The 72089-nt window shown below is 46.0% G+C and overlaps 8 non-coding genes across 8 annotated transcripts; all 8 read right to left on the reverse strand.

The window, feature by feature from the left end:
- Nucleotides 1-14698: 14698 nt before the first annotated feature.
- Nucleotides 14699-14771, reverse strand: Trnak-uuu (transfer RNA lysine (anticodon UUU)). Its single transcript has one exon. It is a non-coding gene; the product is annotated as a tRNA-Lys (tRNA).
- Nucleotides 14772-16285: 1514 nt separating this feature from the next.
- Trnat-agu (transfer RNA threonine (anticodon AGU)) lies at nucleotides 16286-16359 on the reverse strand. Its single transcript has one exon. It is a non-coding gene; the product is annotated as a tRNA-Thr (tRNA).
- Nucleotides 16360-16695: 336 nt separating this feature from the next.
- Nucleotides 16696-16768, reverse strand: Trnak-cuu (transfer RNA lysine (anticodon CUU)). Its single transcript has one exon. It is a non-coding gene; the product is annotated as a tRNA-Lys (tRNA).
- Nucleotides 16769-22817: 6049 nt separating this feature from the next.
- Nucleotides 22818-22890, reverse strand: Trnar-ucg (transfer RNA arginine (anticodon UCG)). Its single transcript has one exon. It is a non-coding gene; the product is annotated as a tRNA-Arg (tRNA).
- A 5987-nt stretch (nucleotides 22891-28877) lies between these two features.
- Trnak-cuu (transfer RNA lysine (anticodon CUU)) lies at nucleotides 28878-28950 on the reverse strand. Its single transcript has one exon. It is a non-coding gene; the product is annotated as a tRNA-Lys (tRNA).
- A 5531-nt stretch (nucleotides 28951-34481) lies between these two features.
- Trnak-cuu (transfer RNA lysine (anticodon CUU)) lies at nucleotides 34482-34554 on the reverse strand. The gene has a single exon. It is a non-coding gene; the product is annotated as a tRNA-Lys (tRNA).
- An 8252-nt stretch (nucleotides 34555-42806) lies between these two features.
- Trnan-guu (transfer RNA asparagine (anticodon GUU)) lies at nucleotides 42807-42879 on the reverse strand. Its single transcript has one exon. It is a non-coding gene; the product is annotated as a tRNA-Asn (tRNA).
- Nucleotides 42880-69685: 26806 nt separating this feature from the next.
- On the reverse strand, nucleotides 69686-69758 carry Trnak-cuu (transfer RNA lysine (anticodon CUU)). Its single transcript has one exon. It is a non-coding gene; the product is annotated as a tRNA-Lys (tRNA).
- Between the last annotated feature and the right edge of the window lie 2331 nt (nucleotides 69759-72089).

Consider the following 72089-nt stretch of genomic DNA (forward strand, 5'->3'; position numbering starts at 1 on the left):
GGTAAAGAAACATTGAATTTTTTTTATTGATTTGTCAGACCATATTTATATGAACATATCACCAAATTAACATTTAATTTATAGATATATCAAGTGGGCCAGGCAGATGTTGGCAATGAATTCAGGGGCAGATTGGTCTGGTCCTCGTCAAAGTGCCGCCCTAATTACCATCACCACTCACATTGATTGTAAAGGAACATTGAGTTTTTTTAATGATTTCAGAGACAATTGGTATATGAACAAATGACCAAATGAACATTCTCTTTATACATAAATCGAGCGGGCAAGTTAGATGGCAGCAAGGATTTCAGCGGCAGATAGTTCTAGGAATGGTCCGATTGCCGCCATCATACCCCTCACCACTCACATTGATTGTAAAGGAACATTGAAGTTTCTTTATTGATTTCCCACACCATATGTATATGAACAAATAACCAAACCAATGTTTTCTTTATATATATATATATTGGGCGGGCGATGCGGATGGCGGCTAGTAGTTCAGAGGCAGATAGTTCCAGGCCTGGTACGAGTGTCGCCGTCGTACCCCACAGCACTCAAATTGATTATAAAGAAACATTGAATTTTTCTTATTGATTTCCCAGACCATATGTATGTGAACATATCACTAAACCAACATTTTCTTTATACATATATCGAGTGGGCCAGACAGATGGCAGCAAGGAGTTCAGGGGCACATAGTTCTAGAACTGGTCCTAGTGCCGCCCTCATACCTGTCACCACTCACATTGATTGTGAAGGAACATTGAATTTTCTATATTGATTACTAAGACCTTATGTATATGAAAATATCACCAAATGAACATTTTCTTTATACTTACATCGGGCATCCAGGCAGATGGCGGCTAGTAGTTCAGGGGCAGAAAGTGCTAGACCTGGTCCCAGTGCCACCATCATACACGTCACCACGCTCATTAATTGTAAAGGAACATTGAATTTTCTTTATTGATCTCCCAGACCATATGTATATGAACATACCACAAAACCAACATATTCTTTAAACATATATTGAGCGGGCCAGACAATTGGCAGCAAGGAGTTCAGGGGCACATATTTCTAGGCCTGGCCCTTGTGCTGCCCTCATACCTGTCAACACGCACATTGATTGTAAAACAACATTCAATTTTCCTTATATTTCCCAGATCATATGTATATGAACATATAACCAAACCAACACTCTCTTTATACATATATCGAGTGGGCCAGTCAAATGGCAGGAAGGAGTTCAGGGGCAGATAATTATGGGAATCGTCCATGTGTCGCCTTATTACCTTCACCATCCACTTTGATTGTAAAGGTACATTGAATTTTCTTTATTGATTTCCCAGATCATATGTATATGAACATATAACCATACCAACGTTCTCTTTATACATATATCGAGCGGGCCGGGCAAATGGCACGAAGGATTTAAGGGGCAGATAATTTTGGGAATGTTCGGAGTGTCGCCCTCATTACTGTCTCCACTCACATTGATTGTAAAGGAACAAACCAAAATTTTCCTTACCCATATATCGGGCATGCCAGGCAGATGGCGGCGAATAGTTCAGGGCTGATGGTTCTAGGCATGGTCCGAGTGCCACCATCATATGCGTCACCACTCACATTAATTGTAAAGGAACATTGAATTATCTTTATTGATCTCCCAGACCATATGTATATGAATACATCACCAAACCAACGTATTCTTTATACATATATCGAGCAGGCCAGGCCGATGGCGGCAAGGAATTAAGAGGCGGGTTTTTCTAGGCCTGGTCCGAGTTTCGCCCTCATACCTGTCACCACTCACATTGATTGTAAAGGAACCTTCAATTTTCTTTATTGATTTCAAAGACCATATGTATATGAACAGATAACAAAACCAACATTTTCTTTATAGATATATCGAGGGGGAAAGGCAGATGGCGGCAAGGAGTTCAGGGACAGATATTTCTAGGCCTGGTCCGAGTGCCACCCTCTTAAACCGTCACCACCCACATTGATTGTAAAAGAACACTTCAATTTTTTTATTGAATTCCCAGACAATACGTATATGAACATAAGTTGAGCGGGCTATGCAGATAGCGGCATGGTGTTCACGGTCAGATAGTTCTATCTCTTTTCCGAGTGGCGCAATCATACCCGTCACCACTCACATTGACTATAAAGGAACATTGAATTTTCTTTATTGATTTCCCAGTCCATATGTATATGAACGTATCATCAAACCAACATTCTCTTTTTACATGTATCCAGCGGGCCAGACCAATGGCGGCAAGGAATTAAGAGGCGGGTAGTTCTAGGCCTGGTACAAGTGTCGCCCTCATACCTGTCACCTCTCACATTGATTGTAAAGGAACATTCAATTTTCTTTATTGATTTCCCTGACCATATGTATATGAACATATCACCAACCCAACATTCTCTTTATACATATATCGAGGAAGCCAGGCAGATGGCAGCGAGGAGTTCTGGGGCAGATATTTCTATTCCTGGTCTGAGTGCCACCCTCTTAAACCGTCACCACTCCCATTGATTGTAAAGGAACATTGAATTTTTTATATTGATTTCCCAGGCCATATGTATATGAACATATCACCAAACCAACATTTTCTTTATACATGTTTCGAGCGTGCCAGGCAGATGGCGGCAAGGAGTTCAGGGGTAGATAGTTCTAGGCCTGGTTCCAGTGCTGCCCACATACCTGCCACCACTCACATTCATTGTAAAGGGACATTGAATTTTCTTTATTGATATCCCAGACCATATGTATGTGAACATATCACCAAACCAACATTCTCTTTTTATGTATACTGAGCGGGCCAGGCAGATGGTGACAAGGATATCAGGGGCATATAGTTCTACGCCTCTTGCGAGTGCCGCCCTCATACCCGTCACCACTCACATTGACTGTAAGGAACACTGAATTTACTTTATTGTTTCCCAGACCATATGTATATGAACATATAACCAAACCAACATTCTATTTTTACATATATCGAGGGGCCCAAGCAGATGGTGGCAAGTATTTCAGGGGCAGATAGTTCTAGGCCTAGTTCCAGAGCTGCCATCATACCGGTCACCACTCACATTGATTGTAAAGAAACATTTAATTTTCCTTATTTATTTCCCAGACCATATGTATGTGAACATATCACCAACCCAACATTTTCTTTATACATGTTTCGAGTGGGCCAGGCAGATGGCAGCAAGGATTTCAGGGACAGATAGTTCTAGGCCTGGTTCCAGTGCTGCCCTCATACGTGTCACCACTCACATTGATTGTAAAGGAACATTGAATTTTCTTTATTGATTTCCCAGACCATATGTATATGAACATATTACCAAACCAACAATCTCTTTTTACGTATATCGAGCGGGCCAGGCAGATGGCGGCAAGGTTTTCAGGGGCATATAGTTCTAGGCCTGGTGCGAGTGCCACCCTCGTACCCGTCACCACTTGCATTGATTGAAAAGCAACATTGAATTTTCTTTATTGATTTCCCAGACCATATGTATATGAACATATCACAAAACCAACATTTTCTTTATTCATATATCAAGCGGGCCAGGCAGATTGCGACACGGAGTTAAGGGGCAGATAGTTCGAGGCCTGGTTCCAGTGCTGCAATAATACCTGTTACCACTGACATTCATTGTAAAGGAACATTGAATTTTCTTTATTGATTTCCCTGACCATATGTAGATGAACATATCACTAAACCAAGATTTTCCTTATACATGTATCGAGCGGGCCATGCAGATGGCGGCAAGAATTTCAGGGGCAGATAGTTCTAGGCCTGGTCAAGTGCTGCCCTCACACACTTCACCACTCACATTGATTGTAAAGGAACAATGAATTTCCTTTATTGTTTTCCAGACCATATGTATATGAATATATCTCTAAACCAACATTCTCTTTATACATATATCGAGCAGGCCAGGCAGATTGCGGAGAGGAGTTCAGGGGTAGATAGTACTAGGCCTGGTCTGAGTGCCTCCCTAATACCCAACACCACTCCCATTGATTGTAAAGTAACATGGAAGTTTTTACATTGATTTCTCAGGCCATATATATATGAACATATCATCAAACCAACATTTTATTTATACATATATCGAGCGGGCCAGGCAGATGGCGGCACGGAGTTAAGGGCAGATAGTGCTAGGCCTGGTTCGAGTTCTGCCCTCATACCCGTCACCACTCACATTGATTGTAGTGGAAAAATGAAATTTCTTTATTGATTTCTCAAACCACATGAATATGAACATATAACCAAACCAACATTCTATTTTTACATATATCGAGGGGCCCAGGCAGATGGCGGCAAGTTTTTCAGGGGCAGATAGTGCTAGACCTGTTTCCAGTGCCGCCCTCATACTCGTCACCACTCACATTGATTGTAAAGGAACATTGAACTTTCTTATTTTGATTTCCCAGACCATATGTATAGGAACATATCACCAAACCAACATTCTCGTTTTACATATATCGTGAGGGCAAGGCAGATGGCGGCACGGAGTTAAGGGGCAGATAGTGCTAGGCCTGGATCCAGTGCCGCCCTCATACCCATCACCACTCACAATGATTGAAATGGAACATTGAATTTTCTTTATTGATTTCCCAGACCATATGTATATGAACATATCACCAAACCAACACTCTCTTTTTACATATATCAAGCGGTTCAGGCAGATGGTGGCAAGGATTTCAGTGGCATATTGTTCTAGGTCTGGTGCGAGTGCCACCCTCATACCCGTCACCACTCACTTTGATTGTAAAGGAACATTGAATTTTCTTTATTGATTTCCCAAACCATATGTACATGAACATATCACCAAACCAACATTCTCTTTATACATATATCGAGTTGGCCAGGCAGATGGCGGCAAGAATATCAGGGGGAGATAGTTCTATGCGTCTTGCGAGTGCCGCCTTCATAACCGTCACCACACACTTTGATTGTAGAGGAACATTGAATTTTCTTTATTGGTTTCCCAGACCATATGTATATGAACATATCACCAAACCAACACTCTCTTTCTACATATATCGTGCGGGCCAGGCAGGTGGCGGCAAGGACTTCAGGGGCAGATATTTCTAGGCCTCTTGCGATTGCCGCCCTCATAACCGTCACCACTCACATTGATATTAAAGGACCATTGAATTTTCTTTATTGATTTCCCAAACGATATGTATATGAACATATCACCAAACCAACATTCTCTGTATACATATATTGAGCGGGACATACAGATGGCGGCACGGAGTTAAGTGGCAGATATTGCTAGGCCTATTTCCAGTGCTGCCCTCATACCCGTCACCAATCACATTGATTGTGAAGGAACATTGAATTTTCTTTATTGGTTCCCCAGACCATATGTATATGAACATATCACCAAACCAACACTCTCTTTATACATAAATCAAGAGGGCCAGACAGATTGTGGCATGGATTTAAGGGGCAGATAGTTCTAGGCCTAGATCCTGTGCTACCCTCATACCTGTCACCACTCACATTGATTGTAAAGGTACATTGAATTTTTTTTATTGATTTCCCAGACCATTTATATATGAACATAACACCAAACCAACATTCTCTTTATACACATATCGAGCGGGCCAGGCAGATGGCGGCAAGGAGTTCAGGGGTAGATAGTTCTAGGCCTGGTTCCAGTGCTGCCCTCATACCTGTCACCACCCACATTGATTGTAAAGGAACATTGAATTTTCTTTATTGATTTCCCAGACCATATGTATATGAACATATCACCAAACCAACGTTCAATTTTCACGTATATCGAGCGGGCCAGGCAGATGGTGGCAACTAGTTCAGGGGCATATAGTTGTAGGCCTGGTGCGAGTGCCACCCTCATACCCGTCACCACTCACATTGATTGTAAAGGAACATTGAATTTTCTTTATTGATTTCCCAAACCCTATGTATATGAACATATCACCAAACCAACATTCTCTTTATACATATATCGAGCGGGCCAGGCAGATGGCGGTAACGATTTCAGGGGCAGAGAGTTCTACTGCTCTTGCGAGTGCCGCCCTCATACCCGTCACCACACACATTGATTGCAAAGGAACATTCCATTGTCTTTATTGATTTCCCAGATAATATGTATATGAACATATTACCAAACCAACACTCTCTTTCTACATATATCGAGCTGGCCAGGCAGGTGGCGGCAAGGATTTCTGGTTCAGATATTTCTAGGCCTGGTTCAAGTGCTGCCCTCATACCTGTCACCACTCACATTGATTGTAAAGGAACATTGAATTATCTTTATTGATTTCCCAGACCATATGTATATGAACATATCACCAAACCAACATTCAATTTTCACGTATATCGAGCGGGCCAGGCAGACGGTGGCAACTAGTTCAGGGGCACATAGTTGTAGGCCTGGTGCGAGTGCCACCCTCATACCCGTCACCACTCACATTGATTGTAAAGGAACATTGAATTTTCTTTATTGATTTCCCAAACCCTATGTATATGAACATATCACCAAACCAACATTCTCTTTATACATATATCGAGCGGGCCAGGCAGAGGGCGGTAAGGATTTCAGGGGCAGAGAGTTCTACTGCTCTTGCGAGTGCCGCCCTCATACCCGTCACCACACACATTGATTGCAAAGGAACATTCCATTTTCTTTATTGATTTCCCAGATCATATGTATATGAACATATTACCAAACCAACACTCTCTTTCTACATATATCGAGCTGGCCAGGCAGGTGGCGGCAAGGATTTCTGGTTCAGATATTTCTAGGCCTGGTTCAAGTGCTGCCCTCATACCTGTCACCACTCACATTGATTGTAAGGGAACATTGAATTTTCTTTATTGATTTCACAGACCATATGTTTATGAACATATCACCAACCGAACACTCTCTTTATACATATATCGAGCGGGGCAGGCAGATGGCGGCAAGGATTTCAGGGGCAGTTAGTTCTAGGCCTGGTTCCAGTGCTGCCCTCATACGTGTCACCACTCACATTGATTGTAAAGGAACATTGAATTTTCCTTATTGATTTCCCAGACCATATGTACATGAACATATCACCAAACAACATTCTCGTTTTACATATATCGAGTGTGCCAGACAGATGGCGGCAAGGATTTCAGGGGCAGATAGTCCTAGGCCTGGTTCCATTGCTGCTCTCATACCTGTCACCACTCACATTGATTGTAAAGGTACATTGAATTATCTTTATTGATTTCCAAGACCATATGTATATGAACGTATCAGCAATCCAACATTTTCTTTATACATATATTGAGCGGGGCAGGCAGATGGCGGCAAGGGGTTCAAGGACGGATAGTTCTAGGCCTGGACTGAATGCCGCCTTCATACCCGTCACCAGTCACATTGATTGTAAAGGATCATTGAGTTTTTTTCATTGATTTCCCAGGCCGTATGTATATGAATATATCACCAAACCCAAATTCTCTTAGCCTCGGTGAATACGTGCCGGGTAGCACGTCACACAGTACTCGTTTGCATTGGGTGGTCCCATACAGAATCTCTCCATGCTGCCTAATGTTTTCCTAACGTCACACTCTTCACGTACTTCACTTTCATTTCACAATCATTTCTGCTAGGTTATGGAATTGCATGAAAACCTGCAGAGCTTGTGGCGTCAAAATTAACACATATACTTGATGTGACTCATAAGCTGAACGAATTATTCCCCGACGTTGTCTTAGATGTGCAAGTGCCAGTCAAAACACGCGGCGACGGCACTCTGCCGACCATTTCGCCAGTTAACACCGGTCTTGTTGTGTGTGTTTCGAGCTCAAGAGCATCTCCAAGCAGGAAATGGTCAACAGCTATATTCAGACGGTTTCGTACTGCTCAATTGCTACACTAAAACGGTATGTTTCTTTTTCAGAACTGGAAAAACACGACCGTGACAGGATTCGAACCTTCAAGTCCGACGCCTTATCCATTATATTTTTTTATTTATTTATATTTATTTATTTATTTATTTATTTTTTTGATGGAGCAGGGAGGGGGCTGGCGGAGGCAAGGTGGGCAGGGGTCGCGACCCAAGGTCTGTCCACGATGCCTTCTCCTCCCATCCTGGGGATGTGATGTGGTACAAAGGATACAGTTGGTGTATTATTGTGATTTTTTTTTATTTATTCATTTATTTATTTTTAATTTTTTTTAACAGTGATGAACAGAAAACTAGTAAGTGCACTCCTTGTGTCGATTTGGGGACGCACGTAACTAAAACCATGCTAATAGTTGTAGAAAAAGGCATAAATAAAGAGAGCAAAGTGCGGGGCTAAGGAAACCATGAAACAAAACTGAAGGGTGGAATCCATACCACCATTAACCAGTGCTACATCTTGCACCGGATGGGATAACTAAAACTGCGAAGACCTTTTCGCACCGGGGACAAAAAGAGGAAACGGGACAAATACTACTACAGAGTGTGAGGGTTCACAACGAAACTCTCCATCTGCTGTATCATCCAGGTATGACTTCTCGTAATGATGAAAGTAGATCCCACGTTGTACCGTGTAGTGTTCTATTATCGTATTGTAATTTTAGCTTCTCTTACCCGTGACGTTCCAGCTACGTGGAGGGTCGTGGAACGCACTCCACAAAAATTTGGAAAAATATTGTCGCTACTTTGGGTTACGGAGGATCTTGCAATGTCGTTCCTGCAAATAGTTCCAAAAGTCTAAAGTGTCCTTAGTGCCGTCTTGAAACAAATAATGCACTGCATGTCCACGAAGCCACGTCATTGCATTAGTTTTAGTCCGTGGGTAATACGTTTCATCCGGGTATAAGGTAGTCTTAGGGGCGATATGATTTGGCGTTACCGGAAGGAAGTATGCTGACATTTGCCTCACTAAGTGCCACACTGCTGTAGACTCGCCACAGCTAAGACGGTGTTCATCGTTGTCTTGAACGCCACAGCTCGTGCACGTGGGTGAGTCTACCATGTGGATCGCATGTAGCCTTGATCTGGTCACCTGCTTACCGTTGACAGTGATATACCACATCGCCGTGACGTCAGTGTCTAGTGTTACGTGGTGAATCGTCCTCCACACTACCCTCCAGTTGACGTTCGGGTGCTTCCTCTCCACTACGTTGTCGGGTCGTCCACGTTGCAGGACCCTACAAACCGTCTTTGCCGACGCCAGTTGAGTCGCTGGTAAGGCAAGTCGAACGTAACTGAGTTCGAGGTAAAAGACACCGATGTAGAAGAGCGAAGAGGGGACGTGGTGTATCGGCACAGGCGGCAACAGGGAGGGCGGTGCTAGTTCTTCTATTGACAAATTGGTCAGACTGTCCGGACGGCGGTGCCATAGTTTGACTAATGTGCTCATAAATAGGGCAACCGCTCTGTCATAAACGTGATAAAGGCCAAGCCCTCCCCGATCCGGGGGAAGGGTGAGAGTCTCACATTTGATCTTGAAAAGCATTCTAGAACTCACGAAGGACCCAAAAGCCGCAAGTATACGGCGAGCTAACATCACCGGTATAGGTAATATCTGGGCGCAGTGCGGAATGTGTGACGCTAAATGTGTGTTGACATACTGAGACCGTTGGACGAAATCCAGGGCTCGTAGGCGGTTGTTGGCAATTCCAGTCCGAACATTTCGTAAAAGCCATCGAAAGTTGTGAGCAGCAGTCCGTCGTATATCGTCTGTAAAATCAATGCCGAGACATTTCAAACTATCACTGAGCTCTAAGGGGGTGACACTGTTCTCAGACAATCCGACCCCGATGTTCATTGCCACAGATTTTGCGACGTTGATACGACTACCAGTGGCCATGCCATATTTCGCTATCCAAGTTAGTGCGCTAGCGGTGTCGTCACCGTTGCGGATGACAATCAGCAGGTCGTCAGTGTACGCTTTACATCGGAAAGTGTGGCCTCGTAACGTCATACCCGTTAGTCGTTGGCGCAGGCCGCAGAGGAGAGGTTCCATGGCCACAGCGTAAAGTAAAGTGGACAGAGGGCAGCCTTGGCGTATCGATCGAGAAATTGTGAGGGGCTGCGAAGGTCGGCCGTTGACGATTACCTTGGACGTTGCGCCACGGAGTAGTCGCATGACGACAGTGACGAATGGCTGTGGGTACCGCATATGTTGGAGGACCGCTTCCAAATAGTTGTGGTCCACTCGGTCGAAAGCTTGACTAAAATCGATGGCCGCCAGTGCACCCTTCAGACGACATGCCCTCGCCAGTGAGATCAAGTCACGATATTCGCTGAGTGCCGTTTGAATATTATTGTCGCCTCCCAATGACGTCTGATCGGGTGAGATAACATTGCGTAGGGTCTGGCGTATCCGCGCAGCCAACAGTCGAGAAAAGGTCTTAAAGTCGCAGTTCAATAGCGTCAACGGGCGGTAGTCCTGCAGTCGTCAGCCACCAGACGGTTTGTGAATAGGAATAATCATCCCTTCCACAAGGGCCGCAGGGAGCGGCACGTCCGGGGATAGTAGTTCGCGACAGATGTCCGTCCATCGGGAGGCTAATAAATATTGAAAAGTCCGGTAAAATTCCAAGGGGAGGCCATCAGGACCCGGAGACTTGTTGACAGCTCCTTTTCTAATGGCGTTGGTCACTTCTTCTTCTGTAATTTCTTCCATCAAGGCCGCTTTTATTACCGGGGTGATGGTGCCGTAAATCGTCTGAGAGACGTCCTCCAGTGCTGTCGGATCACGGTTCTGAGCGGAATAGAGCTGGGCATAATGATCGTAGAACGCTGTGTTTATGTCTTGTTGCGTGGTGAGGCGATGACCGTCCTCCGTATCGATGAAGCGTATCATCGCCTGTTGGCGTCGTTTACGTTCACGAAGGACGTGGAACATTGACGGGCGTTCGCTAGGTATCCGATCCTGCGTCCTCGAGCGGATTGACTACCCCCTCTAGGTGGCGTCGCATATGAGCGAGGATCTGAGTCTTGGCACGGTGGACCGCCGTTTGTCGTTCCGGAGACGGCGCCATAGCATCGCAGGTGCGCAAGACCCGGAAGTAAAAGTCGAGTGTATGTCTTCGCCAAGTAGCATGGTCGCGACCGTAGGTTATCAACGTTCGCCTCAGTGCCGGTTTGGCGCAGTCCAACCACCAGCGGATCGTTGTGGGATACGCACGGAGGCGATTTTCACACGAATGCCACGTATCCTCAACGGCTTGGCGGCAATCCGGGTACGACAGGTGAGCGATTTTTAATTTCCACGGGCTGCGGCTTCTCCACATTTGTTGCCGCTGCAGGGTGACGGTACAAATGTAAGCTGAGTGGTCCGAGAATGCTGCAGGCCACAGTTCCACATCCTGTGTTACAGAGAGAGTAAGACATAAATCCTGTCGATACGACTGGAAGAGTGACTCGTGAAGTGCGTGAATCCCGGTCGGTGGCCGTGAAGACGTTCCCAAGTGTCCACCATCTGCAGGTCTCGAATTAGCGTCTCGAGTTCCGGGCACGGATTATGACGTGGTAGTTGGTCTCTGGGCGCCAGTACGCAATTGTAGTCACCTCCAAACAACAGACGATCGTGGGGGCCTTGGAAGAGCGGGGCGACGTCTTCCGCAAAGAATCGTGAACGTTCGCGACGTTTGTCCGTCCCGGAAGGTGCGTAGATATTGATAAGGCGGACACCCAGTACTGTGAGTGCCATTCCTCTTGCCCCAGGCAGAAACATCATATCGTCCGCCACTATCCCTTCCCGAAGAAGTACAGCGACACCGCTGCATGTTGGGGAAGCTGGAGAGACGCAAGCATCGTAACCGTACATGCCTGGGAAGTCGTTGACGTACACTTCCTGGAGGAGGGCTATGTCGATGGAAGCAGAGTTCAACATATCCTGAAGCAAGGATAACTTAGCGCGCGTCCGTATAGTGTTGATGTTTATAGTTGCAATGCGATAAGTTTGAGGTGTATCCACAGCATCCGTGTTGGCCATCAGTACCCCTGTAAGGCTGTCTCGTCACTCTAACTGATGGCGGGAAAGGGTCAGCACTGGTGGGATAAATTTCCCCCCGTGTCGTCCGACACGATGGGCAAGGGGTGTGCCTCACAGTCGTCTGCCCAGTCGCCATGAAATACCATCGGCTGTTGGTGGCTGTTAGTGGCTGCTGCGGCACTCGGCGCTGACTCCATCGGCTCTTCTGGCTGGGAATCGGCAGCGGCTGCCTGCTTGTTATCCTGCTGTTCTGTGGGGTCGGAGGGGCTGAAGCCGTCACCACGGCGATCTGTTGAGTTTGAAGTTACAGCGGACTCTGTACCGCCGGTACCGTCGTCGGAATTTCCACTGTCCATGTCAGACGATCGCTGCAAACACTCGTCCGATGGAGCACGCCGCCGTCTCTTGTGTTGTCGCGGGGAACGCTGTTTACGGTCGTGTGCTTCAGTATCTGAATGTGGGTAAATTTCTTCAGCTGCTCCGGTGTCTGGAAGAAAAGCCGCTGTCGGCACAACCCGTGGGTCAATGTCCATCCTGGCATCCATGCCTTCTTGCAAGGTCGGTCAGCGATTATCATCAGGTGGGGGTGCCGTTGTACAGACCGGATCCTGTACTGTAGAAGCCATTATGTTCACGCCGTCGGGGACGGCTATCGGACTAATTTCGTCAGTATCGGTAAAGGTTGCTGCCCGTGTAACTTCGGCGTAATTGAGAGGAAGGGTCGTCACCGTAGAAGGAGTCATAGATTCACATGTCGGGATTTGAGTAAGCCGTCGTCGGGGACAATCCGAACGGACGTGCCCTACTTGGCCACAACCAGAGCAAGTGCGTGGCTGACCGTCATACATAATGATCGCCCTACATCCGCCGATGACAAGATAGGACGGAACATGTTTGGTCAATTCAATTTTAATCTGTCGTACCCCGTTCTTAACGGGGTACGTTGTAAAGGTGGTCCATTTTTCTGCCATATGGCTGATCACTCCGCCGTAGGGCTGGAAAGCTGCGCCGACTACGTCCGGTGGTACTTCAAAAGGGAGTTCGAAGACGCGTATCGTACGTAGGCCAAGCCCCGCGTGATCGATAGAGACCGCCCCAATATGGCCATCAGAATGTTTGAATTTAAGACCGTTCGCATGTGCGCTCACGATGCTGTTGCACACCTCGTCATTTACTAGCTTGACGTAGACAACACTGCTCGTGATAGAGAGATGGATACCAATTATGTCTCGCGGGTCAATTTTAACGTCGTCACGTAAGAAACGTTCCACTTCAAAAGCTCGCGGTCGTGCATGATCGGGTTGAAAACTGATCTTGATGGTGGTTTGTCTGTATGAATGTGCCATGGTGCGTCGGTAGTGACAACGCAGTAGTAAACAACTACGAGCACTCGCGACCACGCGGACGGGACGTAAACAAGACGTCCTCGCCGCAGCGCTGCGGAAAGCAGACTGACCATTAGGCCACACGGTCACTGACGACCAAGTATAACTTATATACGACTCACCTCGAAACGCTCACACCCCAGAGGAATTGTGTTTTCGTTCTATACAGACGCTGCCCCTTGCTGTTTCCCACCCTTTCGTCACATTCAACCTCTTACGAGACCGACCAAATATAGACTGGGAAACAAAACCACACACTTTGTGCATTCGCAATCGAAGACAGGGCGTCTCTCGCCGCATTTGCTACGATGGCCATTTGCTACTTCTGCAGAAGCGGCGGCGACGACGACGACCGAGAGAGACTCTGAGATATATGAAAAATACATCTACTGTCTCGTCCCACATTATGCTGTACCGCTTTGACAAATGCTTTATCTGCGCCATTCGCCTTAATCACATCTGAGAGTAATTCTTAATAAAACGAGTGTCGCTAATTGTTCGTCATCCCAATTACTGCTTGCTATACGGCCACGACGCACAACTGATATCCAAAATTCGTCTGCCTCCTGTGAGAATCGAACTCATGACCCCTGGTTTACTAGACCAGTGCTCTGCAACTTCTTTTTTTTTTTTTTTGATGTGGTGAGAGTGATTTTGCCCCAGTGAGTAAAACGTGTACCTCTGGTGGGACTCGAACCCACAATCCCCAGTTTAGGAGACCGATGCCTTATCCATTTTCTTTAACGAGCATTTCCGGTACCGGGAATCGAACCCGGGCCTCCTGGGTGAGAGCCAGGTATCCTAGCCACTTTTTTTTCTTTTTATCTTTTTTTCCCTTCCTCTGAGGGTTGAACTCACGACCCCTGGTTTACCACACCAGTGCTCTGCCACTTTTTTTTAATATACAATCATGTATATGAAGGAGATTATAACTGAAAATTATCGCGGCTCCATTGCCTTGTGGTAACAGAAAAACGACAAAGAAGTGAAAGGAAAAGGGAAAATTAATCCACTGAGCTAAAGATGCGCGGCCTAGCGGTACTTTTGCGTACTTCGTCCTTACGGTCGTCTGGATAATCAGTCTTCAGCTGACAACACTTCATATTACCGACTAATATTTGCAGCTATGGATACCCATTACTGCTTGGCTACACATCTGACACGTAACCGCTGTGATCTCCGACCAACACCACTTGCATTTCAGAACATGTCTTTCAAACATGTCTACAAAATCACCTTCACCTTCAAATACAGTTTCCTTGCGACTGACGGAGACCTAGGCAAAGTTTAAAGTTGCTATTTCCATTAAAACACGTTAATCAGAAAAATGGTAATTTACATCTGCAGCGGAACAAAATTCCGTTCCGCCCAGCGTGGGGCTCGAACCCACGCCCCTGAGATTAAAAGTCTCATGCTCTAGCGACTGAGCTAGCCGGGCTGCCTCTGTGAACACATGCCGGGTACCACGTCACACAGTACTCGTTTGGGTTGGGTGTTCCAATACAGAATCTCTCCATGCTGCCTAATGTGTTCCTAACGTCACACTCGTCACGTACTTCACTTTTATTTCATAATCATTTCTGAGAGGTAAAGGAATTGCATGAAAACCTGCAGAGCTAGTGGCGTCAAAATTAACACACATACTGGATGTGACTCATAAGCCGAACGAGTTACTTTCCGACGTTGTCTTAGATGTACAAGTGTCAGTCAAAACTCGCGGCGACGGCACTCTGCCGACCATTTCGCTAGTTAACACCGGTCTTGTTGTGTGTGTTTCAAGCTGAAGAACATCTCCAAGCAGGAAATGGTCAACAGCAACATTCAGACGGTTTCGTACTGCTCAATTGCTACATTAAAACGGTATGTTTCTTTTTCAGAACTGGAAAAACACGACCGTGACAGAATTCAAACCTGCAGTCTTCGGATCCGAAGTCCGACGCCTTATCCTTTTTTTTTTTAATCTCATTTTGTGCGCTTTTCTTTGTTGTATCTGCTCGGGGCGGGCGTTGTAAGTCATCCGATGAAGTTCATTGATGATCGATCAATTCAGTTCACGGTACGTAACCCTCTGACCGAACACTCTGAGCTAACGTGCCGGCAAAAATCTCATATTGTTCGTTTCATCTGCTAGTGGCGGACGTCGTAAGACGTCCGTTTCAGTTCGTCGTTGATCCCTTAACTCAGTTGTTTTTTTATTACAGAGGCAGCTAACACTGACCGAACACGCTGAGCTCCGTGCTGGCAAGACCATTTCGCTAGTTAACATCGGTCTTGTTGTGTGTGTTTCAAGCTCAAGAGCATCTCCAAGCAGGAAATGGTCAACAGCAAAATTCAGACGGTTTTTGTACAGCACAATTGCTACACTAAAACGGTATGTTTCTTTTTCAGAACTGGAAAAACACAACCGTGACAGGATTCGAAAGTGCAATTTTCGGATCCGAAGTCCGACGCCTTATCCATTAGGCCACACGGTCACTGACGACTTAGTATAACTTATATACGACTCATCTCGAAACGCTCACACCCCTGAGGAATTGTGTTTTCGTTCTACACAGCCGCTGCCCCTTGCTCTTTCCCACCCATTCGTTACTTTCAACCTCTTACGAGAACGACCAAATATAAACTGGGAAACAAGACCACACTCTTAGTGCATTCGGAATCGAAGGCGGGGCGTCTCTCGCCGCATTTGCTACGATGGCCATTTGCTACTTCTGCAGAAGCGGCGGCGACGACGGCCGCAAGAGGCTCTGAGATATGTGAAATATACATCCATAAGATATAATTCAGACTGCCTCGTCCCACCTTATGCTGTACCGCTTTGCTTTATCTGCGCTATTCGCCTTAATCACATCTGAAAGTAATTCTTAATAAAACGCCTGTCGCTAATTGTTCGTCATCCCACATACTGTTTGCTATACGGTCACGACGCGCAACTGATTTCGAAAATTCGTCGGCCTCCTGTGAGGATCGAACTCACGACCCCTGGTTTACTAGACCAGTACTCTGCCACTGAGCTAAATAGGGGCGGCGTAGCTGTTCTTTTGCGTACTTCGTTCTTACGGTCGTCTGGATCATCAGTCTTCAGCTGATAACACTTCATATCACCGACTAATATTTGCAGCTTTGGCGACCCATTACTGCTTGGCTACACATGTGACGCGTAACCGATGTGCTCTCCAAACAACAACACTTTCATTTCAGAACATGTCTTTCACACATGTCTACAAAATCACCTTCACCTTCAAATACAGTTTCCTTGCGACTGACGGAGACCTAGGCAAAGTTTAAAGTTGCTATTTCCATTACATCACGTTAATCAGAAAAACGGTGATTTACATCTGCAGCGGAACAAAATTCCGTTCCGCCCAGCGTGGGGCTCGAACCCACGACCCTGAGATTAAGAGTATCATGCTCAAGCGACTGAGCTAGCCGGGCTGCCTTTTAAATTTTTTTTTTAAATTTTTTTATAGTTTATTTTCTTTTTTTATGCATCTCAGCGCTAGGCAGTCGGCGGCAAGGCGGGCAGGCGTCGCATCCTTAGGCCTGGCCACGATGTCACCGCCATACCCCGCACTCATTCGCAGGGTTTTGTGATTTTATGTTATGGCTATTTGTGTATTATTCATTTTTGTATTAATTTTCAAAGTGGCATCATGTGCGCCAGTGTTTTTATACATATAAACAGAATGTTAAAATAAATTCATGTCTGGTCTTAGGATCACGCAGCACACTATGAAATCCAGCACATCAGATACTCTAAGTTGGTCTTCGCGTACAAATAATTTTCCCAGTTTCCATGTCGTTTATTAGTATGGTGAATTCTGTTGCCAGATGGTTGATTGTGGATTCCTGCTTCTCAAAACCTTGAGCATGCTATGCGTTTGAAGATGCGCGCTGGTAACGTGGGGGCACCATAGAGCAGGGACATGCCAAACAACCATTCCTCTTGATAGGAATAATAGAAGCTGCAGAAAACTTCTGGTTCTTACTAAATCTTTGTGCAGCTTTGATGAAAGATAATGCGAAATGAAAGTAAACAAATGAGTATCCTCTTCTGGGTGTCGCACTGTGGAACCAAAAGTAAAGTGCTTTCATTGCAAAACGAAAAGGAACACCAAAATACAATTAAATGTTCGAGGCCGAGTGCACGATGTACTCTGTACCGTCTATTGATCCATGATGCAAATCACCCACATCTGACGGTGCGGAGCAGACCAATCCATGGAAACAATAACAATAATAACAAAGTAGTGAAAAAAAAGAAAAACTCCGCCCAATGGATTTAGAAACTTAAATTCTTCCATCACTTAAAGCAATAGTGAGAAAATATTGGAACTGGTCTTTATACTGTCGCAATTTCCTAATCGCATAGTACTCTTCGATGAGGTACATCTGATAATCGTGTAGCGTTGCCGTTGTATGGACGAGCATGTAATAGACGAACTGGCCCATGAGCCAGACATAACTATTATTCTTAGATTGAGGATAAAGCTGCCAGTCCGGTCGGAGCGCGTCTTGAAGTTGAATGGAAGTATCCGACGTCCTATTAATGGCAGCGAATTTCTTTCGTGTCCACTGCCATATCTGTGTTTGATCCCTGCAGTGGAAGAGATGCGGCAGGGTTTCCACTAGGTTACACTTGGCACAAAACGGGGTGGGCCGCAGCTTGATTTTGTGCAATTTCTCTCCAGTGGGAATCACCTTATTGACAGCGTCATACCAAACAGATCGAACTCTGGAACGAAGGAACGGATAACTAATGTTCTTCCATATATTTCTATAGTTTATGCCTAAATGTTTCTTCTCAATTGGGTTATTCAGCTGCCGTTTAGTAAGAGCACGATAGATCTCCGCCGTGTGGAACGGATGCGGGTTATCCTGAACATAGCTGAGCTCCACGTAATATCGCCAGACATAACTGAGCTCAGGATGAATGTGTCCCACATACGTTGGCGCAGACAACTCCTTTGGACGTAAGGTCTTGAAAAGCTGTTCCGTAAGGCTATTTTGGTTACTGTGTAGTATGCAGGAAGTACGAGTTAAAAAAGTAGCCACACATTGGGATTCCACGTCTTTGACGCCTAAGCCACCTCGGGAACGAAGTAACGAGGTAGCTTTAAAGGAAACTTTAAAGATGTTCCCTCCCCAGACATACCAGCAAGCAAGTGCTAAAAATTTTTTCGCAATGGCTGTTGGGATTGGTAAAACAGCGGCAGTATGATAGAGCTTACTGAAAACGTAACTATTAATAAACTGTGCCCTCTGCATCCGGTCTAAAGACCGCATGTTATGTTCTTTGATCACCGCACGTAAGATGGTAAGCTTGCGTTCCCAATTCGCGTTGAGCATTGCCTGGGGATGTGGTGATATAACCAGTCCTAAATGCCACAGATGTTCGGTCTTCTCCAACCAAGAAATATCGATGGAGTTTGGATTACGACCCAACGGCATGATTTTGGACTTTCGCTCATTAAGTCTGGCGCCACAAGCGACAGAGTACTGATGGACAATCCGACGAACTGACCCCAGCTCTTCGGTGGTGGTAATAATCACACTGATATCGGCGGCATAGGCGTGGTAGACCGTTTTGTTGTTTAACGTTTGCAACCCATGTAAAGTTATGTAAAACTTTTTAAGAAGTGGCTCTATAGCAATCGAGAATAAAGTCATGGAAAGGGGGCACCCTTGTCGTACTGATTGTCGTATAGGCACAGGGGCGGTTAACTTGCCGTTAACCTTCACGCGTGAAGACGTTCCGCAGATACATTTCTTAATAAGCTGTCGAAAACGCTGACTGAATCCCATTTTACTCATTGTGCGCAATAAAAATCAGTGATTAATTCTGTCAAACGCCTTATCGAAGTCGAGAAACAGTAACGCCAAATCAGTGTTGGTAATCCAAGTTAAATAAGCCAGGTCACGATATTCACACAGGGCATTTAACATAGATCGACCACTGACTGCACTCGTCTGATAAGGGCCAAGTACTTTGCCAAGAAGCACTTTAAGCCTGTTGCTTATAATCCTAGTCAAGATCTTGAAATCGGAGTTAAACAACGTAATGGGCCGAAAATCATTTAACATAGTCGGATTTGATGTTTTAGGAACCAGGACAACCATTCCTTGCGTGAACTGCGGGGGGAAGGCAGCATGCGAGAACAATTCATTGTACATTCGGGTCAATTCGTCACCGATCACATCCCAATACCGTGAATAAAATTCGACCGGTAAGCCGTCTAAGCCGGCAGCTTTGTTCTTGGCAGCGCACGCAATAATGGACTTAACTTCAGAGTTGGTGACATTGGCCAAGAGATCAGCGTTATCATCCTGATCCACTGTGGAGGCGATGTCGGTTAAAAATCATCCCCCGCCGATAGATCGGTATCTGACTCGGAATAATGTTCTCGAAAATAATTGAAGACATACGCCTTGATAGCACCCTGCTCATTGTACAGATGCCCCCCAGCATCCGTAAGATGAGCAATAAGTTTTTGTTTACCACGTTTCTTTTCCCGTATGATATGGAATAACGATGTGGACTCGTGGGAAACGTCATCAGAAGAGCGCGATCGTACCCGATTACCAACAAGTGCTTCACGAACTAAAGCTGTAAGTTTTGCTTTGATACGCTTGATGCGGATCAGGTTGTCGGACAATGCGGAGGGGTCGCTGTACAGCTGGCATAAACCGAGGAAATAAAATTCTAGAGACTGTTTCCTCCAATAAGCCCTGGTCCTGGCAAACTTGCAGAGACATTTCTGAATCCGCGGCTTAACAAAATCCGTCCACCAAAGAATGCGCTCCCTATACCGAGCTTGCCTCTGGAGGCACTGCTGCCACGTGGCAACGAGGCAACGCCTTCTTCTAGCAGAGAGACATTCAGCTGCCACGTGCCGCGTCCCAAAAATGTCTTCTGTCGCAAATGCCGTAACGTTACGTGGTATGCGGAGTGGTCACTAAAACTGAGCGGCCATAGTTCACAATCACGAATGGTATTTAAAAGGTCTTGAGAAACATAAAACCTATCCAGACGGCTGGAAGAAGCAGCGCTCACATAGGTATATCCCATCGTGTGTGGTCGAAGGTGACACCAACTATCTTTTAAATGCAGTCCATCTGTTAACATTAGTAGGTCGGGACAAAAATTAAAATTCGGACGTTGATCTGCTTTGCGCAAAACGCAGTTAAAATCCCCACCCAGGATGATCTTCAGACGAACGTTTGTCAATAATGGCACAACTTCAGCCCTAAAAAAATCACTTCTGTCCCGTCCGCCAGCGGACCCTGTCGGGGAGTACACGTTCAGGAGAAGCAAATCCTGTAATTGGGCGGCAATGCCGCGTCCCGTTTCTAAGATCGCTGTAGGTTGGTAAGCCATGCCAGCTTTGAATAAAATCGCAGTTCCCGTCTCAGTGCCTAGATTTAATATGGCATCATACCCAGGTATTTCTCTAACCTTGGGTGACACAACTTCTTGGAAGAAAACTATATCGATATCTGCTGCGTGTAGAGAGTCGGTCAAACATTTAAGTTTGACATCGGATGCGATCCGATTTAAATTAACTGTGGCAAGTGTGTAATCTTGCATGGTGGGGATAGGAAGGGTCCGTTTTATTCACTGTCGTCGGCCCAAGACTTTTCGGATGGCGTATGCTGATGGCCAGTATCCATCAGCTCAGGACTCGGACGGTCGACATGCATGTCCATATCGGCCTCCCCCACGTGGCGGGCGACGGAACCCATTTCATCTGTGCTGCCGCGGTCACTGCCGTCTTTTCGGATCTGCTTTATGGTGCGCTGCAGTTTCTTTTCCAGAGTGCGTATCTCCTCCTCACTCTGCTTCCGTGCCGCCCGCTTAGATTTCCCCGTTCTTTGGGGAGGTGCGTCGGCGTCAGAAACGGTTTTGGTATCCGTCAAGAGGCTGTGCATAGAGCCTTCCTCAGATTGGTCACTGCCGGGAGGGAGGGGTGTGCGGGGCGCAACGTCAGGGGTGCAAGAAACGCGCGACCTGTCGCCACCATCCGACAACTGTTTCAGCTCAGCGAACATGGTTGGAGTAATGACGGGAGTCGGTCCTGCATGGTCGGCACGACGGCCGACAGTCGTGGAAACCTGCAGGTGTGCAGCGTGGCTGTCGGCATCGGTGACATCACTACGAACGGGACATTGGGGGGTTGTCGCAGAGTTGTTGACAATAACTGCGCCGGCGTCTGGGGTCACCGCAGCCGGTTGGTGGAGCGTCGGGTGTGTCACAGGCGACTCCATCAGAGTCTTGGCGTAAGACAACCGATTGTCATCTTGCCCATCGAGAGGCGTAAGACAATGTTGCATTCTTCGTCGACCCGCCCGGACACGGGGACAAGCAGATTTTAAATGGTCGGTAGAACCACAAATTACACAAGTTCTCGGTTGTCCTTCGTACATCACCACCGCTCGAAAACCCTGCACCAAAATGTTGGACGGGATGTGCTTCGTCAAATCAATTTTCGCATTCCTAAAGCCATTATCTAAATTGAAATGTCTGTAACCCCTCCACTGCCCGGCATGAATTTGCAGGACATTACTGTAGCGAGACAAAGCTTGCCGAATTCTATCGAAGCTAACTTCGAAAGGCAAATTAAATATCCGGACGGTTCGTAGCCCTAGGCCAGCATGACTAACAGACACTTTGCATATTTCGCCTTTAGAATTTACAAAATCCGCTGTGCCCTCAATGAGGGTCATAATACGAACGCAAGGATCGTCACTAACAAATTTTACATACACAGCGTTCGCAAGAAAATCATATGAAAAGCCAAGAACTTCTTCATCTCGCAGTCCTAAACGATCGTAAAACCAGTCAACGAGTTCGTGAACCTGAGGTCAAGCATATCCATACGGAAATCCAAATCGTAGCGTGTAACGTCTCAACTCATCTTCCATCACTTTCTTGAAGTACTACTTACAGTACCAACAGCTGCGGGCGACGCCAAGCTCAGGCGAAGCGACCACTACCGCACGTCTGCTCACGGCCGCGGCCGCGGCGGAACTATCTGCCTAGGTGAATATGTGCCGGGTAGCACGTCACACAGTACTCGTTTGGGTAGGGTGGTCCCATACAGAATCTCTCCATGCTGCCTAATGTTTTCCTAACGTCACACTCGTCACGTACTTCACTTTTATTTCATAATCATTTCTGAGAGGTAAACGAATAGCATGAAAACCTGCAGAGCTGGTGGCGTCAATATTAACACACATACTTGATGTGACTCATAAGCCGAACGAGTTACTTTCCGACGTTGTCTTAGATGTGCAAGTGCCAGTCAAAACTCGCGGCGACGGCACTCTGCCGACCATTTTGCTAGTTAACACCGGTATTGTTGTGTGTGTTTCAAGCTGAAGAACATATCCAAGCAGGAAATGGTCAACAGCAACATTCAGACGTTTTCGTACTGCACAATTGCTACACTAAAACAGTATATTTCTTTTTCAGAACTGGAAAAAACGACCGTGACAGGATTCGAACCTCCAATCTTCGGATCCGAAGTCCGACGCCTTATCCATTAGGCCACACGGTCACTGACGACCAAGTATAACTTATATACGACTCATCTCGAAACGCTCACACCCCTGAGGAATTGTGTTTTCGTTCTACACAGCCGCTGCCCCTTGCTGTTTCCCACCCATTCGTTACATTCAACCTCTTACGAGACTGACCAAATATAGACTGGGAAACAAGACCACACATTTTGTGCATTCGGAATCGAAGGCGGGGCGTCCCTCGCCGCATTTGCTACGATGGTCATTTGATACTTCTGTAGAAGCGGCGGCGCCGCCGCCGCCGACGACGACGACCGCGAGTGGCTCTGAGATATGTGAAAAATACATCTATAAAATATAATTCAGACTGCCTCGTCCCACATTATGCTGTACCGCTTTGGCAAATTCTTTATCTGCGCTATTCGCCTTAATCACATCTGAGAGTAATTCTTAATAAAACGCCTGTCGCTAATTGTTCGTCGTCCCAGATACTGTTTGCTATACGGCCACGACGCACAACTGATTTCCAAAATTCGTCTGCCTCCTGTGAGGATCGAACTCACGACCCCTGGTTTACTAGACCAGCGCTCCGCCACTTTTATTTTTTTTATTTTTATTTTTTTGCAGGCTGTGTGTACTATGTCCCTCTTGTTGTAAGCACTAGACAATCAGAACAGCTACAGGGCGGAGTAATTCACATCCTCAGCGGTAATTGCATTGTCACAAAGGCAGAGCAATTCCATAGGCGTCAGCTTCAAAAAGATCGCATGCCGATACCCGGGTTCGAACTAGGGACCTTTAGATCTTCAGCCTAACGCTCTCCCAACTGAGCTTTTTTTTTTTTTTTAATCAACAACTAAAACACTCTTCTTTGCTTGTCTCTGATTGCTTCTGGAGAAGTATAGAAAAAAAAATAGCTCCGTTGCTAACACGAGAATTGTCCTCATTTTCCGGCGTACTGGAGTCTGCGAGTGGCGGGGGTGGGAACCAGGACGCGTGACAGAAGCAGTGGGGCCTCTTCGCGGCACCACTGGTGTCCTGCGGCCCGGGCTCACCCACTTACACTCACATGTCTCACCCTATACCCATTCTATTAAATGTTAATTTAAGCATATTGCCGAATATGTTGCCATGATTAGGATATCCGCAGGTTTTTGCGAATTCGATGTCCATAAACAGCTTGAATTCTAAGTGATCGTCACCACCAAGTTTATTAAAAACATAGCTGGAATAAGTGCCCAGCAACCACATAACTACATTATTTTTCGACGGCGGATAAAATCGCACGTCGGGTCGAGACAACATAGTTGAAGGTATGTTGGTGGTTGTGGTCCTCGTAATAATGGCTAATTTTTCTCTCAACCAACCCCAATTTCGTGCACGTTCTCCGCAGGTATAACGGTGCATAACGGTATCCACCAGTTGACGGCTATGGCACAGAGTTGTATCACTGAGTCCGATTTTATGTAGCCTCTCACTTGTACTAATCACTTCATTGATTGCTTTGTACCATGCAGTTCGAGCGGCTGAAGTAAGGATCCTGGAACTGACATTACGCCACACTATATCCCAGTTGATGCCACTGCACTTCGTAACAATTGGATTTGGTCCTTCATGTTGTCGCCAGTATGCCAATATTGCTGTAGCTGCTAAATGTCGAGAATTTAAGCTCTTGACTAATGTAGCTGCATGCAAGGAAATAGTCGCGGATGTATTTGAGCTTGTAACTGATGGTCTGAATGTTCAGCGGGTGGTCAAGACTTTGCGGCCTGACAGCATAGAATAATTGCGCCGTAATGCCCGAAGGGCAGTTGGTAAGGATAGAGACCGTCCTTGTGACATAGAGAGCCGCTGCCTTTTTCTTGATGTCGACTAAGCCCATCCCTCCGTTCAGGGGGTGGAGTGTAGCAGTTTTGGCAGATACACGAAAAATTTCCACGCGCTAAATAAAATTTGTTATCGTCGACATAATATTTCTAGCAATGACAGCAGGGAGCGGCAGAAGCTGCGCCATGTAGTAGGCTTTTGATAAGATACAGGCATTGATAAGTTGAATGCGATCAAATTGGTTGAGGCTGCGATGGTAATTATCAATTAGGGCTCCATTTATTTTACGTGCTACATCTCGCCAGTTAGCCGCTATCATCTGTAGAGAGGACGCCGTCAACATGATCCCCAGAGCCTTGTGTTCTCTGACTTGTTTAGCATAATCAACACGCAAATGCTGGAGGCCACAGAGGTTCAGAAATTTGCTTTTGTGTTCATTTAACTGCACCCCTGACACCAGACAGTATTTCCGAAGTTCAGCCTCTAATACCGTGACATCATCGACATCGCGAATCACCACACCCACATCGTCGGCATAAGCTCCGATTACACTTTTTACCCCAGAAATTGTAATCCCAGTGAGTTTCGTCTCCAACTGTTGTAACAGAGGTTCAAGGAAAAGTACAAAAAGCAACATAGACAGAGGGATCCCTTGTGGAACCCCTCGATTTTGTCCCCGATGATGTGCCAATATTGCTTGTAAAATTCAATTGGTAAACCATCAGGGTCCGGCGATTTCCCAATCGGCGAACTGCAGACAACCCCCAAAACATCTTTATTACTGAAGGCCAACGAGATAGAGTCATTGTCTTCCCTAGTTACGGTAGATGAAATGGCACTAAACAGTCCATCATAGCAGTCATCGTGTAGAGTCACTGATGCGTAGGTGTTGACAAAATAGTCGTGCAGTGCTGTGACAATCTCTCGTTGTGTGTCAACCGTTGTTCCATCCTCGAGTTTCAGGGCGCCAATAAAAGTCCGCCTCCTGTTCCTTGTATGTTTGACGAGGTGGTACAGAGCCGCTGCTTCATCATCTCTGACCGACGTCACTTTAGATTTTATCTTAAGGCCGTCCAGTTGCCTCCTCTTCAGACAGATTAATTTTGCCTTTATTTTCCGAATGTCGTCAATTCTGGTGGCCGTCGCGTCTGCACGATCGTACAGGTCCCGTAAGATTGTGTAATAAAATTCCATCGTCTTTTTGATTTCCGCCGCCCTTTCAATTCCGAATGACATGATAACTTTTCGCAGTTTCGGCTTTGCCTGCGGAGTCCACCACTCTATAGTGCTGCGAAACTTGTGAGTAGCGCGCAAGCACTGCTCCCAAGCACGACGCACCCCCTCCTCCAGCTCAACATCCGATAACAAAGACACATTCAGGTTCCATTGATCTTTATACCATCGCGTGGGTTGGGGAAGTAATTTCAAGCACGCGATGACACCACTGTGATAGGAGAAACTGGAGGGGATCGTCTCTACTTTTAATAAATCATTCTCGATAACATCGGAAACATAAATCCGGTCGATTCTGCTACAGGAATTTGCGACGATGTGAGTGAAGCGTACCAATGTCGGGTACCTAATTTCCCACGCATCTTTAAGTTTGAGGTCGGTCACGAGGCGCTTTAATTCAGACGAATAATTAAAAGTTGGGGACTGATCTTTCCTGGATAAGACACAATTAAAATCACCACCAATGATAATGTGTCGGGGATTTTTCCGAAATAAAAAAAGTAGCTCGTTCCGCTCTATAGGTATTACCAGAAGGTGCGTACAAGTTGATGATGGTGACGCCGAAAACGGTGATCCCGATCCTTCTACCCGATTCCAATTTGTCGATCTGAGTAACTGGAATCCCTTCTCTAATTAAGACTGCGGTGCCCACGGTCGTTTCCAGGGAAAAATTTGCAATGCCGACAAACCCAGGAAGAGTAAATTGTGGCATCGACACCTCCTGCAAAAGTGGTATATCAGTACCGGGCTCATATAGATATTGTTTTAATGCATGCAGTTTCACTTCTGATCTGATTTTATTAATATTGAGGGTCGTGATCGTATAGGCCTGTGACATAATAACAGGACGTCTGAGAGAAGAAGGGATCAACTGCCGTTAATTGCCCACATCTCCATGCCATTCCATGTGAGTAGCGGCCGCGGAATTCCTGTCTGGAACGTCACTGAGTTGATCTCTTGCATCTTTGTTTTTACTCTTTTTCCGGACAGCATTAACATTGGGTGGTACTCGGATCCTGTGACGGACACTCTGCAGCACCGCTGCAGTCGGAGGTGTGGGAGGGTCTTGGGTGATGTCAATCGTCTCTCCCGACACATCTTGCGCCGGGAGCGCATGCGCCGAAACCGCTGGCGAGTGATCAGCTGAGCCACCACTTTCACTATCAGCTTGTTTGGCAACACTCGCTGCCCGAAGTTGTTTGTTGTCACTGACAGTCCCAGGCTGCTGTGTTTGTATACCGTCGCGGAGTTGCTGACATTCATGTTGTTCTGAGGCTAGGGTCGGAGCAGTTGCCACGTGTTGTGTACCGTCCGCTCCCGGAGACATTGTTTGTATACCATCACGGCGAGCCGCGATGTGAGTACTTCCAGTAGATACGTGAGCCACATCTACTTGTTGACCTTCCTGAGTGTGCTGTTGCGGAAGTTCTGAGACATGAGCCTGTGGTAACTGAACGGCGTCGACGGAAGTATCGACGCTTGAAATTGCGGTAGAAGAATCGTCCAAAATCGCTGCACCGGTTATAACTTTAGTATCCGAAGCGATCCCCCGTACGACCGAGTCCGCGGTCTCGTGCGCACTGAAGGTTTTATCATCAGAGTCACGGCTGTCACAAGTTCAACGCCTCTTATTAGTCGTGGCATCGACCTTCGTGGGTGGCTTAGCACCATTGTCTCTCCTAACCAGAGCTGGAAACTCTTCAGGGCGAAATTCTTTTAGCTCTTCCGAAGGTACGGCAGAACTAGGGACCTCACCCTCTACGATAGGGTTATCCGAAACTACATCAGCCAACGTAAGACTTTTACGCTTCTGTAGCGAATTTTTTAGCACAAACATTCGCCTGGGACAGTCATGACGCAGGTGACCACTCTCATTACATATATGGCATGTGGGAGTTTGGCCACTGTAAGTAACATGAGCCCTATAGTCACAAACGGTAACATGCGAGGGTATATTCTGCTTTATATGCATTTCTACTGATCGGACGCCACTGTAACATTGTAACCTGTGCTGGTTTGACCACCGTTCGTTACGAATCTGCTTGATATCCCCGAATTTGGACAGAACTTCCTTCAGATAACAATTTTCTACTTCAAGGGGTAGGTTAAAGATACGCACATTGGTATACTCCACATCGGCATTGGAAATGAGCACAGTACTTACAGACTCGTCTCGGTGTCGAAAAACAGCTCTCCCTCCGTGTTTCGTCAGAATCTTTTCCAGTAATACAGGATTCAGCAATTTTACAAAGAAGCAATATTGCTCGGTATCATAATACGCCGTGTGCACTTGATCAGAGGTAATTCCAATGACATCCACAACCCAATCTGGTATTTCCAAGGAACTAGGCTGCACAGAACGGGTAGACTTGTCAAATTCAAATCAGAGTGTACACTTTCTAGGAAATAACCTGGACATTGCAAAACGATAACTAGCAAAGGAACCGCTAGAAGAACACAAGAATGAAAATCAAACTCAAGAACAATATACACTAAATAAAAACACTTCACGATAAAGAGAAAACTTAAGTTGTTATCACGACTTGTAAACACGTGGCGGAGTGGAGCACTTTACACGTCCGATCAGCACGGTGTCACAGGCGCGACTTCCACTGAGCTAAAGAGGCGCGGCCTAGCGGTTCTTTTGTGTACTTCGTCCTTACGGTCGTCTCGATCATCAGTCTTCAGCTGACAACACTTCATATCACCGACTTATATTTGCAGCTTTGGCGAACCATTACTGCTTGGCTACACATCTGACACGTAACCGATGTACTCTCTAACCAACACCAAATGCATTTCAGAAAATGTCTTTCTCACATGTCTACAAAATCACCTTCACCTTCAAATACAGTTTCCTTGCGACTGACGGAGACCTAGGCAAAGTTTAAAGTTGCTATTTCCATTACATCACGTTCATCAGAAAAACGGTTATTTACATCTGCAGCGGAACAAAATTCCGTTTCGCCCAGTGTGGGGCTCGAACCCACGACCCTGAAATTAAGAGTCTCATGCTCTAGCGACTGACCTAGCCGGGCTGCCTCGGTAAATATGTGCCGGGCAGCACGTCACACAGTACTCGTTTGGGTTGGGTGGTCCCATACAGAATCTCTCCATGTTGCCTAATGTTTTCCTAACGTCACACTCGTCACGTACTTCACTTTTATTTCATAATCATTTCTGAGAGGTAAAGGAATTGAATGAAAACCTGCAGAGCTAGTGGCGTCAAAATTAACACACATACTTGATGTGGCTCATAAGCCGAACGAGTTACTTTCCGACGTTGTTTTAGATGTGCAAGTGCCAGTCAAAACTCGCGGTGTCGGCACTCTGCTGACCATTTCGTTAGTTAACACCGGTCTTGTTGTGTGTGTTTCAAGCTCAAGAGCATCTCCAAGCAGTAAATGGTCAACAGCAACATTCAGACGGTTTTTGTACAGCACAATTGCTACACTAAAACGGTATGTTTCTTTTTCAGAACTGGAAAAAAACGACCGTGACAGGATTTGAACCTGCAATCTTTGGATCCGAAGACCGCCGCCTTATCCATTTTTATTATTATTATTATTTTTCTTCTGCTTACGAGATGAAGCTTGAAAATCTTGCCAATCGAATCCTTCAATATGGTTGTAACTTGGGAGTCGGTCAACATGATATATTATTCGCCTTATAAATGGTCCGCCTTTTTGCAGTGAATATCTGCTGAACGTTCTGTAACATGAAATTCAATCAGTTGACCTGTTAGTTTCTTTATTTTACGTCACAGTTTTGAGCAGGTAGTTGGCGAAGTGATCCTTGTAGTTTTGTGTTTTCATTAGCAGATGGTGCTGAGTTGTAAGATAGACCCAGAAGTCTTCTTTACTCTTTTCTTCTTTTGTAAATAAGTAGTGTACTGTAGCGGATTTTAACCAGTTTAGTGCGTTCCTTCTCGTCCGTGGGTACGGAGTATCATCCGGCGTTAGAATGGCAGCAGGCGTTATATATCTGGGAGATGTTCTGCTGATGAGCGCCAACTTGTTCGTAATATATGCCCATATATCTTTTACTTTGTCGCACACAAATCTGTGTTCATCAGTATCTATTAAATTACACGTGATGCATAAAGGTGATTCTGCGAGGTGTATGTTATGTAGTTTGGAGTTAGTGGCCAATTTTCTGTTAACTGCGAAATACCAAGTGGCATGCATTGTTGACGGCTAGTGTGGACAATGGATGTTCACCCACATTACCTTCCAGTCGTAAAAATTGTATTTGTCTTCGACGTTATTTGGCTTCTTATCTTTCATGAGTTCCTGGTACACGCGTTTCACTGCCGTCATTGCTTGTACGGGGATCCTTGTCTGTGCATAACTGTACTCCAATAAAAACCGTTTTAAATGATAAAGTCCGTTTGGAATATGTTGCACCGTGATGGGTGGACTGAGGTTGGCCGGAGCTATCTCAGTAAGCAGGTGAGCAGCGAGACTATCAGCTGAGTGTTTCCATTGGTGGAAAGTTTTTGATATGTATAAAGCTTGCGCCTTCTTTCCAACATCGACAAGCTTTAAGCCACCATTTTTTGTGGCCAGCGTTAAGGTGTCAAACTGAACTTTAAAAATGTGACGATGGCTGACAAACTGTCCTAATGCTGACATAATTCGTTTTGCAGTGAGTGCAGACATTGGTAAAATTTGAGCGATATAATTGAGTTTTGAGGTGAGATATACATTTGCGACCGTGACTTTCTGAATTTCATTTAGTTTTCGTACACTGTGTTCCCGTATGCCTTCACGAATAGTCTGTAGAAGCTTTCTATAGTTGGTTGCAATTGTGTGCCGGATACTACGCTGAAAATCAATTCCAAGACACTTGAAGATCTTCAGCTGACGTAGTTGCCTGTGAGGGCGCGATCCTAGGCCGCGGCCAATATTGAATATTCCAGACTTTGTTCAGTTTAGTTGTGCAGCGGACGCTTGCTCATATTGCCTGACTGTCTGTAGTGCGGTTTCCACTTCAGTTCTATTTATGATAAGGAAACCGACATCGTCTGCATACGCCTTGCACACAACTCGGGATCCATGTATGACGATGCCCTGTAAACTTTTCGTCAGGGTAGCTAACAAAGGCTCAATGGCAATCGCAAAAAGCGCCATGGACATTGGGCAGCCCTGCCTGACGGAACTGACTATCTCTATTGCTCTCGTAGGCTGGCCATTGATGATGATTCTGGATGAATTAGTCGCTACCATCTGTTGTATAATGGCAACGAACCCAGGTGGAAAACCCATCGCAGACATGGTACGAAAGAGATACTGGTGGTTTACCCTGTCAAAGGCTTTGTCGAAATCTAAGGACATGATGGCACATTTCAGTTTACAGACTTCCGCAATGGAGATTAAATCACGGTAGTCGCATAGAGTCTGTTGAATTTTCCGATCCTTGCCCACGCTGGTCTGGTAAGGGCCAATGATGCTGGTCATCGTGGATTTAAGCCTTTGGGCCAATAGTCTCGCAAAGATTTTATAGTCGCTGTTGAGCAGCGTTATCGGTCTTAGATTTTTTACGTTGGCACCGCCTGAGTTTTTTTTAATTAGAACGATTGCGCCTTCACAGAAGCTGGTGGGGATCACGTTGTTGTGGTCTAGAAGTTCGTTACACATGCAAGTGATCTTCGCCTTTATGGTGTTCCAGAATTTTTGATAGAATTCGGCGGGAATTCCGTCAGGTCCGGGGGATTTATTCTTAGCACTTTCCCAGATGACATATTCCACGTCGTCTTCGGTTGCCACGGCTAATAGCTGTTCCGCGTTCGCGAGACTGACTCTGTTGTGCAAATTATTCAAAAGATCGTCCCGCACTTGCACGTTAATTTCTATTTTTGACATCAAGGTGGTGAAGTAGTTTAGCACCGCCGCCTTAATCTCATTGTGCTTAGTCAGCGTTGCGCCATCCTCAGCAGTTAACTCCGTCAGAATTTTACGGGATCCTTTCCTACTTTCTTGGATCATATGGTAGACTGAGGTGAGTTCTTGGTGTGCAGTAGTCTGGACCCGCGACCTGACTTTGTAGCCTTCTAGCTGCGTCCTCCTTAGGGTTAGGATTTTGGCCTGGATTTTCTTAATTCGTTTACATTGCTCGACGGCCGAAGTGCCGAGCGCATACAGTTCCCGCAGACAATGAAAATAGAAATGGATCGTCCTGTGAAGCCAAAAGCTCTTTTCCCGTGCGTAGTTCATGAAACACCACCTAATTTTAGGTTTGGCGCACCTGAGCCACCAATCAATGGCTGTATTGTAAGAGGCAAATCTCTGTTCACATTCTCGCCAGGTTTGGAGGAAGGCTTCTTGACACGCCGAGTCTTGAAGATGTGAAATATTTAATTTCCACAGGCCCCTGTATCGATACGTTCGTTGTCGGTCTAGAGTGATAGTACAGATGTATGCAGCATGATCTGAGAACGCCACTGGCCATACTTCTGACTGCAGAATGTTATTCCTCAAATTAGGTGTGACATAAATTCGATCGAGACGGCTTGCCGAATGGGTCGTAATATGGGTAAACCCAGGTGCAGCCCCATGCTTGAGCTCCCAAGAGTCAATTAAGCGTAAGTCTCGTACAATTCGTTCCAGTTCAAGTGATCTGTTAAGATTGGGAGTCTGGTCCTTTGCACTGATGACACAGTTAAAGTCACCTCCGAAGATAACATTGTCGTGGCGGACGCCAAAGATTGGAACTATTTCTCCTTTAAAAAAATCTGCTCTTTGACGTCTATTACTGGAACCGGATGGGGCATATACATTAATTAGTCTGTTTTTATAAAAAGTGCCCGCAATGCCCCTACTGTTCGGCAATTCTGTGACGTCAGTGATAATAATACCTTCCTTGGCAATAAAAGCTGTACCTAGTTCACAACCGGCTCCAGGATTAGTAATCACATTATAACCTGGTATGCAATCAAGTCCGACCTCTGTTACTTCTTGGACAAATAAAATGTCTACATCAGCTGCATATAAAAAGTCCTTTAAATGTTGTAATTTACAAGCGCTACGTATCTTATTAATATTTAGAGTAGCAAGTCGATAGGCCTGTGGCTGAATTGTGGGTGACTAAACAGAAGCAATGCCTAAAACCCGTCCAATATCAATCATAAATAGCGCTGGAAAAGCAAACCACGTCGAAAATGCACTGTGCAAGCAATTTAAAAACATCTATGGACAGTCACTGTAAAGGCAGAATTAAAAATATTCTCCGTTTGAAAATGGATGTCGCGAGTTCTTTTTGCACAGTAGTTTCTGTCGAGGCGTTACCTTTCTCATTAACATCGTCGTCCTTGGGGACCGAAGTTATGGCTGTCACCGTTTCTGAAGTATCCATACTGTCTACTTCGACATTGGATTCTGTATCGTCTGCCCAACTAGTTGGCTGTGGGCCTGTCGAGGTGGTTATTGACGCTTCAACAGGATAGAGGTCGATCATGTGGTTATCACGGTCGGCTCGAAGTGTAGCTGACTGTTCGGGGTTCAGAGGTAGAGCATCTGAGACATTGTCAAGGACTGATGGTAAACTAGCTGAGGGATGATCATGGTTTGTGCTATCAGATGCTTTTGCACTGATTTGTTCACCGATCTGTTTAGCCTTTTCGCGCAGAACCAGTGCAATCAGTTCGGCACCCTGGCGGGCAACTCTCCGTTTTTTAGTTTTTCTGGGAGATGCACACTTTTGTGGGCTTTTATCATCACCTGCTTGAGATTGCCCCCGTGGAGTAGCATAGGCCGGTGGAGACGCAGCCGTTTGCAACGCAGATGCCCGTTCTTCGGTGACTACGATAGACGTCGATATTTCTACTGGTTTAGGTTGACTCTGATCAGGCGTTTCAGCAGTCTCTATTCGTCTCACAGTCGCAGGCAGTTCAGTGGTTTCACTAACTTCTGGGACCGTGGGTATAGCCGAAAGCACACGCGCCACGGCCACATACGTTACAGACAGTGTTGTCATTCAGGGGGGCGTGGCAGCCCCGCCGATAGACAGCTGCGCCACTCGCCTCTGCATGCATTCGGCTTGCACGTGACCTGTCGAGTTGCATGCTGCACATGTTCGAGGCTAGTCATCGTACATTACTATCGCACGATACACGCAAACGTGAACATAAGACGGGATGTAATTCTGCAGCTCGATTCTTAATTGCCGCACCCCGTTAAGAACTGGGAATTTATGTGCACTAGACCAGCGTTCCGCAATATTGCTTATGATTTTACCGCAAGGACAAAGCACTGCGTTTATCTGTTCACTGGTTATTTCAAATGGAAGTTCAAAAATTCGAACAGTTCGTATTCCTAGGCCGGCATGCGAAATAACAACTTCTCCCACATTTCCATCGCTATGTTTAAACGTTAGGATACCACCACAAGATGCAACAATTTTCTCGCACATGTCGGATCTCGCTAATTTAACGAAAACGGTGCTACTGACAATCGAAAGATGTCCTGGCGACTGACAGAGACGTAGGCAAAGTTTAAAGTTGCTATTTCCATTACATCACGTTAATCAGAAAAACGGTAATTTACATCTGCAGCGGAACAAAATTCCGTTCCATCCAGCTTGGGGCTCGAACCCATGACCCTGAAATTAAGAGTCTCATGCTGTACCGACTGAGCTAGCCGGGCTGCCTCGGTGAATACCTACCGGGTAGCACGTCACACAGTAATCGTTTGGGTTGGGTGGTCCCATACAGAATCTCTCCATGCTGCCTAATGTTTTCCTAACGTCGCACTCGTCACGTACTTCACTTTTATTTCATAATCTTTTCTGAGAGGTAAAGGATTTGCATGACATCCTGCAGAGCTAGTGGCGTCAAAATTAACACTCATACTTGATGTGACTCAAAAGCCGAACGAGTTACTTTCTGACGTTGTTTTAGATGTGCAAGTGCCAGTGAAAACTCTCGGTGACGGCACTCTGCCGACCATTTCGCTAGTTAACACCGGTCTTGTTGTGTGTGTTTCAAGCTCAAGAGCATCTCCAAGCAGAAAATGGTCAACAGCAACATTCAGACGGTTCCGTACTGCTCAATTGCTACATTAAAACGGTATGTTTCTTTTTCAGAACTGATAAAACACGAGCGTGACAGCATTCGAACCTGTAATCTTCAGCTCCGAAGTCGGACGCCTTACCCACTAGGCCACACGGTCACTAACGATCAAGTGCAACTTGTATATGACTCATCTCGAAACGCCCACAGCCCTGATGATTTGTGTTTTCGTTCTACACAGCCGCTGCCCCTTGCTATTTCCCACCTATTCGTTACATTCAACCTCTTACGTGACCGACCAAATATAGACTGGGAAACAAGACCACACACTTTGTGCATACGGAACCGAAGGCAGGGCGTCCCTCGCCGCATTTGCTACGATTGCCATTTGCTACTTCTGCAGAAGCGGCGGCGACGACGACGACGACGACGACGACTGGGAGAGGCTCTGACATATGTGAGAAATACATCTATAAAATGTAATTCAGACTGCCTCGTCCCACCTTATGCTGTACCACTTTGGCAAAGGCTTTGTCTGCGCCATTCGCCTTAATCACATATGAGAGTAATTCTTAATAAAAGGCATGTCGCTAATTGTTCGTCATCACAGATACTATTTGCTATACAGCCACGACGCGCAACTGATTTTCAAAATTCGACTTCCTCTTTTTGAGGAGGGAACTCACGACCCTTGGTTTACTAGACCAGTGCTCTACCACTGAGCTAAAGAGGCGCGGCCTGGCAGTACTTTTGCGTACTTCGTCCTTACGGTCGTCTGGATCATCAGACTTCAGCTGACAACACTTCAAATTACCGACTAATATTTGCAGCTATGGCGACCCATTACTGCTTGGCTACACATCTGACACGTAACCGATGTCCTCTCCAAACAACAACACTTGCATTTCAGAACATGTCTTTCACACATGTCTACAAAATCACCTTCACCTTCAAATACAGTTTCCTTGCGACTGACAGAGACGTAGGCAAAGTTTAAAGTTGCTATTTCCATTACATCACGTTAATCAGAAAAACGGTAATTTACATCTGCAGCGGAACAAAATTCCGTTTCGCCCAGTGTGGGGCTCGAACACACGACCCTGATATTAAGAGTCTCATGCTCTACCGACTTTTTTTTTTTTAAATCATTAACTTTATTTAAGAATCGTTACAATTTTTAATAAAATTAAAAAACAAAATGAAACCGCACCGCAAGTTACGTAGAATCTAACGCAGATCGGCCACATGAGAGCATAGCACACTACTGACTTTTTTTTTTTTTAATGCATCCTCTGCAAAAACAAAAACAAAAGAAAATCATTGTACAACAAATCACAAAATGTAAAGGAAAAGGGATACAGGGATGTTGTTTTTATTTATTATATTTATTTATTTTCCACAATCACCCTGTTAAAAGGAACATGTAGATCATGTAGATCATTTCATGGTATAGTATGTGCATTACATATGGAGCGTTGAGAGAAGCGTGAGGTTCATTATCAGCTGTCAAATGTGCACACCGACTGCACCCGGCACATCCCAACTGCGTGGGGGGTCGAGGAAGACTGCCTGAAGATAGTTGGCAAAGGTTTTCCGATAGTGTGACCATCTATGAACCTCATAGTGGGCTTGCTGTAAGAAATACCAAAAGTCGAGTCGCGACTTGGCAGCATCCCCATAGAGGTACGCGATCGTCCAACCTTTGACCCAGATGATCGACTGTGATTTAGTCGCCGGAAAGTAGTCACTCTCCAGATGTAAGAAGGAAGCAGGTGTAATATGTTGCGGGGTCACATGGAGGTAGCAAGCCACCATCTGTCGTCCTAGGAGCCATACGTCCTCCACCGCGATACAAGTTAAGCGGTGATGGTCGTCATCCACTTGGCGACATTTCGGGCACAGTGGAGTGTCCACTAGTCCAATTGCATGGAGTCGTTGGTTGGTGTTGAACTTGCCACAGGTGACAGAGAACCACAGTGCCCGAACGAAGGTAGGAAAGAATTTTTGGTGCACATGTCTCCAAATCTTCGGCCAATGCAACGTGGGGTGTTTCAGTTCAATGACATTACGACTTATCCGTCGTAGCAGCCAAACATAAAAATCCTTCGCGCATGGTGGTCTCGTGCGCGGAAGCTCGGCTCTGATACAACTAAGTTCCACGATAAATGTTGATACATGCGCAAAATGTGGCGTAATGTTGCCCACCGCCACCGGAGGTGTGAGGGACGCTGGAACTAGGAGATCCAGTAGGCGGGATGTAAGGGAATCACGCCCGCTACGCCATTGCTTGTACATCGTGGCTAGAAGGAGCGCCGTTGCTCGGCAGCGAACATTCGTAAGTCCGAGTCCCCCCTTGTCCGTAGGGAGCGTGAGCGTTGCGTATCGCACCTTGAGGGGCGACCCAATCATCACAAAATAGCCTAGTGCTGATTGAAGTCGATGCCCGAGCGTGAGTGGTAGGGGCAGGATCTGCGAAATATGCACCATTCGAGAAACCACATAAGTGTTCAGATATTCGACTCGCTGCAAAGGATCAAGGCGTCGTAGGAGATGTTGGCGGACCATGGTACGTGTTGTCTGTAAAATACGTCGGTAGTTAACTGCCGCAGTATGTTTCACAGATGAGGTAAAGTCTATGCCGAGATAGCGGAATTGTTGCACATAAGGAAATGGACTGATTTCTTCCGGCGTAAGGCCCTTTCCAACCGGCATTGCTGCCGATTTGTTCATGTTCACTGCACTACCCGCCGTCACACTGTGGTCCAACAACAGTTCAAGAACCGTCTTCACCTCTTCCTCAGAACGAACGAGCAGCAGGAGGTCGTCCGCATAAGCACGACATTTGAAGGTGTAGCCCCGCAGTTCCACCCCAGAAAGAGAATTTGTTAGCCTCCCAATTAATGGTTCCAACGCTATCGCGAACAGCAGCATCGAAAGAGGGCAGCCCTGGCGAATGGAACGTCGAATTTGAATGGGTCCTGCTATACGCCCATTAACATGTACCAAGGATTGTGCGCTCCCATAAATCCTTCTAATGAGACCAGTAAAACAGTCTGGAAATCCCATTTGTTCCAGTACAGCGTACAGATAGTTGTGGCGCACCTTATCAAAAGCACTGTCAAAATCAACCGCCACCATCGCCGCTTTAAGCCGGCACTCCTCCGCCAGCGCTATTACATCACGGCATTCGCCAGTAGCTGTTTGCACATTCACAGATCCACCCGGTGTCGTCTGTTCTGGGGAGAGAACGCTACGAATTAACATACGACATCGGGACGCTAGCATCCGTGCAAAGATCTTATAGTCTGCATTAAGCAGGGTGATGGGGCGATAATGTGTGACCGTAATTCCTGGCTTCGGTTTATGTACTGGCACCAAGAGGCCTTCCATAAAAGCCGGTGGAATAGGTGCATCGGAATTTAACAACTCGTTGTACATTTCCGTCCATCGCGGTGCCATTTCGTTGCGAAATTCTCGATAAAATTCAGCAGGAAGTCCATCAATGCCTGGGGAGCGATTCAACGCACCCTTTGCGATCGCATCATGTACTTCCTCACAGCTAATAGCTTCCAATAAGGTTCCAGCGTCTTCCACCGTTAGTGTACGGGAGACGTATGTGGCTATACGTGCGAGGTCATCAACACGGGCTGCTTCCTCCCGATAGATGTGTTGGTAATGGTCGACGAATGCAGAGACAATGTCCGCTTGACGCGTCACTCTTCGGTCTTCGCGGGTAATTAACTCCCGTACCAAAACGCGTCGTCGGTGCTTTCGTTCATTCACGACGTGGTGCATGGAAGGAATCTCGTGTCGTATCGTATCGTGACATCTGGCGCGCAACATGGTTCCCTGAAGATGTTTCCGAGCTAAAGCCACTAATTTAGCTTTTATCCTTTTGCGTTCGATCCAGACGTCCGGTCCCGGCGGATCATCGTCCAGTTCGCGCAGCGCTGCAAAATAAAAGTCGGTCGTACGGCGGCGCCATTCGGCCATCTCCCTGCTATATGAGATGAACGTACGGCGAAGCGCCGGTTTAGCACAAGTCAGCCACCAATCAAGCTTCGTCGCATACCTTCCAACCTTTCGCTCGCACATCGTCCATGTCTCAAGGATCCGTTGACGACATTCGGGATCATGTAGATGTTGAATGTTTAATTTCCACGGGGCCTTGCTGTTCCACACCTCTCTACGGGGAAGAAGCACCGTACAGATGTAAGCGCTGTGATCGGAAAATGCGAATGGCCAGCGTTCCGCGTCCTGGACATCATTTGCATGAGCCCGTGAGATATAAATGCGATCTAATCTGCTCGCCGAATGACTGGTCACATAGGTGTATCCCGGTGCATCTCCATGTCGTAATTCCCACGTGTCACTAAGTACAAGGTCGCTGACAACGATTCGCAACTCCTGGCTGATGTCTGCTTGCGGCCATTGGTCTTTCTGGCTGAGAACACAGTTGAAATCTCCACCAATTATTACACATTCATAACGTCCATGGAAAAGTGGTGCAATATCTTCTGCATAAAATCGCGCCCTTTCCCGCCGCCGATTGTTTCCCGACGGTGCATAAAGATTGATGATGCGTGTCCCAAACGTCGTGAAAGCCATTCCCCGGGCCGACGGAAGGTAACACACGTTTTCCACGGGTAAGCCATCTCGCACGTAAACTGCCACCCCACTCCCATTGTGATCTCCATGTGACGAATAGGATTGGTAGCCTGCGATGTGTGGGAGTGCAGCTATGTGGACTTCCTGCAGCAAGGCAATATCCGCATCAGATGCCCAAATCGTTTCCTTCAGTAGGTGTATTTTGGTTGGTGAACGCACGTCATTTATATCTAATGTCGCAATACGGTTCGCATGGCGTTGAATCCCATTCTGTCGAGGCGCAACAATATCTCCCTGCGTCGGCGCTGGGGGCCGAGTTAGAAGACGTTCTCTCGCCCCTCTCTCTTCACCTTCAGCAATTACTAGGCCGTCTTTGTGAGTGCCGGCTGCCTCTGTATGACGTCCGGCGCCTCCTCAATATCGTCATACCACATCTTTGCAGGCAGTGATATATTCGTGTCCGTAGCCACAGCATCTGCGTCTGGAGAGCCAACTGGTTGTCGTTCCTCTTCAGCATCACCACGTCCCGCTACCGTCAATGTGACAGACCGCTGCGGGTCTGATCGAACAGTTTCCATTGCCTCATCCTGCTTCGTAGAGGCTGTTGTGTCGTCTTGCTCCACAGGCGCATCGTCGTCGGGGAAAGGGGAGTCATCCCTAGGAGATGTCGTGCGACGACGCCGTTTCCTCCTTTTCGGGGAACGTTGTTTGCGTGATCTTCCTTCCGTGTCCTCAGATTGTAGGGAATCACGGCTGCCCGACAGAAAAGCATCCGTAGGAACTGGAAGTGTTTCGAGTCCCATCGTTGTAGTTGGCGGGAGTTCGGTCGAAACTGATGTTGTCGTCACAGAGTGCGTTCCAGACGGAACAGCATCCGTAGTGGCTGGAACTGCTTCGTGTACTATCGGTGTGCTTGGTAGGAGTTCGGTGTCAACTGGTGTTGTCGCCGTAGATTGTATGCTAGATGGAGCAGCATCCTCTGTCATCCCGACGTCTGCTACAAGGTTTCGGAGAGTGCCATCGGGAACTTCCACCGGGGCTGTGTCCTTTCGGTCATCAGCGGACGCAGTGAGGGCTTTGGCATAGGTGATCGGTAGTACTGTCATCGCCGGCGACGGCTCCCGCACATCTGAAGGCAGTTGCGTAATCCGCCGTTGCATACAGTTCAACCTGAGGTGTCCCTCCTGGCCACAGCCAGAACATGTACGTGGTTGCCCATCGTAAATCACCACCGCCCTACAACCACCAATTGTCAGATAGGACGGTGCATGCTTCTGAAGATCAATAGTGATCTGTCTCACTCCGTTAAGCACGGGGTACGTGGCGAATTGTGTCCAGCGTTCTGCTGTGTGACCATGTACCGTGCCGTATGGCTTAAAAGCCTCAATAACTTCGTCAGCCGGGAACTCAAATGGCAGCTCAAAAACACGTATTGTCCGTACACCCAGACCAGCATGTTCTACAATTACAGTGCCGACATTCCCGTCACTATGGCAAAATCGGAGACCTGCTTTTGTCGCCCGTAGAATTCTCTCACACGCCGCGTCATTTACCATCTTAACATACACCGTGGGACTAACGATGGACAGGTGAATTCCGACAATATCGTTTGGCGGTATCTTGACGTCCTCACGTATGAATCGTTCCACTGCTAAAGCCTTTGGTCTTTCGTAGTCTTTGCAGAAATTGAATCGTAATGTAGTTTTTCTGTACTTGTTCGCCGTGATCGTTGTTATTAGCCCGCGCGCTGACTAAGTCCACAAGTAAACAAACACTCGCACACGCCGCACAGGCGGAAGTATCGGACTTCCCCTCCGCACGGCCGCTAGCGCCGAACTGTACCGACTGAGCTAGCCATGCTGCTTGGCGAATACTTGCCGGGTAGCACGTCACACAGTACTCGTTTGGGTTGGGTGGTCCCATACAGAATCTCTCCGTGCTGCCTAATGTTTTCCCAACGTCACACTCGTCACGTACTTCACTTTTATTTCATAATCATTTCTGAGAGGTAAAGGAATTGCATGACATCCTGCAGAGCTAGTGGCGTCAAAATTAACACTCATACTTGATGTACTCAAAAGGCGATCGAGTTATTTTCCGACGTTGTTTTAGATGTGCAAGTGCCAGTGAAAACTCGCGGTGACGGCACTCTGCCGACCATTTCGCTAGTTAACACCGGTCTTGTTGTGTGTGTTTCAAGCTCAAGAGCATCTCCAAGCAGAAAATGGTCAACAGCAACATTCAGACGGTTTCGTACTGCTCAATTGCTACGTTAAAACTGTATGTTTCTTTTTCAGAACTGATAAAACACGAGCGTGACAGCATTCGAAACTGTAATCTTCAGATCCGAAGTCCGACGCCTTATCCACTACGCCACACGGTCACTGACGACCAAGTGCAACTTGTATATGACTCATCTCGAAACGCTCGCACCCCTGTTGATTTGTGTTTTCGTTCTACACAGCCGCTGCCCCTTGCTATTTCTCACCCATTCGTTACATTCAACCTCTTACGTGACCGACCAAATATAGACTGGGAAACAAGACCACACACTTTGTGCATACGGAATCGAAGGCAGGGCGTCCCTCGCCGCATTTCTACGATGGCCATACCCTACTTCTGCAGAAGCGGCGACGACGACGACGACCGCGAGAGGCTCTGACATATGTGAGAAATACATCTATAAAATGTAATTCAGACTGCCTCGTACCACCTGATGCTGTACCGCTTTGGCAAAGGTTTATCTGCTCCATTCGCCTTAATCACATCTGAGAGTAATTCTTAATAAAAGGCATGTCGCTAATTGTTCGTCATCACAGATACTGTTTGCTATACGGCCACGACGCGCAACTGATTTCCAAAATTCGACTTCCTCCTTTGAGGATGGAACTCTAAACCATTGGTTTACTAGACCAGTGCTCTACCACTGAGCTAAAGAGGCGCGGCCTGGCGGTACTTTTGCGTACTTCGTCCTTACGGTCGTCTGGATCATCAGACTTCAGCTGACAACACTTCATATTACCGACTAATATTTTCAGCTATGGCGACCCAATACTGCTTGGCTACACATCTGACACGTAACCGATGTCCTCTCCAAACAACAACACTTGCATTTCAGAACATGTCTTTCACACATGTCTACAAAATCACCTTCACCTTCAAATACAGTTTCCTTGCGACTGACAGAGACGTAGGCAAAGTTTAAAGTTGCTATTTCCATTACATCACGTTAATCAGAAAAACGGTAATTTACATCTGCAGCGGAACAAAATTCCGTTTCGCCCAGCGTGGAACTCTAACCCACGACCCTGAGATTAACAGTATCATGCTCTACTGACTGAGCTAGCCAGGCTGCTTCGGCGAATACTTGCCGGGTTGCACGTCACACAGTACTCGTTTGGGTTGGGTGGTCCCATACAGAGTCTCTCCATGCTGCCTAATGTTTTCCTAACGTCACACTCGTCACGTACTTCACTTTTATTTCATAATCTTTTCTAAGAGGTAAAGGAATTGCATGACATCCTGCAGAGCTAGTGGCGTCAAAATTAACACTCTTACTTGATGTGACTCAAAAGGCGAACGAGTTACTTTCTGACGTTGTTTTAGATGTGCAAGTGCCAGTGAAAACTCGCGGTGACGGCACTCTGCCGACCATTTCGCTAGTTAACACCGGTCTTGTTGTGTGTGTTTCAAGCTCAAGAGCATCTCCAAGCAGAAAATGGTCAACAGCAACATTCAGACGGTTTCGTACTGCTCAATTGCTACATTAAAACGGTATGTTTCTTTTTCTGAACTGATAAACACGAGCGTGACAGCATTCGAACCTGTAATCTTCAGATCCGAAGTCCGACGCCTTATCCATTTTTTTTTATTTCCGACGCCTGATCCATTGTTTTTACGCTTTAACCACTTTTTTTTGTTTTTTGTCCCTTTTTCATTTTTGTTTTTTTTTTACTTCCTTAGATCGCTGTTGTTTTTCGTTTTTGTTGATTATGTCCTTTTTAGGTTTTTCTTTATTCATCTTTTTTTTTAAACACTGATTCGTCGTTTTTCCTTTGTTATGACCCAGGGCAGGTCGGTGGAGGCGCGTAGGGCAGGGGTCGAATCCCGAGGCCTGGCCATGACGTCTCCTCCTCCCTGCACTGAAGCACAGTGTCACCAATACGTTGTAATTGTCTTTGGTTCGGAGTCATATGATACTTATATGTGAACACAGGACTTATGAAGCGTTGTCTATCTAAACAGTTATTTTTCCTTCCTGCCAAGATTTTACCTAAGGACTAGCGAGAATGTCTTCCCTTTCATGAAGTTAGCTCAGTTTGCCCCTATACCGGTTCTATTAATGATTCAGGCGCAGGGGCGATCAATAGAAATTGAAACTTAACCAACTCCTTGCTTTTCGAACACAATAGTAAGCATATTCGCGAAGTCCCTCTTAAAGTGTGGGAAAGACTTTTGTGTCCAGTACTCATGAAGCATGTAACCAGTAAACGAAATAAAATCGGTAATACCATGATCTTTAACCACTGCAAAAATGTAACGGCCAAGAAGCCACATAACGGTGTTGTTCTTGGTCCGGGGATAAAAAACCGTGTCCGGCCAGCAGAGAATATCAGTCTTAAATGCCGATTCTGAGCTCCTGTTGAGTAAAGCCAATTGTCGGCGCAGCCAGTGCCACATGCGAAGACGGTCAGCGCAGGTAAATCGGTGTTGGAGTGTATCGACACAACCACATGTTTGACAAAGCGGAGAGACACATAAACCTATACGATGAAGGCGTTCGTTCGTAGGTATCAGCTGATTAACTACCTTATACCACAGGGAGGCAACAGTTGCTGAATGAACAGGTAAGCTAATCCAGAATGAGATTTTCACTCTACAGCGGAGTGTGCGCTGATATGAAACTTCCTGGCAGATTAAAACTGTGTGCCCGACCGAGACTCGAACTCGGGACCTTTGCCTTTCGCGGGCAAGTGCTCTACCAACTGAGCTACCGAAGCACGACTCACGCCCGGTACTCACAGATTTACTTCTGCCAGTATCCGTCTCCTACCTTCCAAACTTTACAGAAGCTCTCCTGCGAAACTTGCAGAACTAGCACTCCTGAAAGAAAGGATATATGTCTCCGCAATATCCTTTCTTTCAGGAGTGCTAGTTCTGCAAGTTTCGCAGGAGAGCTTCTGTAAAGTTTGGAAGGTAGGAGACGGATACTGGCAGAAGTAAATCTGTGAGTACCGGGCGTGAGTCGTGCTTCGGTAGCTCAGTTGGTAGAGCACTTGCCCGCGAAAGGCAAAGGTCCCGAGTTCGAGTCTCGGTCGGGCACACAGTTTTAATCTGCCAGGAAGTTTCAGGTAAGCTAATATTCGTCCATATGTTACACCAATTAAAACAGGGATAATGCAAAACAATCGAGTTGGAAGAAGAAGACCTGTGCCATTTGTCAAGCAGGGTTAGCGTAGTAATAACAGGACGACGTTGTAAGTGGAGATCTAGGTAACTAATCTCAATGTAGAAATCCCGAACATGCCGTAGCTTTGCATTTAGAGTCCCAACATTAATAGGCGGTGACAAGCTCGCAGGACGAACGACATGGAATAATCGCGAAGTAACAGTCGGGTACTCAGAAAATAAAAGATGGAGGGTTCGCTTAACATAAAGGGCAGCAGCCTTGACACGGACATCGGTGAACGACAAGCCGCCCTTAAGACGCGGCTTCGTAAGAACATCATAACGTAATTTAAAAATATGCCCCCGCCAAATATATCTGTTAATAAGCTGTACCATTTTTGCACCTTGCATTCGCGGAAGCGGAAACAATTGAGCAACGTAATATACTTTATATAAAACATAAGTGTCTAATACACGCTTTTTTTGCAGTAGCGGTATCGAACGCCATGAGTGTTCTAATAAAACACCTTGCAGCTTGGAAATGGCCACTTGCCAATTTTTTGCAGCCATCCGAAGAGGACAACGTTCAAGATAGATACCTAAATGTGTATGGTGTTCAACAGCTGTAACCCACGGAACAACCATACGTTCAAAGCCCCGCAAATTCAGGAGCTTGCTTTTACGGGGATTGATACGAGAACCTGAGGCCGCAGAAAATTTATCGAGTTCCATTTTCAACTGCGGCACTTTTGCGGTGGAACGAAGCAAAACAACCAAATCATCAGCATAATCTGTTGCCGTCTGGGTAACCCCAGAGATTGTAAGACCACGAAGTGTCGAGTTGAGACGTGTGAGGAGTGGTTGAAGGGAGAGAGTATAAAGGGTCATGGTTAAAGGGCTACCTTGCGGGAAGCCACGTTGAAAATCAATGACCTTTGTTAGCTGGCCATTAATGTCAATCTTAGCAGAAATGCCAGTCGTCATATTCTTAAGTACCAGCAGCGCCTGTTCATTAAAACCGAGCAGGCGCAGCAGAAGCTCTAAAAACGAATGGGACACACGATCAAAAGCCTTACTAAAATCAACAAATAAAAGCGCACAGGAAATATTGGTGACAGCGACAATCGACACGACATCACGATACCCCGCCAGAGACGTCAATATAGAGAGCCCTGGAAAGCAGCTTTGACAAGGAGGTATCACAGGTGTAAGCAAGAGGGATAGACGTGCATTAACAGCCCTAGCGGCCGTCTTATAGTCAAAATTTAAAAGGGTTAAAGGACGAAAGTCACTAGCTGTCTTCAAACCAGCAGATTTTGGTATCAGGACAACCGTACCTCTCTTGAAATCGGCTGGAATTGTGCCACCATTCAAAATTTCATTCACAATATCCGTAAAAACAGGCCCTATAAGAGGCCAAAAGCGAACAAAAAACTCCTTAGGGAGGCCATCAGGACCAGGAGATTTGTGAGATGCTGAACAAGCAATGAAAGCTGAAAGTTCGTCTGCAGTAAAAGGAGCTAAAAATTTCGCATTATGGTCCTCTGTTAAAACTGATGGGATAGCAGTTAAAATCTCTTCAACATCAATCGGATCAGAATCAGCCGCAGTATATAACGTCTCATAGTAGCAGGTAAGTTCATGGGTTATTTGATTCTGTAAGGTAAGCCGGCGACCATCAGCTGCCATAAGGCCGTCAGTCAATATACGTCGACGGTTCTTGTGGTGACGAAACAGATGGTACATAGAAGTCATTTCATGTGCTAACGTGGACGGTGGTTTAGATTTTATCTTCAATCCTTCCATCTGAAGCCGCTTAGTACTAAGAAGCTTGGCCTTAATTTTCCGAATCTCAGAAAGGTGGGCACATGTCATTCTAGAAGTGTCATAAAGGTCGCGAAGCACCGAATAGTAATACTCAAAAGTCTGTTTCAGATCTCGCGCTCTATTATAACTGTAGGACATTAAAGTGCGACGTAGTTTTGGCTTCGCACAGTGGATCCACCAGTGAAGCTTAGACGGATAGTATCGCTGAGAACGTAAACAAATGTCCCACGCCGTCTGTATTAGAGGTTCGATGTCAAGGTCATCGAGCAAGGAGACATTTAATTTCCACAGCGGCCTATAAAGTTTAAGAGGCTGAGGCTCCAAATTAATTATAACAGCAAGGGCACAATGATCCGTAAAACTGTCTGGAATAACATCTACATCTAAAACAGAAACACTAAGGGGATCAGAAATATACAATCGGTCAAGTCGACTACTTGAGGTGGCAGTAAAAAATGTAAATTTAACTAAAGTGGGGTGTTTAACCTCCCACGCATCGCGTAGTCGTAGTTGACGTACAAGAGAATGTAGCTCGAAACAATAATTAAAATGAGGGGATTGGTCTTTAGCTTGTAACACACAATTAAAATCGCCCCCCAATATCAAGTTCGCAGGATTTTTGCGTCAAAGGTAAATCAGATCCTCTTTATAAAAATGAGACCTTTCCTGCCGCTTGCTAGAACCAGAGGGGGCGTAAATGTTAACCAAGGTCGTGTCAAATAACCGACAACCAATGCCCCGTCCCGAGTCGAAAAGCTCAATTTCGCTAACGGGGATACCGTCACGAATTAGGAAAGCAGTACCTGCAGAAAACTCAGGTGCAAAATTTATAATAGTGCGAAAACCAGGAACAAACAGGTGTGCAACGGAAACTTCCTGCAGGAAAACAATATCAGCTGCAGAGTCATAAATAAACTGCTGCAGAGACGCTAACTTCAGAGCAGATTGAATGCCATTTATATTTAAGGTAAAAAACGTGTACGCCTGCATCATCAACCAAAAAACGGGAAATGAACCCAAATTACACCACACTAGAAGCAACTACATCCATATAATCAACATCAGACATGGCAGAGGGTGATTGTCCAGAATCAACGGAATCAGAGTCGTCCTTCGCATGCTTATGTTTCTTCCGCACCGCGTGGAGATTGGGGGGCACTTTCACCCGATGACGTATCTGATGCACACCAGATTCAAGAGCAGGCGGAGTGGGGGGTTCGAGATCAAGCACGTCAACCAAAGCGTCTGAAGGATTAGCAGGGCGAGAGGAGTCAGAAGGAGGAGCCATCAATGGGAAAACTGCATCAGAAACATCGGCACCGGTTTCAGAATGTGTAGGTATTGGAAGTGTAGGAGATGGTAAGATAGGTTTGGAGTCTGCTGATGCGGAGCGCGCAGGTCTAGGAGCGGTTTTCCGACAAACAGCCGTCTCCACCGAAGTGTCGTCAACATGTTGTGATGCCTGTGGCGGTGGGGATGTCAACAACACCTCGACCGAATGTTGTGGCTCTTGCACCGACGGCATGGCAGCAAGTTTGACGTCATCAGGCAAAGCAGGAGACACAGCGGGAACAGAATCCGAAACAGGCATGGGAGATTCTGGAATTCTCTCATCAGATTCGCAAACCGGCTGCGAAACAGCAGCTTCGTCATCAGTGCTACCGGTATCACTAGCACGACGGCGTTTGTTGTTGGAAACAGACAGAATCGGTATAGGAGCAGCCGATACGTCTGGGCGAGTGGGTAGCGGAGGAAAAACTGCATCAGGGAAGGGTGACACCTGTTGTGAAGAAGCTACTGCAGGAGGCTGATAGGAAACAGTGGAGGAAGCTGCTAGCACAAGATCGGCAACCGTTAATTTGCGGCGCTGTGCTAGGCCATTTTTAAGCACAAATACCCGCTTAGGGCAATTAGCTCGAACATGACCATGTTCATTACATAGGAAACATGTACCAACCTGCCCCTCATAAGTAAGATGTACACGATAACCACATACAACCAGATGGGACGGTATATTAGACTTAATATGCATTTCAACTGATCTGACACCATTATAACATTGCAGCTTATGTTGTGCAGACCAACGTTCATTTCGAATTGACCGAACAGTACCATAACCAAGCAAAGCTTCCTTAAGATAGCTGTTGTCAACTTCAGGGGGTAAATTATAAACCCGAACTGTAGTATACGTAATTTCAGAATTTGAGACAGTAACACTGCTAACAGAACCATCCCTATGACGGAACGACACTTGCTCACCATGTTTAAGTAAAATCTTATCCAGCAAAACCGGGTTTAACAATTTCACAAAAAAGCAGTATAATTCTGTATCAAAATACGCCGTATGTACCTGGTCCGATGTAATGCCAATCGTGTCCACAATCCATTCGTGAATTTCCAACGATGACGGTTGGACATTCCTGGTAGCCTTGTTAATTTGAAAACTGAGAGTACACTTCCGCGGAAACAACCGGGAAGCCATAACACTTAATTAATGCGGCAAAAGCAGCAATACAACACAAGACACAAAACAAAACCTAAGGCAAAGAAACAACGAAAAACAGAAGACAAAGAAACGTCACACACAGAAGGTAAATATTCACAACCCGAGGGTAACGGCGGATCGAATACACAGCACGTCCGATCGCTGTCGCGTCTCAAGCGGAACTGCATCCATTAGGCCACACGGTCACTGACGACCAAGTGCAACTTGTATATGACTCATCTCATAACGCTCACACCCCTGATGATTTGTGTTTTCGTTCTACACAGCCGCTGCCCCTTGCTCTTTCCCACCAATTCGTTACATTCAACCTCTTACGTGACCGACCAAATATAGACTGGGAAGCAAGACCACACACTTTGTGCATACGGAATCGAAGGCAGGGCGTCCCTCGCCGCATTTGCTACGATGGCCATTTGCTACTTCTGCAAAAGCGGCGGCGACGACGTCGACGACGAGAGGCTCCGACATATGTGAGAAATACATCTATAAAATCTAATTCAGACTGCCTCGTCCCACTTTATGTTGCACCGCTTTGGCAAAGGCTTTATCTGCGCCATTCGCCTTAATCACATCTGAGAGTAATTCTTAATAAAAGGCATGTCGCTAATTGTTCGTCATCACAGATACTGTTTGCTATACGGCCACGACGCGCAACTGATTTCGAAAATTCGACTTCCTCCTTTGAGGATGGAACTCACGACCCTTGGTTTACTAGACCAGTGCTGTACCACTGAGCTAAGGACGCGCGGCATAGTTGTACGTTTGCGTACTTCGTCCTTACGGTCGTCTGGATCATCAGACTTCAGCTGACAACACTTCATATTACTGACTAATATTTGCAGCTATGGCGACCCATTACTGCTTGGCTACACATCTGACACGTAACCGATGTGCTCTGCAAACAACAACACTTGCATTTCAGAACATGTCTTTCACACATGTCTACAAAATCACCTTCACCTTCAAATACAGTTTCCTTGCGACTGACAGAGACGTAGGCAAACTTTAAAGTTGCTATTTCCATTACATCACGTTAATCAGAAAAACGGTAATTTACATCTGCAGCGGAACAAAATTCCGTTCCGCCCAGCGTGGGGCTCGAGCACACGACCCTGAGATTAAGAGTATCATGCTCTACAGACTGAACTAGCCAGGCTGCTTCGGTGAATACCTGCCGGGTAGCACGTCACACAGTACTCGTTTGGGTTGGGTGGCCCCATACAGAATCTCTCCATGCTGCCTAATGTTTTCCTAACGTCACACTCGTCACGTATTTCACTTTTATTTCATAATCATTTCTGAGAGGTAAAGGAATTGCATGACAACCTGCAGAGCTAGTGGCGTCAAAATTAACATTCATACTTGATGTGACTCAAAAGGCGAACGAGTTACTTTCTGACGTTGTTTTAGATGTGCAAGTGCCAGTGAAAACTCGCGGTGACGGCACTCTGCGACCATTTCGCTAGTTAACACCGGTCTTGTTGTGTGTGTTTCAAGCTCAAGAGCATCTCCAAGCAGGAAATGGTCAACAGCAACATTAAGACAATTTCGTACTGCTCAATTGCTATATTAAAACGGTATGTTTCTTTTTCAGAACTGATAAAACACGAGCGTGACAGCATTCGAACCTGTAATCTTCAGATCCGAAGTCCGACGCCTTATCCATTAGGCCACACGGTCACTGACGACCAAGTGCAAGTTGTATATGACTCATCTCGAAACAATTTCGTACTGCTCAATTGCTATATTAAAACGGTATGTTTCTTTTTCAGAACTGATAAAACACGAGCGTGACAGCATTCGAACCTGTAATCTTCAGATCCGAAGTCCGACGCCTTATCCATTAGGCACACGGTCACTGACGACCAAGTGCAACTTGTATATGACTCATCTCGAAACGCTCACACCCCCTGATGATTTGTGTTTTCGTTCTACACAGCCGCTGCCCCTTGCTCTTTCCCACTGATAACAGTGCGTCGCCTATTCTTTGCATGCCGAAGCAGATGATATAAGGATGTTGTTTCATCATCTACCACCGACTTCGCCTTTGACTTCAGTTTTAAACCTTCCATCTGTTGTCTTTTAATGGCGAGCAATTTCGCTTTGGTGTGTCTGATGTCTTGTAATCTAATGGTTGACACGTTTGCCTGTTCATAGAGGTCTCGCAACAAACTGTAATAAAATTCCATACTGTTTTTTAACTCCCACGCTCTTTCTCTGCTGTATCTGATACACTCTTTTCTCAGTCTCGGCTTTGCAACCTTAATCCACCAGTCTAATACTGTGGGGTGCCTCTCGATCGATCGCAGACATAAGGTCCACGCATCCGATACCGCGTCTGCCAAATCTTGCTCTTTTAAGAGAGAGACATTTAGATGCCACTGGTTCCTAAAAATCTGAATCGGCTGTGGAGCTAAATTAATGCACGCCTTCATACTGCAGTGGTCACTAAAATATACAGGTACGAATTCTGAATTTAGTAGACATCTTTCCAAGTTTTGGGAAAACATAGATTCTGTCTATTCTACTGCGCGAAGTCTGTGTTATATACGTATATTCAACCTTCGTTGGATATTTTAGTTCCCATGCGTCCTTTAGTTATAGGTCGGTTACTAGGCGTTTAAATTCTAAAGAACCGTTAAAATGTGGTTGTTGATCTTTACGATTTAACACACAGTTAAAATCACCGCCCATTATAAAACTGTTTGGGTTTCGACGTAATAAATATATAAGTTCCTCTTTATAAAATGCTGCCCTGTCCTGTCTATTACTATTTCCTGAGGGCGCGTATAAGTTAATCAATGTGGTACCTAAAACGTTAATACTAATTGCCCTTCCAGATTCCAAGCGCTCCACTTGAGATACGGGAATCCCTTCCCTGAGCAGAACCGCTGTTCCTGTATGTGTGTAACAAGATACGTTAACAATTGCGGTGTATCCTGGTATTACAAATTCCGTCGTTACAACCTCCTGTAGCAAAGCGATATCGGTTCCAGAGTCATACAAAAATTCCTTGAGAGCAGCTAGCTTTAATGAGGTTCGAATTTTATTTATATTGATCGTTGTGATAGAGTATGCTTGCATCTCTAACTTGCTATTGACCACGGACAAAGTTGGTCAAAAAAAAAAAACTGTTGTACTTTTGGTATGCTGAAATCCTGTTTAGAACTACAGTCATTTAGAACTTGGTAGCAGTCCTAGTAACACGGTCGCTAAACGTTAGTTTGTCTGCCATTGTCATCCCACACCTTAGTACTGAGGGGCTGTTCGACACTGAGTGTGTCAGGAGGCTCATCTGGAGCACCTTCTCTGACAATTTCATAGCGTATATTTTTCTGTGATTTTACGTCCGACTTGTCCGCTTTTTGTTTGGCTTGGGTGCGAGAAACAGTAAGATTCGGTTGTGGTTTTAGCGTACGGCGGTGGACGCCCTGAAAACCCTGACCTGATTTTGTTGTGGCAACACTCGACGCGGCCGCTTCAGCAGCAGTGTCTAGAGAGACCTGGTTTGTAAACACTGCCTGCTGTTTACATGCTACCTTCGGTTGTTGTGACGCTTGCGACGGTGTTTGCTTATTTTCCGGTTCAGGAGTAAACACTTTCACTTGTTTACACTCTGGTGCCGGTTGCTGTGCTGTTGCGGTGTCGCGGAGTTGTTGTTCTACCGCTTCCGCGAACTTCCCGTCGGTAAACAGCTGATTATCGCTGTTTACAGCTGGGCAAGTTGTCACTGCTTGGGGGACTTCTACTTTCTGGCTGTCGGCAGCTGCCGTTGCATTTTCTGGCAGTGAGCGAGATGTATCAGAAACTGCAATTAAATCTACTTGCATTCCGTCTTGGGGCACATGCAGATTTTCATCGCCAGCTTTCTGTTTACATACAGCAGGAGATTGTCGGGAGGTGTCATCATCAGAATGATCATCTGTATGTTCAAGTGGTCGTTTCTTGGTTAGTACGTCTAACTCACGGGCAGAGGAATCACAATTGAAGCGTGTTACCAGGGGTGGAAAATCACTGCCACCAACAGCAATAGTTCCAGTACTACGTACAGGATCCGAACCCTCACCCTGTTTGGCCGTGTTATCGGTTGCCAAAACTTCGCTCAAGGTCATCTTGCGGCGTTGGACTAAATTTGTTTTTAGTACAACGACACGACGGGGACAGTCCTGCCTTAAATGACCCGATTCATTGCATATATGGCACGTAGGGGTTTGACCAGTATAAATCACGTGTGCTTTATGCCCGTCAACAGTTATATGAGACGGGATATTCGTCTTTACTTCCATCTCTACCGAACGAATACCATTGAAGCTCTGAATTTTAAATTGCTTCGACCAACGTTCGTTAACTATATCCTTTACCTCACCATATTGAGACAGGGCAACCTTGATTTTCTCATTATCTATCTCGATAGGTAAATTTAACACCCGCACAGATCTATAAGGAGCATCAGCTCTCCTGATAGCCACTTTACTTGTAGTGCCGTCTCTATGCAAAAATTCGACATGATACCCGAATTTTCCAATAATTTTATCGACCGAAACGGGATCCAAAAACTTTACGAAAAAACAGTAGTTGTCAGTATCTAGCTGAGTGGTATGCACCATATCAGAATTTATGCCAAGTACCTGATAAAGCCAATCATGAATTTCCAGAGCAGTCGGCTGAACACGTGGTGTTTCCTTAGCGAAGGCAAAAACCAGCGTATTCTTCCTCACAGTTGTAGCCATGGTATGCAGTAATCAAGGGGAGATTCCGGTAATTACCGAAAACTCCACAAACGACAAATAATCGTCGGTAGAAAACACAAAAAAAGAACACAGGAGGCAGAAAAAACACGAGTTACACACGAAGAAAATAACAAAACTCAAAAACACCGAAACGCAAAGGTACACACTGGCGAAACACTGACTACACGCAGCAACGGTGACACGTCCGTACGCGTCGGCAGCTAGAGCCAGAATGAATGGTCACTGACGACCAAGTGCAACTCGTATATGACTCATCTCGAAACGCTTACACCACTGATGATTTGTGTTTTCGTTCTACACAGCCGCTGCCCCTTGCTATTTCCCACCCATTCGTTACATTCAACCTCTTACGTGACCGACCAAATATAGACTGGGAAACAAGACCACACACTTTGTGCATACCGAACCGAAGGCAGGGCGTCCCTCGCCGCATTTGTTACGATAGCCATTTGCTACTTCTGCAGAAGCGGCGGCGGCGACGACGACGACGACGACGACGACGACGACGACGACGACGACGACGACGACGACGACGACAGGCTCTGACATGTGTGAGAAATACATCTATAAAATGTAATTCAGACTGCCTCGTCCCACCTTATGCTGTACCGCTTTGGCAAAGGCTTTATCTGCGCCATTCGCCTTAATCACATCTGAGAGTAATTCTTAATGAAAGGCATGTCGCTAATTGTTCGTCATCACAGATACTGTTTGCTATACGGCCACGACGCGCAACTGATTTCCAAAATTCGACTTCCTCCTTCGAGGATGGAACTCACGACTCATGGTTTAATAGACCAGTGCTCTACCACTGAGCTAAAGAGGCGCCGCCTAGTGGTACTTATGGGTACTTCGTCCTTGCGGTCGTCTGGATCATCAGGTTTCAGCTGACAACACTTCATATTACCGACTAATATTTGCAGCTATGGCGACCCATTACTGCTTGGCTACACATCTGACACGTAACCGATGTGCTGTCCAAACAACAACACTTGCATTTCAGAACATGTCTTTCACACATGTCTACAAAATCTCCTTCACGTTCAAATACAGTTTCCTTGCGACTGACAGAGACGTAGGCAAAGTTTAAAGTTTCTATTTCCATTACATCACGTCAATCAGAAAAACGGTAATTTACATCTGCAGCGGAACAAAATTCCGTTCCGCCTAGCGTGGGGCCCGAACCCACGACCCTGACATTTAGTGTCTCATGCTCTACCGACTGAGCTAGCCGGGCTGCTTCGGTAAATACTTGCCGGGTAGCACGTCACACAGTACTCGTTTGGGTTGGGTGGTCCCATACAGAATCTCTCCATGCTGCCTAATGTTTTCCTAACGTCACACTCGTCACGTACTTCACTTTTATTTCATAATCATTTCTGAGAGGTAAAGGAATTGCATGACAACCTGCAGAGCTAGTGGCGTCAAAATTAACACTCATACTTGATGTGACTCAAAAGGCGAACGAGTTACTTTCTGACGTTGTTTTAGATGTGCAAGTGCCAGTGAAAACTCGCGGTGACGGCACTCTGCGACCATTTCGCTAGTTAACACCGGTCTTGTTGTGTGTGTTTCAAGCTCAAGAGCATCTCCAAGCAGAAAATGGTCAACAGCAACATTCAGACGGTTTCGTACTGCTGAATTGCTACACTAAAACGGTATGTTTCTTTTTCAGAACTGATAAAACACGAGCGTGACAGCATTCGAACCTGTACTCTTCAGATCCGAAGTCCGACGCCTTATCCATTTTTTTTTATTTTTACTGGGACTCGAACCCACATTCCCCGGTTTAGGAGACCGATGCCTTATCCATTTTTTTTTTTGATTTTTTTTCGTCCCACCTGATGCTGTACGGCCATGGCAAATGCTTTATCTACGCCACTCGCCTTAATCACATATGAGAGTAATTCTTAATAAAACGCCTGTCGCTAATTGTTCGTCATCACAGATACTGGTTGCTATACGGCCACGACGCGCAACTGATTTCCAAAATTCGTCTTCCTCCTGTGAGGATGGAACTCACAACCCTCGGTGTACTAGACCAGTGCTCTACCACTTTTTTTTTTCTTAACCACTTTTTTAAAATTTTTTTAAAAGCTCTTTCAAACTTTTTTTGTCCTTAACCACTTTTTTTTCCTTAACCCCTTTTTTTTTACTTATCTTTTCAATAAGGAGATCGCAATGAAGGCAGGATCCCGGACGCGCAGCAACAGCAGTGGGGCCTCTTCGCGGCACTGCAAGTGCGACACGACACAGAACCCCTTCTCCATCATGACATGGGAGGACACATACTTTTTGTTTGTCTCCTCTGAGATTATGTATGTCATGGAACAAAGGTTTTACTTAGAACGTTGTGGTTTTTCCCTTACTTTATTTTATGTTTTTTTAGTTGTTTGTTTTTTTTATTTGCCCTGTTTGGTTCTGGAATGTTGTAATTTGTTTGTACCTTTTTCTGTTGTGTTTTTTTTTTTCGTACATAATACCGTTTAGAAGCTGTAGTCACTTCTCAGAGATTAATAAAATAGTTCACTCAGTCCACTGTTTGCTTGTTACTTCCTTATAGTTTCTATCGTGTTGTTCGTTTTTATCCTATGCCTGTCCTCTCGAAGACTATATTCAACATGTTGCCGTAGTGTTTTTTATGGTCACTGTATTTTTTTGATTCCCAAAAAGCGGATTCCATATAGACGATGAAATCAAGTGAATTGTCAGATCCATTCCTTCCAATTACATAATGTCTGTAGTGACCCATGAGCCTCATGACAGCGTTATTTTTGCTTTCTGGAAAAAAATGTCACTTCAGGCTGTAATAGCATTTGTGGTGTATAATGGCGGCCATCACTTCTGGTGAGGAGTGCAATCTTCTGTCTTATCCATGTCCAATTGTGAAATTGTCCTCTGCACGTGAATCTGTGGTGAAGTGTGTCCACGAATCCACACTTAGTGCAGTGATTTGTAGCACACAGTCCTATCTGATAAAGTTTTGCATTGGTTGGTACAGTGTCGCTGACTACCTTGTACCAAGGGGAAGCCACGTTTGTTGAATGGATTTTGAGGCTAAGGTTTTTCCATACAGTACGCCATATGACGTTCGGATATTTGATTTCTATGGTATTTTGTGTATCCGATTTGTGCCATGTATTTAGAATCTCCTTTGTAGTTATACTTGACTTGTACATTATGCGTGCCTCTAAGTAGCCGACCTCAATATAAAATTTCTTGATATGCGTTAGTGTGTTGTTTAGTTTGCCCACATTCACCGGGGGTTGCAGGGAACCTGGCTGGACAATTGTGAATAGTCGGGAGGTGATGTTATTTCTGTCCTTATTAAGCATAAACAGGGTTCTTTTGATGTAAAGTGCAGTTGCCTTTGTAACCAAATTAGTTAGCCCTAACCCGCCCATCAGTCTTGCTTTGGTCACACTGTCCAGTCTAACTGTAAATATGTTGCCTTTCCACAGGTAGCTGTTTGCAAGACGCATTACCTTTTTCACCTGTAACGTCGGTGCTGGGAATATTTGTGCTACAACTAGGCTTTAGAAAACACGTAGGTGTTAATTAATTGAACATTTTGCAATAAATTCGCGGATCGCCAACGAAGTTCCCTTAACGCACCCTGTATTTGGTTCGCCGTGTCCCGCCAATTTACTGCAGCCATCTTCATTGGACAATTGTTCATAGTAATGCCTAGTGTTTTGTGGGAATCAACTAGTGACGCCCATTGGCTGCGTACCCTGCCTGTCAAACCCTCTTAGATTTAAGATTTTACTCTTATGGGTGTTCACTTTTGCACCAGAGGCGCGACTATATTGACGTATCGTCTCTTCCAGAATTGTAATTTCTCCTCCGTTTCGAAGGACGACGCCCACGTCATCGGCATATGCGTTTGCTGTAAATGTGACTCCGGAGATTGTGACACCACTTAATTTGTCGCTGAGTTGCCGTAGCAAAGGCTCAAGTGCAAGAACATACAAAAGCATTGATAACGGGCTCCCTTGTGGAACTCCCCTCTCTATATGAATAGTTTTCGTCGGCTGTCCGTTGACGTAAGCCTTGGCAGTTATTCCGGTCATCATCTGATGGATTACTCTAACTGCTCGATCGTCAAAAGATGTTTTAATATGAGGTCCACGTATCGGTGGCTGACATGGTCAAATGCCTTGCAGAAATCGACGAAGTATATTGCACACCTGATGTCAGTGACTGCCACGATAGAAATGAGGTCTCTGTATTCGGAGATGACCGACATGATCGTCCGGCCCGGGAAGCAGGCTTGATGGCCTTTTATTACTGTTCTGAGAAGTGGTGTGAGTCTCTCCTTAAGTGCTCGTGCAATGGTCTTGTAATCACAGTTCATCAACATTAAGGGGCGAAATTGATCAATGTTCTTTTGTCCTTTACTTTTCGGAATCAAGACTAGTTTACCTTCCTTAAGTTCAGTTGGTAATTCTCCTCCTTGTAAGGTTTCGTTTATTATATCCGTGAATGTTGACCCAATAATATGCCAAAACTTGTGATAAAATTCTTTTGGTAATCCATCTGGACCCGCCGATTTGTTGGAAGGTGACGTCTTTACGAGATGTAATATTTCGTCCTCAGCAAAGGCAGCAAGCAGACAGTAATTTTCATCAGTAGTGATCCGTTCCGTTAATAAGTGTAAAGTTTCAGGACGTGCAGTCTCGGCAGTCTGGTCTTTAGAGTAGAGGTGAGCGAAATGCTGATATATGGCGCGCACCATGTCATGTTGGTCGGTAATTACAGTCCCGTCTTCGGGTTTGAGGTGTTCAATAAAACTGCGTCGCCTATGAAGTTGGTGTTTGATCAGGTGAAACATTGAAGTAGTTTCTTCTTGTAGTAGAGACTTCGCCTTTGATTTAAGTTTTAATCCCTCCAACTGCCGGCGTGTGATGCTTAGAAGCTTCGCTTTCATTTTTCGAATTTGCTCTAGGTGAGTAGCAGCTACATTATGTTTGTCATGTAGTTGTCGCAATACCGTATAATAAAATTCGATTGTCTTTTTGGTATCTCTAGTTTTTTGAAAACTGTATGATTTTAAGGATTGCCGAAGTTTAGGTTTGGCAAACTTCACCCACCATTCGATTTTAGATCCGTATTTATGCACTGATTTCAAACATGCCGTCCATGTGGCTCTGATCCAGTCTTCCAGTTCGTCATCTTTGAGATGGGCAATGTTGAGCATCCACTGACTGCGGTAAAATTTAGTAGGTTGTCTTGCTAAATTGATAGTCATAGAAAACCCACAGTGATCCGAGCAGTATGTCGGGATTACTTCCACATCCAACACGTTATGAATTAGATTCTCCGACACATACTGCCTATCGATCCGACTGCATGATGTCGAAGTGAAATGCGTGAACTTGACTAGCGTAGGGAATTTGATTTCCCATGCATCTTTGTACTTCATGTTTTTAATTAAGTCATGCAGCTCCTTGCTGTAATTAAAGTGCGGCACCTGATCTTTCCTGTTAACTACACAATTGAAGTCGCCACCAATTAATACAGACGCAGGATTTTTCCTCAGCAAGTAGATAATGTCATCCTTGAAAAAATTAGCTCTCGCCGCTTTGTTGGTGTTACGGGACGGTGCATAAACGTTGACAACGGTGACATCAAATATTTTACAACTAAGGCCTCTTCCTGTAACCAGTTTGTCCAACAACATTACCGGTAAACCTTCACGAGTTAAAATTGCGGTTCCTGTGTTTGCGTCCGGTAGGACATTATAAAATATTTGAAAACCGGGTACGGTGAAATCAGTGAATAACACTTCTTGCAACAACACAACATCGGCCTCTGATTCATAGATAAATTGTTTTAACACAACTTTTTTCAAATCTGACGTTATCCTGTTAACGTTAATAGTTAATATTTTATAAGCTTGAATCATCTGAGAAGGTTAATTGTCATGTAGGGATGGCAAAGTAGAGGGGGTACACAAAATTCGAGATTTACACTTCGCCCAATGTGCACAATGTATTTGAGGGGAAGAAAAGTCAGCCTGAAGTCCGCCGCTTTTTCACTAAATGGCTGCACATGTGCCCGTGTCTTTCGTTACATTTGATATCTCATGAAAAGCAGCAATGGTGAGACTTAATATAGACACTTCCTGTAGAAGTACAACATCGGCTGCAGACTCGTTGATAAACTGTCGCTACAACCCTGTCTTCAAAGCTGTCGTGAACTTGTTAATATTAAGAGAAAGAAATTTATATGCCTGGGTCGTGCCCATCGGAGGAGGGAGAAAGCTGCAGTGCATTAGCGGCCCAGTCCATTGCACTGTCAGACTGCGAAGTGACAGTGCCAGGTTCGCGTCCTGATTCCGCGGCACCTCTAATCGGAGTCTTCCTTCGGGCCGCGGAGACATTTGGTTTGGGTTTAGTTTTCCGTCGTCCACTAGCCGGGAGTTACATGGCAGAAGGCGGGGTGGGCGGATCATGACTGAAATCGGTAGCCGGAGTGCCGGCTTCCTCCACTGGAGCTAACTCGTGCGAAGACGCGGCGGCGGAAGGCAATGTGTGTTTCTTTGTATCCACACTGTCTGTTGGTAAACAGCCGTCCGGCGTCCCAGGTTGGTTGAGTTCATGAAGGGGCAGGTTGGTGTTGACAACGGGCTCCAGACCAACTTCTTCGTCGTGTGTCTGTAGAGCCGACATCGGACGGTCGTCCTCTTGTTGTGCGTCCAAGTCGTGTTGTGGCGGGCCGGCCGGCGGCGTCACAACAGTCAGCTGTAAACACTGGCCGGCACTGTTGTTTACCGACGCCGCAGTGGAAGCAGCGGCGTCGGAGCCCTCATCTATGCTGTCCACGGCAACGTTTTCCTGGGAGGGAGGGTTTGCGTCCGTGACCGAGATCGGGTCGTTGACCGACAACTCTTCATCAGTTCCACTATCGTCACAGGTACGGCGTCGATTGTTACCGACTGATAACGTTGTGCCGACAGCAAGTGGAAGCTTCTCGCTCTTCTACGCCAATGGCGGGAAGGACTCGTTGCTAAGATCAGGATCAACGGCCTCTGATGTACCGGGTGGCAAAGGTGTCCCCTCCAAATTCTGAGGTTGGGTCATAATATCAGCTAGTGTCAACCTCTGGCGTTTTTGTAAGGTGTTTTTAAGGACGAAAATACGCCGAGGACAATCACTGCGTAGATGCCCGCTCTCGTTACAAATATAACAAGTTTCTACTTGCCCACTATAAACGACATGTGCTTTATAGCCACAGACCACGATATTCGAGGGAATATTAACTTTAATGCTCATATCAACAGAACGAACCCCACAGTAGCATTGAAATTTGTGTTGGCTAGACCATTTTTCAATTCTGATTTGCCGAATATCACCGTATTTAGCAAGAACATCTTTCAATAGGTAATGTTCAACTTCAGGTGGCAAATTGAATACTCGAACCTGTTTACATTCTACATCGGCATTGGTGATTAACACGGTACTCACCGATTGGTCGCGATGATGGAATTCCGCCTTTCCTCCAGTTTTCTGCAATATCTTCACCAGTTGTAACGGAGTGAGGAACTTGACAAAGAAACAGTAATCCGCCATATCATAGTACGCTGTGTAAACCTGGTCAGAAGTTATCGCAATTACATCGACAATCCAATCATGAATTCCCAGAGAGCTTCGTTGCACACGACGCGTTGCCTTGTCAAACTCAAAACATAATGTATTCTTACGGGGAACCGATTTAGCCATAACTGTAACGATAAGCGTCCGAAACCGCTAGTAAGAGAAAAAGAAGAATAAGATTAATAAAAACGCAAAATAACACGAGAAAAAAACACAATCACAGTCACAAGAAACGATGTAAACACGGCTTGCGGCGCTACGACGGCACGGAAGTAAAGGCACGTCCGAACGCTGTCGCGTCTCAAGCGGAACTGAGATCCATTAGGCCACACGGTCTCCGACGACCAAGTGCAACTTGTATATGACTCATCTCGAAACGCTCACACCCCTGATGATTTGTGTTTTCGTTCTACACAGCCGCTGGCCCTTGCTCTTTCCCACCCATTCGTTACATTCAACCTCTTACGTGACCGACCAAATATAGACTGGGAAACAAGACCACACACTTTGTGCATACGGAATCGAAGGCAGGGCGTCCCTCGCCGCATTTGCTACGAATGGCCATTTGCTACTTCTGCAGAAGCGGCGACGACGACGACACCGCGAGAGGCTCTGAGATATGTGAAAAATACATCTATAAAATGTAATTCAGACTGCCTCGTCTAACCTTATGCTGTACCGCTTTGGCAAAGGCTTTATCTGCACCATTCGCCTTAATCACATCTGAGAGTAATTCTTAATAAAAGGCATGTCGCTAATTGTTCGTCATCACGGATACTGTTTGCTATACGGCCACGACGCGCAACTGATTTCCAAAATTCGACTTCCTCCTTTGAGGATGGAACTCACGACTCTTGGTTTACTAGATCAGTGCTCTACCACTGAGCTAAAGAGGCACGGCCTAGCGGTATTTTTGCGTACTTCGTCCTTACGGTCGTCTGGATCATCAGACTTCAGCTGACAACACTTCATATTACCGACTAATATTTGCAGCTATGGCGACCCATTACTGCTTGGCTACACATCTGACACGTAACCGATGTGCTCTCCAAACAACAACACTTGCATTTCAGAACATGTCTTTCACACATGTCTACAAAATCACCTTCACCTTCAAATACAGTTTCCTTGCGACTGACAGAGACGTAGGCAAAGTTGAAAGTTGCTATTTCCATTACATCACGTTAATCAGAAAAACGGTAATTTACATCTGCAGCCGAACAAAATTGCGTTCAGCACAGCGTGGGGCTCGAACCCACGACCCTGAGAATAAGTCTCACGCTCTACCGACTGAGATAGCTGGGCTGCTTCGGTGAATACTTGCCGGGTAGCACATCACACAGTACTCGTTTGGGATGGGTGGTCCCATACAGAATCTCTCCATGCTGCCTAATGTTTTCCTAACGTCACACTCGTCACGAATTTCACTTTTATTTAATAATCATTTCTGAGAGGTAAAGTAATTGCATCACAACCTGCAGAGCTAGTGGCGTAAAAACTAACACTCATATTTGATGTGACTCAAAAGGCGAACGAGTTACTTTCTGACGTTGTTTTAGATGTGCAAGTGCCAGTGAAAACTCGCGGTGACGGCACTCTGCCGACCATTTCGCTAGTTAACACCGGTCTTGTTGTGTGTGTTTCAAGCTCAAGAGCATCTCCAAGCAGAAAATGGTCAACAGCAACATTCAGACGGTTTCGTACTGCTCAATTGCTACATTATAACTGTATGTTTCTTTTTCTGAACTGATAAAACACGAGCGTGACAGCATTCGAACCTGTAATCTTCAGATCCGAAGTCCGACGCCTTATGCATTAGGCCACACGGTCACTGACGACCAACTATAACATGTATACGACTCATCTCGAAACGCTGACACCCCTGAGGATTTGTGTTTTCGTTCTACACAGCCGCTGCCCCTTGCTCTTTCCCACCCATTCGTTACATTCAACCCCATTGTAGACCGACCAAATATAGACTGAGAAACAAGACCACACACTTTGTGCATTCGGAATCGAAGGCAGGGCGTCCCTCGCCGCATTTGCTACGATGGCCATTTGCTACTTCTGCAGAAGCGGCGGCGACGACGACGAAGACGACGACCGCGAGAGGCTCTGAGATATGTGAGAAATACATCTATAAAATGTAATTCAGACTGCCTTGTCCCACCTTATGCTGTACCGCTTTGGCAAAGGCTTTATCTGCGCCATTCGCCTTAATAACATCTGAGAGTAATTCTTAAAAAAACGCCTGTCGCTAATTGTTCGTCCTCACAGATACTGTTTGCTATACGGCCACGACGCGCAACTGATTTCCAAAATTCATCTTTCTCCTGTGAGGATGGAACTTACGACCTCTGGTTTATTAGACCAGCGCTCTACCATTTTTTTTTTCTTGTTCGTCCTAAATATCCACGAAAACTTCAGTCCGGGTTTAGAAAAGTAGTTTACAGAAAGGCGGCAAATCCAGAAACATTATATAGGAAATCGGCTAACACAGGCGTCCTTAGCCAACACCCTCCCTTTCAAAAGTCAGGCTAAGCATATTTGCTAAATCTTCACGGAGTCCTGGCAAGCGCAATCGGTTCCAGTAAGCAGTAAGAATGTACTGTCGAAACGTTAGGTGTTCATCCTCTTCATGACAACTAATAACAAAATGTACGAAATGTCCAATCAACCACATAACGTATTGAGCTTCGTTCGCGGATAAAAAGAAGAATCGGGCCGTACGATGATGTCAATGGTATAAGCGGCTTCAGCAGTTCTAGTGACAAAAGCCAGTTGTTTCCTGAGCCAACGCCAATTAGCAAGGTGCCCACAGCAGTTGAATCGATGGTCAAGGGTGTCCAGGAGACCACACCGAGTGCAGTTGTCCGTTTCAGAAAGACCAATACGGTGCAGTCGTACGTTGGTGGGGACCAAATTATTAATTACCCTCTACCATGTGGACGCCACAGCCATAGTGTGGATCGGCAGACTAACATTCTTCCAGATGTTCTTCCAGGACACTGATGGAGACGCCAGTTCGATTGGATTGGGACCGGCCAGCCCCTCCCAGCGGGCAATCAAGCTCTTGGTCGTTGGCACCGGTCGTCGCAAGAAGACGTCACCGAGGTAACTAACCGCAATATAAAATTCCCGGACGTGTTTCAACTTAAAATTGAGGCGACCGACGTCGGCAGGTGGAGCAAGGCTCTTCGGACGCAGAACAGTAAAAAGTCTGGATGTAATTGAAGTCACTTCTTGCGTTACAATTAGAGTCGTACGGCGGACGTACAAGGCAGATGCCTTGCGAGTAATGTCAGTGAGGCCCAAGCCTCCGGAGATACGCGGTTTCGTCATAACCTCGTAACGCAACTTGAATAGATGACCCTTCCATATAAACCTGCTAGACAATTGGCGCAACCGTTTCGCCATCATAATGGGAAGGGGGAACAGCTGAGCAACATAATAGGCTTTACATAACACGTATGTGTCTAAAATTCAGATTTTTTGCAAAATGGTAGCAGAGCGATGCTCATGGACCATCAGAGCCCCCTGTATCTTTTCGGTGACAGATTTCCAATTAAGAGCCGCCATTTTTATAGGACACCGATCAATGGTAATCCCCAATGACTTATGGCGATCGACAAAAGTGGCCCAAGGCTCATCAGCATCGCGAAACCCTCGAATATCAAGGAACTTACACTTACCTTGATTAAGACTCGCTCCAGAGACACAACAGTATGCATCGACTGCCCCTTTCAACAATGTGATAGCATCACGTTGACGGAGGAGAACAACAACATCGTCCGCGTACGCCTTAACATTGAGCTTCCCACCAGAGAGGGTCATACCCTGAAGCTTGAAAGCAAGAGTCCGAAGCAGCGGTTCCAGGGACAATATGAATAGCGACATAGAGAGCGGACTACCCTGACGTATCCCTCGGCGGATAGCAAAGGGCGGCGTCAGCTGCCCGTTGACTGACACCCGAGCAGATATTGCCCTATACAAATTGCCAAGAACACCACGTGATGAAGCGTTAAAACTTATTGTATCTAAAACATGATCTAAAAACAGATGACTGACGTGATCAAAAGCCTTATAAAAATCGAGGAAAGCAAAGGCACAATGAACGTTTGTAACCGCCGCAACCGAGACAACATCCCGATATTCGGCTACTGGGGTCAGAATAGATCTACCAGGAAAACAACATTGATATGCACCAATCACACCCCGAAGCAGTGAAGACAATCGACTATTGAGTGCTCTGGCAGCTGTCTTGTAATCAAAGTACAGCAATGTGAGCGGACGAAGATTGGCAGTAGATAAACGACCAGTGGACTTCGGAATTAAAACAATTTTCCCTACTTTAAAATCGGCAGGCACATCCATCCCCCTGACAATCTCATTTAAAATCTGCGTAAAAGTGCCACCCAAAAGAGGCCAAAAACGGAGATAAAATTCTTTAGGCAGGCCGTCTGGACCCGGCGATTTACCGGACGGAGAGTGAGCAATAAAATCAAAAACATAATCTACCTGGAACTCCCGGAGTAGGTCGCCGTTCGTGTCAGGCGTGATCGTCGCAGGAAGATCCTCAAGGACATCATCAGAAAGAGACGCACCAGAATCATCGGCAGAATAGAGACTAGCGTAATACTGATGAAGAGCACGAGTCATTTCCTCCTGTGCAATAAGCTGTCGTCCATCATCCGCCATAAGAGAAGAGATGAAGGAGCGAGTCTGATGCCGCAGCAGGTGGTACAAAGAAGTCAGTTCACCTTCAACAAGAGAGTGAGGTTTCGACTTTACTCGCAGACCATCCAACTGTCGTCGTTTGAGGGTCAAGAGCTTGGCTTTAATACGACGAACATCATGGATCCGCAGAGGAGAAGGACCCGCCGCGTCATACAGTTCACGCAGGACAGAGTAGTAAAATTCATACGTGTTCTTAAAATCACGCGCCCTTGCGGCACAGTAAAAAATCAAAGTCTGACGAATCTTGGGCTTGGCAAACGCAGTCCACCAAACGAGCAAGGAGGGGTAACGCGGGACAGAGCGAAGACATCGCTCCCACACGGCACTTACAACTTCATCAATGGCACTGTCGGCAAGGAGGGAAACATTTAACATCCAAAAACATCCACTGAGAACGATAAAGTTTTGCTGGTTGGTGACTAAGATTTACAGTTGCAGTAAAAGCACAATGGTCAGAAAAACTAGTAGGAATAACATCGACAGAAAGAATGTTATCACATAAAAAATCAGAGAAGTAGAATCTGTCGAGTCTACTGCATGAGGACGCGGTAAAAAACGTAAATTTCACCAGGGTGGGATATTTGTGTTCCCAAACATCACGCAGGTGCATCGTACGAACCAAGTCATGTAGATCTCGGCAATAATTAAAAGTCGGGGACTGGTCTTCAGAACCGGCCGCGGTGGTCTCGCGGTTCTAGGCGCGCAGTCTGGAACCGTGTGACTGCTACGGTCGCAGGTTCCAATCCTGCCTCGGGCATGGATGTGTGTGATGTCCTTAGGTTAGTTAGGTTTAAGTAGTTCTAAGTTCTAGGGGACTAATGACCACAGCAGTTGAGTCCCATAGTGCTCAGAGCCATTTTTTTTTGAACTGGTCTTCAGGGCGTAAAACACGATTAAAATCGCCTCCGAGCAGGAGACTCCGAGGACTCTTGCGCAAAAGATAAATAAGCTCTTCCTTATAAAAGCGCGATCGAGCCACAGTGCGACCCGAACCAGATGGGGCATACAAAACAACTAGGTGGAGATCAAAAAGACGACAACCAATCCCACGGCCAGAGTCAAGGAATTCAATGTCAGTAATAGGAATACCTTCTCGAAAGAAAAGAGCAGTTCCTGTTGAATTCTCCGGTGCGACATTAAAAACAGTTTGAAATCCAGGTAGAGAGAGATCAGAAAACAATACTTCCTGCAAAAATACTACGTCCGCACAGGAGTCGTAGAGAAACTGCCGCAAAGAGGCAATGCGAACGTCGGATTCAATACGGTTAACATTTAAGGTAATAAAGGTGTATGCTTGAACCATGGAGAGAAAAGCGAGAGAAGAAACCACCTACACCGACGCATCACATCACAGTCCATAGCAGGGGAGACGGAGGCATCCGAGGGAGGGGGACTGCTACCCCCTTCCGCGGATCCCTTACGTTTCGGTTTTTTACGAACAGCATTGACGTTCGGCTGAACGGGCAACTTGCGTCGGCTGACGGGCAAGGAAGCGGCAGCCGCCGGTGGCGTAGGAGGGTCAAGTTCTGTATCCGACACCACCCGCGCCGGTCCACAGTTAGGGTCCGGCGTCGCGGGGGAAACATCCGACGAAACGGACTGGTCTACACCAATACTAGCTTCCGGCAAACATGGACTACACGGAGGCGAAACGTGAGCAGGAAGCTCCAAAGCTGCTAAGTTGGAAGGAAGCGGAGCAGCTCCGCTGGCAGAGGTGTGGGGCAGCGAAGCAGGAAGTTTTTGCGACTCAACTTGTTGTGACAACGAAGTCGGTTCGGAAGGCGGCGCCAACAGGCCCGACCGACGAGCCGACTCGAGAGAAGCCGCGTCGGAAGCCGGAGGGGCGTCAGCAGCCGCTACCGGAACAGCTACTTCAGGGGAACAGGGAGCATATACACTACTCTGTGGCTCGGAGGATGTCGGTCTCTCGGATTGGGGCATCTCGGGGAGATCCTCATCCGTACTATTTCCATCTTGTGCGCGACGCCGTTTATTATTCAAAAGCGGCACACCCACCTGAGGAACAGACGGAACATCATCAGATTTGGCACGCAAAGGAGGAAATTCTGTGTCAGGGGCGTGCAAAACCTGCGGCTGGGCGCTACTACCACTGGACTGTTCGACACCAAGGAGCAGAACCACCTGCAACGAGGTCAGCGACCGTTAACTTGCGACGCTGTTCGAGAGAATTTTTTAACACAAAAACCCTCCGCGGACAGTTGGTACGCACGTGGCCACTCTCATTACACAAGAAACAGGTGCCAACCTGTCCACTATATGTTACATGGACACGATATCCACCAATCTGCAGGTGCGAGGGAATATTCTGCTTCACGTGCATTTCGACGGAACGAATGCCACTGTAACACTGCAGACGATGTTGGCTACACCACCGTTCAAGGCGAATACTCTTAACATCACCATACTTGAGTAAACCCTCCTTAAGATACACATTATCCACCTCCGGCGGAAGGTTGTAAACACGAACAATGGTGTACGTAATGGTAGCTTTTGAAAGCAGTACGGTACTGACAGAATCATCCCGATGCCGAAAGAGAACCTGATGACCAAATTTGGAAATAATTTCATCAACCTGAAGGGGGTCCATAAATTTAACAAAGAAAACATAGAGTTCTGTATCAAAATATGCAGTGTGCACCTGATCCGAATTAATGCCAAAGGTATCTACTAACCAATCATGAATCTCAAGGGAACTAGGTTGCACATGGCGGGTGGACTTGTCGAAAGCAAAACTAACTGTAGCCTGACGAGGAATAACCTGAGACGACATTTTCAAAAACTACGCGGTCTAAACCACTACACAAAAAACACTTAAATACACACAGAAAGTAACACAAGGAACGAAACAACGACGGAGAAAAACTTACAGAAGGTACAACACTACACGTAAACAAACGATATCCCACTATACGTAACGCTACGGCGGAGAGGAAGACTAGGCACGTCCACACTGCACGGCGTCTGAAGCGGAACACTACTGAGCTAAAGAAGCGCGGCCTAGTGGTACTTTTGCGTACTTCGTCCTTACGGTCGTCTGGATCATCAGACTTCAGCTGACAACACTTCATATTACCGGCTAATATTTGCAGCTATGGCGACCCATTACTGCTTGGCTACACATCCGACACGTAACCGATGTGCTCTCCAAACAACTACACTTGCATTTCAGAACATGTCTTTCACACATGTCTACAAAATCACCTTCACCTTTAAATACAGTTTCCTTCCGACAGACAGAGACGTAGGCAAAGTTTAAAGTTGCTATTTCCATTACATAACGTTAATCAGAAAAACGGTAATTTACATCTGCAGCGGAACAAAATTCCGTTCCACCCAGCGTGGGGTTCGAACCCACAAGCCTGAGATTAAGAGTCCCATGCTCTACCGACTGAGCTAGCCAGGCTGCTTCGGTGAATACTTCCTGGGTAGCACGTCACACAGTACTCGTTTGTGTTGGGTGGTCCCATACAGAATCTCTCCATGCTGCCTAATGTTTTCCTAACGTCACACTCGTCACGTACTTCACTTTTATTTCATAATCATTTCTGAAAGGTAAAGGAATTGCATGACAACCTGCAGAGCTAGTGGCGTCAAAATTAACACTCATACTTGATGTGACTCAAAAGGCGGACGAGTTACTTTCCGACGTTGTTTTAGATGTGCAAGTGCCAGTGAAAACTCGTGGTGACGGCACTCTGCCGACCATTTCGCTAGTTAACACCGGTCCTGTTGTGTGTGTTTCAAGCTCAAGAGCATCTCCAAGCAAAAAATGGTCAACAGCAACATTCAGACCGTTTCGTACTGCTCAATTGCTACATTAAAACGGTATGTTTCTTTTTCAGAACTGGAAAAACACGAGCGTGACAGCATTCGAACCTGTAATCTTCAGATCCGAAGTCCGACGCCTTATCCATTAGGCCAACCGATCACTGACGACCATGTACAACTTGTATCTGACTTATCTCGAAACGCTCACTCCCCTGATGATTTGTGTTTTCGTTCCACACAGCCGCTGCCCCTTGCTGTTTCCCACCCATTCGTTACATTCAACCTCTTACGTGACTGACCAAATATAGACTGGGAAACAAGACCACACACTTTGTGCATACGAATTCGAATGCAGGGCGTCCCTCGCCACATTTGCTACGATGGCCATTTGCTACTTCTGCAGAAGCGGCGGCGGCGGCGGCGACGACGACGACGACGACGACTACGACGACGACGACGACGACGACGACGACCGCGAGAGGCTCTGAGATATGTGAGAAATACATCTATAAAATGTAATTCAGGCTGCCTCGTCCCACCTTATGCTGTACCGCTTTGGCAAATGCTTTATCTGTGCCATTCGCCTTAATCACATCTGAGAGTAATTCTTGAAAAAACTTCTGTCGCTAATTGTTCGTCATCACAGATACTGTTTGCTATACGGCCACGACGCGCAACTGATTTCGAAAATTCATCTTTCAACTGTGAGGATGGAACTTACGACGCCTGGTTTATTAGAGCAGAGCTCTAACACTGAGCTAAAGAGGCGCGGCCTAGCGGTACTCTTGGCTACTTCGTCTTTACGGTCGTCTGCATCATCAGACTTCAGCTGACAACACTTCATATTACCGGCTAATATTTGCAGCTATGGCGACCCATTACTGTTTGGCTACACATCTGACACGTAACCGATGTGCTCTCCAAACAACAACACTTGCATTTCAGAACATGTCTTTCACACATGTCTACAAAATCACCTTCACCTTCAAATACAGTTTCCTTGTGACTGACAGAGACGTAGGCAAAGTTTAAAGTTGCTATTTCCATTACATCTCGTTAATCAGAAAAACGGTAATTTACATCTGCAGCGGAACAAAATTCCGTTCCCCCCAGCGTTTGGCTCGAACCCACGACTCTATGATTAAGAGTCTGACGCTCTACCGACTGAGCTAGCCGGCTACCTCGCTGAATACCTGCCGGATAGCACGTCACACAGTACTCGTTTGGGTTGGGTGGTCCCATACAGAATCTCTCCATGCCGCCTAATGTTTTCCTAAGGTCACACTCGTCACGTACTTCACTTTTATGTCATAATCATTTCTGAGAGGTAAAGAAATTGCATGACAACATGCAGAGCTAGTGGCGTCAAAATTAACACACATACTTTACGTGACTCAAAAGCCGAACGAGTTACTTTCCGACGTTGTTTTAGATGTGCAAGTGCCAGTCAAACTCGCGGTGTCGGGACTCTGCCGACCATTTCGCTACTTAACACCGATCTTGTTGTGTGTTTCAAGCTCAAGAGCATGTCCAAGCAAAAAATGGCCAACAGCAACATTCAGACGGTTTCGTACTGCTCAATTGCTACATTAAACCGGTATGTTTCTTTTTTCAGAACTGGAAAAACACGAGCGTGACGGCATTAAAACCTGTAACCTTCAGATCCGAAGTCCGACGCCTTATCCATTACGCCACACTGTCAATGACGACCAACTATAACATGTATACGACTCATCTCGAAACGCTCACACCTCTGAGGATTTGTGTTTTCGTTCTACACAGCCGTTGCCCCTTGCTCTTTCCCACCCATTCGTTACATTCAACCTCTTACGAGACCGACCAAATATAGACTGAGAAACAAGACCTCACACTTTGTGCATTCGGAATCGAAGGCAGGGCCTCCCTCGCCGCTTTTGCTACGATGGGCATTTGCTACTTCTGCAGAAGCGGCGGCGGCGGCGACGAC

This window comes from Schistocerca gregaria, unplaced genomic scaffold (assembly GCF_023897955.1).
Source record: "Schistocerca gregaria isolate iqSchGreg1 unplaced genomic scaffold, iqSchGreg1.2 ptg000178l, whole genome shotgun sequence".
Taxonomy (NCBI): domain Eukaryota; kingdom Metazoa; phylum Arthropoda; class Insecta; order Orthoptera; family Acrididae; genus Schistocerca; species Schistocerca gregaria.